This window comes from Vicia villosa, unplaced genomic scaffold (assembly GCF_029867415.1).
Source record: "Vicia villosa cultivar HV-30 ecotype Madison, WI unplaced genomic scaffold, Vvil1.0 ctg.001067F_1_1, whole genome shotgun sequence".
NCBI classification, from domain to species: Eukaryota; Viridiplantae; Streptophyta; class Magnoliopsida; order Fabales; family Fabaceae; genus Vicia; species Vicia villosa.
Window position 1 is genome coordinate 107,224 of NW_026705469.1, and position 72,089 is coordinate 179,312.

A 72,089-nucleotide genomic window follows, 5' to 3' on the forward strand; every position below is an offset into this window, starting at 1 on the left:
GATAATCATTGATCAACCTTGTGTATCACCTTCCCTCCTTCCTTTACGATTACATTCCCATAGTCCAAGTCTACACCCTTACTCACAACTTTGTACTGCCCCTCCACCTCGACGACCCCCAAAGCAATAAAAGCCGCCTTTAGTTTTTCCTCCACATCGCAGTTCACGAACTCCCATTGCCTCCCATTATTCCTCTGAATATCGGATTCATCCGGGTGTTCCCCGTAAAAATCCTCCGACCTCCCACAAGTCAAGCTACCTCCCATCTTCTTGTTGTGATCATGGATTTTACCTTTATCATTTCTTATAGAACCCTTACTGCCAGCCACACCCGCCTTCCTCGCAGCCCATGTGTTTAACCGATAATTTAATCCTATAGAACCACCACATCCACCACTGTACAGTTCAGCCAGCTGTTTAATTTTTACCCTCTTCCCTCTGCTTCTCCCCCCACCAGCTTCAGCCAAATTTCTTATCAAAACCGGACAGGACTGACATCTTTATGCCCTCCGTCTATAGAATCTGCAACCACACTCACGTCTCCAGCTGCCTTAAAAGAGACCCCTGATTTGATTTTCCGCTAGCCAGAGAAGAACAAGAAACAATGGTATCACTTAACACAGCAGCAGAAAGTCCTTTTAAAGCTCCTTTTCCTGATCCCCCAGCCTCCACAGTGTTGCGGAAATTGGCCAAAGAAGTGTCAAATAATCCAACGTTAGCATTATCCTTCGAACCGTCTTGCCCCACCATTCGATCACATGAAACGTTCTGTTCCTTGAAAAGATTATTAACCAGAGGAACATTCTCATACAAAGCAATTCCTTCCTCCCTCTGCAAGACTGTATGTCCCCTCGCCGACGCGGAAAACTGTTCTATACCGTCTTCCTCACTATTTGATCCCACCACCTCCTCCGAATTCAAAGAAGCAACATTCCATTCATCTATGGATTCACACTACAAAAAATTTAATAAATAACGAGAGTTAATTAGTGGGGTTTTTTAAAAATCCCCGCAATTTTATTTAAAAAAGCGTCGTACTCCCCTTTAATTTAGAATTTACTTTTTTTTATTCTTGCGTTTAATACGGTTTAGCTCTCAATTTATTATTTATTTTATTTGTGCCAAAAAAACATTTTTGATTTTTAAAATTAGTCATTCAGGTGAGTAACAAAATAGCCATTCAGTTTACCTAAAGAATTTATCAGAAAAAAAAAAACAAATACAAAATAGGTTGAAGAATGACGAAACAATAGGTTGAAGAAAACTTCTCACATGCCGATCTCTCTCACTCTTCAGTCTTTCTCATCCGATCAATCGTCTCTCTCGCTCGATGGTCTCTCTCACTTGATCTATCGTCCCTCTCGTTGATTTCTCTGTAATTTTGTCGTTCAACGAATACATTCTCAGGTAAACTACTACTAGCCCCCTCTCTACTCTCTCTCTTGTTTGATCGCTCAACCTTTTCATTATGTTGTTATCACTATTTGTTAGTGGAATGATTTCTTAATTTTTTAAATTTGTGCTAATTAAAAATGTCATTTTTAGGGTTTTATTATGCTTAACCCTGTTTTATCTTCATAACTGTTAAGGGTTTTAGTGTTGTGGTTTAAAGTTGAGATATGTTATTATTTCCTTGTTTATTGCCCATCCTTTTCAAGAGTATTTATGATCTAAATTGATTCCTTTCAAGAGTATTATATTAATAATGTTTTAAATTAATTCTTTGGATGAATTTTACAGAATGTAAGTTTCACAGGTTGAAATTAGTGTTGGTAACTAATTGTGCAGGTACAAGAAAGGTTACTTAACCTTACAAAATGGGAAGAAGGACTATATTAAACTTGAAATTTTAAAATTAATCTGAAAAGATGTCATATGGATAGATCAGATTCAAATTAGGAGTTCTATAAGATAAATAGGAATTTACTTTTAGTGTTATGAATCTTAAAAATTGTGTAGAGGAGTCAAGTTTCTTCCATGGGAGTTTTCCAACAATTAATATATTTATTCTACTTGGATGAATACAGGCAATTTTGTCAAACTAGTACGAGCTTTCAAATGGATTGATTGTTGTTATTGTGTATATATGTCAGCTTTTATAGAGTATGATCATTCATATGTGAAATGTTTTCTAATAAATGAAAATAAGTTTATACAAATTAAGAAATTAGGGGTGCCCAGCTGATTGGATGTTACAATCACACTAAAACTGTATATGCCTATAGAGAAATGTGTTACTTTTCTTTTTCTCCATCATTATTTTTATTATTGTAGTGCATCTTTAAGTTGATTGTATCTAGCTACATTTTTATTTACTTCGTTATCTTTTAATTTATTACTTCTGAATCCTTATATGAATTTGCAGTAACATGATATGACTTGCGTTTTCAACTAAGATTTAGGCACACGTGCAATAAGCTTTAACTAGATATGTTCAGTAATAAGTGGGTAGCTCCATGTTAGTTGGTTTCTTGGCGATTTACTTTTTTTATTCATTCATGTGCCACAAACATCATCACAGTTCCTTGACCAAATTACACGCTTATAGGATGTGTGGATAAGTTAGAGCAAATAAATTGAGGAACGTCAGCGCTGGCTGCTAGAAATTCCTGTTGTACACTTTGATCCCAATTTGGATTTATTATTTGAGTCTTGTGAAGATGTTGGAAAGTTACATGACTATAAACAAGGTATAAATTGTTTTCTGCATAAACTTTGTTTTTGATTTTCTTTTAGTAGTTTTCTGGACAGTCTTATCTCATAGTAACTATGATTATGTATACGCAAATGGCAAAGTAACTATTTTCTCTAAATTTTGAATGGTGTTGGGGGAAGAACACAAGACTTAAACATTGCCTTCATGTTTTTGAAATTATTTGATTCTCACGTTAAAAACTTGTATCTATGTTGCTGGTCTAGGAATGGTGCACTTTTGGTCCCTTGCAGTTCTCATTTTCTCTCTCAATCGATATCTCATGGTAACGGATTTCTCTACTCAAAAGTTGCCCACGAGTTATCTCTTGAATCTAGGTCAACCACTCCCACGGGTATGCTGCTCAATGGTAGAAAATAATTTGCTAAATTTACTGTTTTGAGATTGAATTTTACCATCCTTAAAGTAATAGAAAATATATATATACATACATTATATTTATATACCTTAGATTTACATACATTGAATTTTCCAGTAGTTGATATATGTTTCTTTGCAGTGAGTATATAGAGTGCCTAGTTTTGGATCAAAAGATAGAGTTGACTTTGTTTCTTATACATATGCATACGTTAGATTTATATACCTTAAGTTTACATACTGGTAGCTTGTTAAGCCCCCATTTGCATAAGACACACGATATAACCATACACTTCCAATTAAATTACTGATGAGGTTGTGATTTTTTAGATAAAAGGGTGTGAGAAAATAATGAAAATTTTGAATACATTTGATTAGTTTCTTATATTTAGTTTCTTCATTCCATGGTATGAGAGACTAATTATGGGCATTCAACTATAATGTTTTAATCTTATAGAATGGTTTATGTCGTATGTGTGGGTATACATCTAAAACCATTAGCATGACTCTACTAATCCATTAAGTAGTTATGATAATTTACTTCCTGGTAGTAGTATAATATTTTTCAGATTTGTTTATGCAATTTGTAAGACAATCATTCATGTTAAAACCAAGAATTTATGTTGTTTTTATGCCAAGAAACTTAGAAGCTCCATGAAAAATGCAGCGGTTGTTCATTAGAAAAATGAAACTGTAAAAATTACTTAGAGTAAGTAGTTTATTATTCTTTTTTATGCCATTTGATGCTTAAAGTAAGTAGTATATTGTTCTTTTTGATGTTAATTTGTTTCCGAGACATTGATTTCTACATGATTTATATTAAACATCTACGCTATTTGCTTTCTGTAGGTAACAACTCCTGGAAGTAAAACTAGAGATAGAAAAGTCCAACTAATACATAAAGTGGGTTTAATTTGTCTATGGATGCAAGATGATTAACCAGAAGTAGAACTAGAGATAAAAAAAGCCAAATAATGCATAAAGTGGGTTTAATTTGTTTATGGATGCAAGATGATTAACCAGTTGAAGCAACAATTGATTTTTTTAAGGTTTTTCCTTAGTATAATATTTTTATTTAGCTATTTTGAAATTCGAGATGTATTCATACATTTAATATTTAGAGTACATTTATGTTAATATTTATGACTATACTTTTAAAGAAATTATTTTGAGCCTTATGATTTATTTATTGCAAATTTTGTAAATTAAGAAATTACATAAATATTTGAAATCATTATAATTAATTGAGGTAAATAACCTAGTCCCTCACAGTAGAAATGTGCATTTTGATATTTGGGAAATATACAGGAGGTTAAAAACCTCCGCAGAATAAATTTCCATACAAAGAGGTCACAACCTCTGCAAATTAACCTCCGCATAAAATACCAGCGTTTGCATAGAACCCCCGCAAAAATACCGCGGCACACGTAATTGCAGGATTTTTCAAAATTGCCGCTAAACAATTTGAAGAGGGTTCAAACCCCCTCAAATTGCAAAAAAAACCTCCGCAAATGGAGCATTTTTTGTAGTGTCAGAACTCACGCTAACTGAAGAATTATGCAACTGATTTCGATTCGACGATCGAAACAAACCCGCCGCATCTTCCCTAACAAAAAGAACCACCCTCCTTCCGTCTATATTAACCGAAACAGAGTCAGGAATCGATAAAGATACAGGGATATTCACCATAACTCTAGCCACAACAAAAGCCTCGCCACTAGCAGTGTGCTCATCCCAACAGATGAAACTCCCCCAATTTTTGGCCAAAGCTACGAAAAACTCAAAACTCCACACATGAGCTGGAGTACCATAAATTCGAAACCACGCGTCCCTACCTTTGTCTATCGTATCCGCCTCCCACTTCTTGACTTCGGAAAACCAAGACTTCCACCAAGTCTCGCCTTCACCAGTCAAGTCTTCAATGAACCCTTCTTCCCTTTCTTCGAGCAAACAACAATTACCGCCTAATGGAGTTACTTTAATCGCGTAAACCCCGTCCAATTCCATGTGAGTTTGAATTGTGTACGCAGACCCCGGAATACAAAACTTACCCACATAAGCCTTCTCCATCCTACCTCTAAGAACATAATCAGAATTGAAATCGAAAAGGACCTGCTCATTCACTTTTGATACAAAACCAGAATTCTCAGAAGCCACAGCCTCAGCATAGGAAAGTGGATTATTACTGATAGGACCAGCTTGCCAATTGCCCCTACTCTTCCCCACTTCCGCTCTCTGTGGCCTAATTTGTGGTTGAGGATGCTTCGCCTTCTCCACAAACTCACGCCTACCTCCTGAACCGAAAGCAACTCTCGTAAACCTCGGCAAGTATACATGAATTTTACTGCCATCAATAATTATATTGTCCAGACGAACCGCTAACGTTCGAGCATCTTCTACATCGATGAATCTAGCGAAACCAAATCGCTTACCGAACTTGTTTCTTCTGGGAGAAATAGCTACCTCCACCACTTGGCCAGAACAACCGAAAAGCTCAAAAAGCTCCCTAGCAGAGTAAAACTCAGGGAACTCTGAAATGTACATGGAAATCACCTCTTTGCCACTTGAAGAATTTCTGTTCCTCCCTCCATAAGGAAAGGTGTCCCACCGCCCCGCTGAATGCTTCAAATAGGTTACTTTTGACTACCCTCCCGTCTGCATACCCAACCTACACAAGATCGAAAAAACCTAGCAGAAAAAGCACAAGCACAGCCCTAGATCCAAAGCAGAATCCTCGGCTAACCCTAGAAAACACCCGAAACAACCCACCTCCTCAACAAGATCCCTGATCCTAAGACCAGGAGTTTAAATCGAAATTGAAGAGATGATGTAACCGATGCTCAGAGCTAACCGAAGGACAAAGAAAAACCAGCCATGAAAGAGCACCTAACCGGAAAAGCTGTCAAGAACCAAGATACGAAAACGGAGATGGAACCCCCGACACCTTCAGCGCCGCTCCCTCTCTCACTTACCTATCGTCTTTTAAAACTTAAGGCTAATAACAAGAATTTTGATGTTAGAATCAAATATTTTGGGGATTTCTGAGTTCAAACTTTATACCTCTCTATACTCACTTGTCTATACTTGTCTCCATTCTCACATGCACAAGCACAACCACCACTTCAAAATTGAACTCTTTAAAACAGTGAAGAAAAGAACCACATGAATCTCATTCACTTGATGGACTCTTTCTTCAACACTACACATATAATGAATGATCTACATCCGGGCGTCAGTAGTATTCACTCATACATCCGGTAATATTCACTCATCCGATATATTATTTAATTAGTTGAACAATTTATTTACACATTTCAATGAAAATAATCTAATGTTTATTATGTGTTTATTTAAGGTTGTTGTATGACAAAGTGTTGCACGGGACTACATTGTCAAACAGATTCCGTTTCGTGTCTTCCGCCCATTGCAGCGGACAGACAATTGTTACGGAACCAGAATCAGTTAGACAGCACTTAGTCGATAGATTCCTGTCCACCGACAATACAGAATGTCTGTTTCTTTGGGCGTATAATACCCGACCAGTAGGGTTAGTTTCTCATTCTTGGTTCATCTAATCTTTGTTTCTTTTCCGTGGCAAAATTTTTATATAAACTTTTGTTTTAATTTATAGAGCACACTGGTTGTTGCTTGTTATCAATCCTATAAGATACGTGGTATATTTTCTGAATTTGGTAGATGGTGAGTGGACCAATTATCCGGCTATGAAGTCAATGATTGATACGTAAGTGGGATCATTCTAAATATTCGTGTATATTTATATATTTAATTATTTGTGAGATTGATCTAAATATATGCTTTTATATTTTTTTTAGATCAATACAAGTGTTCCTAAGTCAAAGAGACGCACAGGTATCCCGGACTAAATCAAACAACATTACTTGGATCAAAGTGCAGGTACATTAATTTTCACAAATTTGCTTATAATATTTATGCTACATGATAAAACAAGACAACTATAAAATCTTATTTGTTTTTCTATATAGTGTCCGCAATAGCGAAACAGTTCAGATTGTGGATACTATGTTTTTAGGTTTATGAAAAAAATCATTCAAACGAATCAATTAGAGATTCCAATCATGGTATGAATTTATAGCTTAAGATAATTTCTTATAATTTATTACATTTAACTAAATCATTCATATAATGTTTTTGTTATGTAGTACTTTGATGAATTTTATGCTGCTTCTTATGCGAGACTTAAGTTGGAAGAAATCAAAGAGGAATTGTGTCAATTTTATATTCAGCAACTAATCATATAGAGGTATAAATACATTATTATGTGAACAATTTTATGAATACATTATTTTGATAATGACTTTGTGTTTGAGTTTATTTGGTGGATGTTGGTTCATTTTGCTTAATATTAGTTGACGATGATGACGTTGTTATATGAATCAACTTTGTTTTTGTTGTTGTTAAGTGGTGCTGATAGTTTGATTTGAGACTGGATTGATGACACATTACATTGGTGGATTGAGTTGCAAATCACATGAAATTGTTGCTAATAATATTGTTAATGTTACTGAATCACAATTTGTTTTCTTGGAAAATTTGAACTACAGATGTTAGAGCCTTTAATTGACCGTGTTGTTCTGTTCATACTTTGCAGGACCAGGCCGAGAAACGATCAAACTTTTGAAGTATAATATTATAGTCTTGGTGGTTAATAACTTTGTTAATGTACTGCTGCCAATATTTGAAGTATAATATTGTTGATGTTACTGATTTAGTTTGTTTGACATGAGTTAGTTACATGTGAATGAACTATAATGATGTATATATTATTTTGGATTATAATTGTATTATATTATATATATATATATATATATATATATATATATATATATATATATATATATATATATATATATATATATATATATATATATATATACTGTCCTACCTATGGTTGAAAATATATTACAGCTTGAAAATATATTACAGGTCGAAAATAAATATAGGTTGAAAATATTACAGGTTGAAAATATATTACAGGTCGAAAATATTACAGGTTGAAAATAAATATAAATTACAGGTCAAACAGGGAGGCTTAAATTACAGGTTGCACTTTAAAATAATGCGTTTAGCAACGACAACGCTTTTAAAAAACGCTCTTAAAGGACCACCTACGAAAGCGCTTTATAACTAAAAGCGCTGCCTAAGATAAAAAAACATAAAAAATAAAAAAAGCGCAAACTACAAAAGCGCTTCTGGAAAAGCGCTGCTATAGGGGGGCTACGAGAGCGCTTTTCTGGGTAAAAGCGCTCTTATAGGGGAGGCTACGAGAGCGCTTTTCTGAAAAAAGCGCTGCTATAGGGGGGCTACGAGAGTGCATTTCTGGAAAAAGCGTTGCTATAGGGGGGATACGAGAGCGCTTTTCTGGAGAAAGCACTGCTATAGGGGGACTACGAGAGCGCTTTTGGAGTTTCAAAATCACTGTCGTTACCTACGGCAGCGCTGACTTTGGCAGCGCTCTTAAAGCCCAAAATAAACGATTTTAAAGCCCTTAACCGGTGTAGTGCATACCCCCTCCTTACTTCACAACAACTTAAATTAAACCCAAATTTATTTTTAAGCTTATTTATAAAATAACACTTCAACTTTATTTCACCAAATTAATCCGATTAATTACCATGCTGTCATACCCCAATTTTTGACCTAAGATACCACCTCATATCATTTGCATATACATCATTTGCATCTCTAACAAATTGCATAGCTTGTGTTTGTTACTTGTGACTCAGCAGGATTTAAACAAGAAATCACTCATCAGTACAAGCAACAATCAATTAGGGTTTTGTTCCCCTTTCATTTCAAATGAATCATCTTCATCAACAATCAACATTTGGTCCTTGGAGATTCATTTCAACAAGCCCAAAGGCTCTGAACCAACCAGATTAGGGTTTTGACTGAAGATAGCATACTCCTGACTTTTGCTCAGGATTTGACCTAATGACTTGGGACATGACCTCAAGACCCCAAGTGCATCATTTTGTCCTAATCTATTGACTCAAGACATCTCCTACACAAGGATTGATCAACAGTGAAATTTCAAATCATCAGAATAGGGTTTTAAACTATCAGGGACTGAAATCAGGGATCACATTTGGGAAACCCTAAAAATCCCCAGTAAGTCAATCAAAGGTTTCAATCATCTTCAAATAATCCCTATGACAACATCCAATGGAAATTGTGTCTCAATTCAAGATCCACAGTCATCAATTTCATCAGGTCGACAATTAGGGTTTTGACCTAATTCACCTGAACAACTGACTTTTTAATCAGAACATGGTGCCACAACTTAAACCATGGCTCAAGGTCCTCCAATAACTCAATGTGATCCATTCATACCATTCATTTGGTGAGGATAGCCTGGTTCATTTGAAATCTCCAGAAACGCGATTCGTCTGAAAAAGTCAACTGTACAAAATCACCATTGACTTTTGGGGAATTTTGGTCAACCATGACTTTTGAAGTTTTAAATCATCTATATATGATATATGAAGTCATTTGATCAAGAAAAATCAAGAATCAAAAAGTCAAAGTTTGACTTTTATACTTAGAAAAATTTTCTAAGTGTTTTTCAATGATTTTTTCCAAACTTTGGAAGGGAATAACTCAAAATTTTACCTACAAACTGAAAAAAACTTCCAACATGAAAGTTGTAGATTTTGATCCAATAAACAACTTTGTCACATAAAATGATTTTCCAAAAGATCAACCATTTAAGAGATATGGAGCTTCAAAGTTGGTATCTTTTGAAAATTTCACTTAAAATCTCACTTTCTTCAAAGTTCATGGATCTTTTTCACCCATTTCCTTAAAGGTCTTGAAGAAACTTTCAACTAGGGTTTTGAAGTGTGTAATATGATCTTTCCAAAATGACCAAGAGCATGAAAAAATATTGAGTGGAGCTATGGTTTTGAATTTTGTCATTAGAGGTCATTATGCTTAAAGTTACACACCATTTTCACCAAGTTTCAACACTATATAGTCTATGATCCATACAATGACCTCTTGCAACTCCAAAGGGCAAGATTCTTATCATAAAAGATCAGATTGGAGAGAATATTATAGCACTTGAGTTCCTTAACCATGGTTAAGCTTTGTAATCATTGAAAAAATATTCCATGCCATCTTTTTCCACAAAATTCATCATGGCATTTTCAATTTGCAAGCAATCCAATTCAGAATCTTTGCCTATAAATATAAAGCCTCACTTCATTGCAAAAGACTCAAAAAACATGTCCAAGAACTTGTTCTCTCATTCTTCCATTTTTTTCAAAGTTCTTAAGTTTTCAAAGTGGTTAGAATGCCAAATTGCAAATCTTGTAAGTTCTAACCAAAGGAGTCATTCAAACTTCTTCCAAATACCATTTAGAAGTTGTTTGAATCTTAACTGAACCAATTCACAAGCCAAAACAACTTTCATGCTTGTTTTCACTCTTCACCCTCCAGAAACATATTTTCAAGCTCATAAACATGAATTTCGCACCACAACCACTTTCTAACCCAATTGATCCATCAAGCACCATTAGTACATCATATCTAAGCTATCCAAATCACAAAGACCCAACTGTAACAGCTCTAACCATGAATTCAAGTTTCATTTTTTTTCATATTTCAGGTTGAGTAGCAGGGATCAATCCATGGACTTTTGGAACGTTTCAAACATTGGAATAGCTTCACTATCATCCACTCAAGCTATCTGGGTCGTTAAACACCATCTGGAACATCATCCAAATACCATTCAAATCACGAAAATGAGGTGATTTCGGGCACAATCGAATCACACGATAGACATGACATAAATGAATTTTGGTAACTGAAATTGGTAGCCCATGATCCACTGAATCAAAGCCCTAATGTCTCATGTCCCAATTTTTCAATATGTGTATGAATCGTGGTTTTTGTTATTTAGGGTTTCATCTGAATTTTGCTTGATTCATGTTATTCTTTGATCCATCACTAAAACTAATAGTATGGTTGAGATCGTGGAGAAATTCTAGACAGGTTGCATATTTGGTTCGTCAAAAACCATGGAGATTTGATGGAGAACGAAGAGGCCGTAGGTATAGCCTTCAGCAACGGAAAAAAAACCGTGGCTATAGGGTCTGTAATTTTCAAACGAAGAAGATGAAGTTTGGCGCCTGAAATTGGTGGGCTGGGCCTTTCTCTTTTTGCTATCCACGCCCCAGCTTTTGGCCCGTTTTCCATGTTTTAACTAACTCCTTTTTCTTTTCAGGTCTTGGGTTTACACCCCCCCAACATTTTTATTTATTTATTTTTATCTCATTTCAATTTTGTTTTATTTTTATCATCAACCAATCAAAAACCCCAAAAATTATTTTCCTTTTATTATTAAATTGATAAAATGTTAATTTAATTTTTGACCAAAAATATTTTAGTTTTCTTCATAATTAAAATATTTTGTTAATTAATTAGTAATTGTGTGAATATTTGCTATTAATTAATCTTCAACCAATCAAAAACTCCAAAAAATATTTTCTTTTTTATATTTAGGTTTATATTTGTATAATCTAATTTGTGACATAAAAAAGAATTATTTTTCTTGTTAAGTTTAATTATTTGTATAATTAGCATTATTAATTAACATAACTTCATCCAAAGAAATCACAAAAAAAAAATATCTTCTCTTAGATTATTTTCTTTTGAATTTGATATTGTTATATAATATTTGTGTAAGTTTCATTTTTGATTACCATTACACGATGCTTGAATATTCTCAATTCATCCAAGGCTTCGCGCATATCACTTGAAGATCAAGGTAACACTTCAAACTCAGAAATCCAATTTTCTCATTCTTCGAGGTAAGCCTAAAACTCAATCAGCTGTTTTTCTCAACAGTAATCAATTCACTTTCAAATCATGCAACTCATTTTCAAAACACTGGGCATCCCTTAAGGTGTAAGCCCCAAACCTCTTTGTAAATATCTTTTTCATTTATTTACATAACTTTAATCAAAAACAAATCTTTTTTAAAAAAACCATTTCTTTTGGTTTTCTTTTCAAAAAAAAACTCTTGATCAAATCCTTTTAGATTGATCAATTGATTTTCTTTTCAAACAATATGGGCATCCCTTATGGTATAAGCCCCATTCCTTTGTATAAATTTAGTTTTTTCATTGTATATATACCTATCTTTTATACTTCGACCAAATTGATTTAAACCCTCGAATAACAAGATCAAAATTAGGGTTTCTCATCAATCAATCTGGGCCTCTCGAATATTAGAGAGTGTAAGTCCCATTCCTTTTTCTTTGTACAGTTTTTCTTTAAAAAAACAACAAAAACCTTCTTTCAAAACAAAACTTTCAAACAGTTTTTTAAACGACGCATCTTTTAACAAAACAATCAACCATGTTTTATAAAATAAAACATGGGCCTCCATGTAGGTATAAGTCCCATTCCTTCACATGAAATTAGGTATTTCATCGTACATACACCTTTTTGTACATACCTCGATCAGTTTGATTTTTAACTTTGAATAACAAATCAAAAATGAAGGTTTTCTTTAAATCTTCCCCAAAAATACCATGGGCCTCCATGTAGGTATAAGTCCCAAACCTCTTTTGTAAATATTTGTTTACATAGCTTTGAATAAACTCAAATGGGCCTCTCCCCGAGTATAAGTCCCGAGCCCCGTGTATACAAATGGATCATGCTTACAGGTATATTTCCTTCATAAACTCCATTATATACACACACTTTGTCATATATATGTAATTGTTCATACTTGTTCATATTTGTCCATGTTTGTTCATACTTGTTCATGTGTTTGTTCATGTATATATGCTTGTTCATCTTAGTACAACACTAGGTTCCCCATAGCCTCCTATTGGGCTTCGTGCAAAGAATCTCCCTAGTTTAGGTTAGGACATAGAGTATGGTTTCCCAGTGAAATCGCTCTAAGAGCTCAAACCAACTATACCATGCCTCCTCTTGGGCTTTGTACAAACGACTTGTCCCTCCCAAAGCCTCCTCTTGGGCTTACAATGCAAGGACCCTGGATTGTCCCTCCCATAGCCTCCTCTTGGGCTTACAATGCAAGGACCCTCGGATAGCCTCCTCTTGGGCTTCATACAAGGACCCACGGGCTTCTTATAAGCATCCCAATATCCAAATCAAATACCCTAGGAGATTAGACATTTTTCATCTCTATGATAGGAGTATCTCTTCTATATCATCACAAACAATCAATCAATCAAACTTTTTTGCCACAAGGTTGGCTAATCAATCAAACCGTTTTGCCACCATACTGGCTGATTAATCAAAGTTTTTGTCACAAGGCTGACTTCATTGAAACTTTTGCCACAAGGCTGGCTGATTAATCAAAACTTTTTGTCACAAGGCTGACTTCATTGAAAGTTTTTGCCACAAGGCTGGTTAAACAACAAAAACATCTTTATCATTCTAAGCGCCATAAGTGGCACAACCCAGGGCTTATAATGAAAAGATTTCAAACAAAAAACAAATAGATGTATGTGATGATATAGATTAGATACATCGAACATTAAGATGACATTTGTCTCTTATCCTTTGCTTCCACTAGCATAAGTGGGAACTACGATTGCTCTAACTTTCTCAACATCCCTTTGAGAATACGTAGGCACAAGGTCGTATCCTTGGCGAGCAAAACTTCTCTCTCAAACAATTCAAACCTTAGCACCCGTAGACCCCGAGCTACAGATGCTCTGATTCCCTCTAAGGGATATGTATGCAGAGGATCGCGATGATCTTTGCGAGCATAATCAAACAAACACCTTAGTTTCCCACCTAACCTCTCAATAACATGGAATGAAAAACATAGCAAAGAAACCTATAGAGTACTATAGATACGTTGGGTGCTAATACCTTCCCTTCGTATAACCAACCCTCTTACCCAAGATCTCTCCCCCACTTTTAAGGTTATTGCAGCTTTTTTCCTTTTCCTACTTTGGAAACAATAAAAAGTTTGGTCGGAACAAAAGAAAAATCATTTTTTGAGCACTCGAGCCCAAAGAAGGCATCAGGTGTCTCATCCCGAAAAAAGATACGATTTTTCCCCGCGACACATGCCAACCTAATAAAATAATTCCGACTTCGTCGATAAAATTTGAATTAAATACAAATAGTCCAATATTAATAATAATACTATTTCTACTATTATTTCTTCAACGAAATCAACTTTATTAATTCTCCGACTAACTGAATAAAATCCGACTTTAACTTAATAATCCAAATACGCTTCCCAAAATAATACCTACAATTCCGATTGATCCACGAACTTTGATTAAATCCAATGATTAAATTCTTAAATAATTTAATTAAATAATTAATTAAATTCGGGGCGTACGAGCTCCTAAGTTATTACATTTTTTTACAAATATTTTTATAAACTGAGAAAAATTTCTTATGGATAAAAATATTTTATAATTGAAAAAAGTGTATTAATGATACATATATTTTTATAAACGACAATTTATATCTGTTTAAAAAACGCGCCTACCCAATCAGAACCCATGCGGATGCACGGGTGTCCTACTAGTTTATAGAGAAACTCATATCAAGAAGTGGTAGAAAACGTGAGAAATATGAATAGAACATGAAGAAAATGGAGCTCAAATAGAATAGAAATAAAGAGAATTATAATTGGGCGTTTTGATAGGCAGCATGGTGCATGACGGTCTTTCCGTCACGATGTGATGATATTGGATCTTTAAATCATGAATCCATGATGGGCGTCAGAGTGGTTGACGACCTATGTGTTATGATCTTCATGTGCATTCTCATTCCTTTATCTTATGAGCTAGGGGTGGACAAACAGTCAGATAGGGTCGGATTCGAGCCCAAAACACCAATCCGGTCCAACCCACGGGTGACATATAGTGGCCAATTTCGACCCTATCTAATATTGGATTTTTCGGGTTCGGGTTCTTTCAGGTTCAGGTATCTGGGTCGGATTATTTCGGATGTCAAGTGTTGTAGGGCCAATTGAAAATCTAGCCCAAATTAATAAAATCCATTAGTTTTTTTCTAATTTTTTATATTCAAATTAACAATTTATCTATAATTGTTGGGCTCAAATTTTAAACTCAATTACAACTTGAATTGGACCTTATTTTATTCACACATATGTTGTTTTTAAATTTATTAGAATATGGGTCTCATCTTTACAAAAATTACTTAAAATAATTTGTTATAAACATTTTAATTATTTGTGTCGAGATAGTGTTTTCCCTAAGGGTGTGTTTGTTTCATGGATGTAAAAAATATTCCTTGGAATAAGTTTCCCAGGAATAAATCAATGGGAATTATATTCCTTGGATTATTTTGAAAAAGTGTTTGGTTATCAATTAGAATTATTGGATAATTTTTCTTAAAATTCTTGGGAATAAAAGAAAACATGTTTGGTTTAGAATAATAATCCCAGAAAAAACTATAAAATTATTGAAATAACCTTTCTATATTTAATAGCAAAAATAATCATAAAAACCACAAATCACTTTATCATGCTTAATGACAATGCTTATATTCAAATGCTACCTATTCATGGTTAGGTAAGCACATAGAATCATTAAAAATTACTACAACCCAACATGTATTTCGTCTTCATAGTGAAAATGTTAGGAAACACTGCCATTTTCAAAAACAAAAACCTTGAATCAGCTTTCATTTTCTAAGGAACCAATGGCACTCAATGAACAACTCTAATCAGATTTAAATGTCTAATGAATAGAACAACAACTTAAGATTTGTTAGCTTAGGTAGGATCACTATAATATAACTATACTCATTGTAATAAACTTTTCTCATTCTTTCAGTTTCAAATAATCATAACATGAAAATCATTTGCTGCTTTTAGTTTAACTTAGATTGGAAGAAGTGCCAAGCAAGATAAAAGGACTAGTGAGGAATGTGAAGAGAGTGGAAGCTGAAATAGCAGCATTAAAGACTTCATATCTGCAGAAAATCAACAAAGGCTCCAACATTGTGATCTTGGACTCGTAAGTTTCCTTCCAAATCCACCTTATTATTAATCAACCATTTTCAATTTACTAAGCGTTATATGATTATCTACGAACTACTAACTCAAACACATACATGATACTCACACATTGACACAGGATAATTTGATACTTGTTAAATTTGTTTGTAGTGTTAACTTGTGATATTTGGACAAAACATAATATATAGGTACTCAGACTCGGCAAAGATAGTTGCAAGAACACTAACGAGGCTTGGATTTAAGAACTCATGAAGTGCTGGAACAACCAGCGGGCAATCTAATCAGAAACTTCTTCCAGGAGCTGACTGACATTGTTTTTCCTCACTCAACATTGAACTTTTTGAATATATATGTGCCTTGATTAATGAAGTCCTTCAAATTATATTCATTTGATTAAATATCTCTTTTAACCTCTTGTACTTGTGTATGGTTTGAGTGGCCACTGCACTTCGCCTTACATTGTGATCAACTAAAACTAGTGCAAGACCCTTAATATTGGATGCACCTAAAAATATTCATGTCCCATGATTTGAGTATAACACAAATTTATAGTTTACATGGAATCCATATTTCCAACATTCTAGACTCTAGGATTCAAAATTTTAAACAAAAGCTACACTCAGATTCAAAATTCTAATCCAAAGCTAAGTCGGATTCAAAATTTTAACAAAAGCTACACCCAGATTCAAAATTCTAAACCAAAGCTAACTTGGATTCAAAATTATTGATCATGTGAATAAAATCCTCATAAATCTTCCAAATAAATGAGACTAAAGGTTACAGATATTCAAGAAGAAACATACTTGAATATGTATTAACTCTTGAAGACCTCATAAGCTTCATTCTTAGTAGGACTGGTACAGCAAGAGCCACTGCTTTTCAACTGCTCAATTAGAGACAATATTTGCTATGGCAATAACGAGGCTTCTGAAATTGTGGAGGTTTCTAGAGAAGCAAATATAATGAATTTGTGAGTAATCTACCAAATGGATATAACACTATTGTTGGAGAGAAAGGTTTCCAGCTTTCAAGAGGACAAAAGCAAAGAATAGCCATTGCTAGAACCTTACTAAAGAAGCCATCAATATTACTCCTCGATAAAGCAACGAGTGCCCTCGATGCGGAGTCTGAAAGAACTATAGTAAATGCTATTAAGGCAATGAATCTGAAGGAAGAAGCTGGTTTGAGTTCAAGAATCACACAGATCACAGTAGCTCATAGACTTTCCACAGTCAAAAACTCGGATACCATAATCGTCATGGAAAAATGTAGAATTGTAGAGAGGGGCTTATGTGGAATTCTCATATCCTACCATAATCAACACGTGCAATGTTATTTGGTTGGATAGAAATCAAACAAGATTCGCGGATAGAAAAACTCATTAGAAATATTTTGTATCCTCACTATCATTGCAGATGTAACTTTTTCAAACAATTCCAATTTGAAGATTACATCAAACTCTATGATGAAATTCAGCATCATGTAAAGTTTAAGATCGTGGTTCATCCTCAAAAAACTCAAGTGTTGTACTGTGTCATAATTAATCGTATATTAAACTGTTTCAGCAACATAATTTAAATATACGCATTAGCAGAATCAATACTCTACATAATCAATACAACATCGAAGTTGTCAAAATGAGGAAATGGTTTTCCGTACAAACCAGATGCAGTAGGATGAGACTGCATTGAAGTAAAACATAAATGAACGATAAAATAGATTTTGATATGCATAATTTAAAATGCATTATACATTGTTAGAAGTTGAAGTGAAATGTCACCTTGCACCATTGGCTGTAAACCTCTTTTTCTACAATAATCATCTTCCTAGCATCATCCCATCCAAAACCGCTTGCACTTGGACCCATCATATCTTTGATTGCTGAATATTGTGATTTTAGACGTTTCACTATTGATTCAATGTGAGGGTTAGCTTTTAGTGTGCACTTTGGTTTTTTTTATGGAGATACTTTTCTAACACTTTAGTATATCCCGGTTTAAATGTTCCAGCATCCTCCTTCCAGCCATCATCTACAAGCTGTAATAAACCTTCGACTAATATAGCATCTTCTTCTGCAGTCCACTGCCGCTTTGAGACTTTTGCATTCTGGTTTTCAGCTGACTCGTCCATTTATCTAAACTAAAAAACTAACATGTTAAGTTAAAACAATATATCCTTGATTGTGTTTCATATATTTTCAAAATGGTTTTGCAGTAACCAATAGTATAAACTACATATAAACTAACAATACTGATAAGAAAACATTAGTATCAGGGGAAATATAAATTTTTATAATAAAACTTTTTGTTTATAATCAATAGTATAACTATGATAAAAAATCATACAAAATAGTAAAAACAAATAAGAAACATAATTTATGGATGATTTCCACTTCTCTATCTATTAAAGTTTTCCAATGCTAAATTATCTCTCCATTGACTCCATGCATTACTTGGTTCCACGACAGTTATCATTTCCCCAGACATGAACTCGTTAGATGATTCAACATCTCCTAAAGCCCTTTCTAATGGATCTCGTGTCATTTCAATTCGAATATGATTATGTAGAAGACAACAAGCTGTTATAATTCTTATTTGAGTTTTCAGAGGGTAGAATGACTTCTCTCTCAATATAGCCAAATGTCCCTTCAAAAGTCCAAAGCATCTTTCTATTACATTTCTAGATGATGAATGTTTCATATTGAAAAACTCTTTAGGTGTAGCTGGTTGTAAGCCATTCCTCCATTTACTAAGGTGATACCTTTGACCTCTATACGGAGTAAGAAAACCTTCCCCGTTCATATATCCAGCATCGCATAAATAATAATATCCGATCACCAACAAAACTAAAGTTATTATCCTAAAAATATGAAAGACATGTTTTATGTTAATGAGAATTTAATATGATATACCTTGTGGAACCCTTAGTCCATTTGGTCGAGAAATAGCATCTCTAAGGACTCTAGAATCGGCTGCTGAACCCTCCCACACAGGCAATACATATATAAATTTCAAATCTGGTGAACATAACAACATTCATAATGCGATGACAATATTAGAAACAAAATCATGTTCGATACGTGGGAGCTGCGATCTACACTCCGCAATGTTCAATACGTAAAAACGGTGTTCTACACGCTGAGTGTGTTGGATACACAACGGTGTCATGAACATAACAAGGTTCATAACATGGTGACGGTGTTCGATACACAATCAAGTTCACTATGTGGCAGCAATGTTCTACAACCCACAATTTTCAATATGCAAAAGCGGTGTTTAACACGACGATTGTGTTGGATATGCCACTGTGTTATACACATAACAATGTTCATAACGCAATGACGGTGTTTGACACACAATCATGTTCGTTACAATGACGATGTTCAAAAAACCATATATGATAATGAAACACATGTAAATAAAAATAGTCATTGAAACTGGAAAATTAATACCTGTCAAAAGAAATCAAACTCCAAGCAAACTCACTGAGAGATAGATGAATTTGTGATTCCTTAAATCAAAGTCTTCAGGAAAAAAAAAGATCCATGTATTAGCTTGATTCTAAAAAAAAATACAGATTCAAAGTAAACGATAACTTACCATTGTTGTAACTTGTATGGAGAAACAAAAAGAAGCTGAGAAAAGTGGAAAGGAATGTGTGGGTTATAGGTTTTATAGAGAATGGGTAAATTTTAGAGGGAATAATGCGCGGGTAAATTAGGGATATTTGTGACTTCTTACTATGAGAACGTGGGTTTATATTCCCAGGAATATATTATTCCCAGCTTAGTTCCATGGGAATAAAAATAGGTAGAACGCGGGTCAAATGGTTTTCTGGATATTATTTATTCCAAGGAATTTTGTCCCCTTCCCATCTACCAAACATAGGAATAACTATTTCCTACCTTAGATTTCCAGGAATCTTTTTTCTAGCAACCAAACAAACACACCCTAAAGTCTAGAGTCTGCTTTCATTATCTTAAGATTCTGCACATTTAATGAAACTATTTGTGTACAAAATTATTCTTATACTTTGTTATTATCAAAACTTAAGGATAATAGATGTTGAAACAAACTTTTTCCAAAACTAATATTTTGTCTATGATGGATTAGGCTTCCTGCAAAATCAGGTGGATTCATTTGGTAAAAGTGGCTGAAGTATAGTTTCATGTTCATTGTTAAGGAGATTAAGGTTAATGAGCACCTTGCATCTGTTGTATCATTTTCAGCATGAACTCATGTGGTAATGCTGCATTTGCAACTAATGTTGTTGTTGTTGGTGAATCGTTTACACCAAGCGAACCCGATTATTCCATACTCCTTGATTCCTAACTACATTCTGAGCATGTGTTAGCCTCAGCCTTTTTCTTCCTGGTGGTAGCTCAACCATAGTCTTTCTTATCATGTACATGGATTTTAAGGTGTAAAACTTAGTACTTCAATATTGTGACAATAGAAATCAGGCACACATTTTATTTATAGTTCAATTCTAAAATACATTAATCTCAATAGTTGAATTTAATTCCCAAATAAGGCACACATTTTATTTATAGTCTAGAATTTAATTCATAGATGATGATGATGATGATGATGATGATGATGATGATGATGAGATAGCAAGTTCAAAGTTGCATTTTCAAGGGACATCAAAATACTCAATAAAATAATAATAATAATAATAATAATAATAATAATAATAATAATAATAATAATCCTATACGAAATTAAATTAGATGATTAGGTATTATCACGTATGAACGAGAATAGTAAATGCATGAAGTTGTTTTGAAAATAATTTAACATATATATGTTCATTGTTTGCTATGGCTCATGCATGTTGTAGCTGTGTCTCACATAAAATTTTTTGTCCTTTTATGTTAGGTATTTATTTAAGAGCATCTATACTATTATTATTATCATATTTATGGATTTATCATGTTGTAGGTGTAGTAGTGATTTATATAAAGTGGGACCCTAGTAGAGCATAGCATGTGAGTAAGAGGACGGGCAATGGAATGGCATCCAGCTTTATCATCTCTCAAATTCATTAAACTCTATCTAATGTACAATTCTTTTGTTACTCCCAAATGGTATAAAACTCCATCCACCGTACAATTATTATATATTTTTTATGAAAGAGAAACGTTCAATTATTTTGTTTTGCACTTCAACACACTTTTTTCACCCGAATCTAAAGATGTTACATTACAACATATTTCACTTTCATTTCTATAAATACCCTTCCAAAAATGATGTTTTATTTCACATCTCTCTCATCTTTCTCTGCATTCTTTCTTCTTAAAAAATGAAGAATACAAGTACTCAAGTTGCTCTTTGTTTACTTTTCCTTTCAATGATCATTATCAACCATGCTATCGCTGCTTCTGATGCTACTCCTGATGCTTCAGCCTCCACTTCCGCTGGTGAAGCCACTACTTCCGTGGCCGCTGCTTCTGTAACCGCCACCACTGCTGAAACTCACGGAAGAGCTAACACTCTTCCCGAGTGTGTTGGCAGTAACTGCCACTGTTTGCGTCCTCCTTGTGCTCCTCTTGCCGCTGCTGTTTCCATAACCGCCACCACTGCCGAAACTCTCGGAAGAGCTAACACTCTTCCCGATTGTGTTGGCAGTAACTGCCACTGTTTGCGTCCTCCTTGTGCTCCTCTTGCTGCTGCTGCTTCCATAACCACCACCACTGCCGAAACTCTCGGAAGAGCTAACACTCTTCCCGATTGTGTTGGCAGTAACTGCCACTGTTTGCGTCCTCCTTGTGCTCCTCTTGCCGCTGGTTCTGTAACCTCCACCACTGCTGCTAATGTCACCTCCACTTCTGTCACCACCACCACTTCCAACGGAAATTAATATATATATATATATATATATATATATATATATATATATATATATATATATATATATATATATATATATATATATATATATATATATATATATATATATATATATATATAAAATTTATATTTTGTATTTTCCATCGATAACGTACCTATAATGAGTACGTACTATGTTTGTTTGTATCCATAATGTGTTTCTTGTTTGTATCAATAATGTGTTTCATGTGATCCATAATGGTAATATATAGAATGGTGTTTTAGTATTATAATTTGTGCTTATGTCTATACTCTATAGTTGTTCATACCATTCATCAGTTATACTACAATGGATACAATAAAATAAATATTTTACAAAGCTAAAAGCTAATAACAAGAATTTTGATGTTAAAATCAATAAAACTTTTAAGCTAAAGACTATTTTGATCACATAAACCACAAGCATAGAAGAAAAATTATCCAATCATGTAGTACAATTATTTATGAACTCATTGGTAATATAAACCGCAAGCATAGAAGAAAAATTATCTAATCATGTAGTACAAACTTTTATGAACTCATTGGTCATATAAACCACAAGCATCAAATTGAGGAAGTGCAAGTCTTGGCAGTAATCCACTTGAGTAAGCAACTCCAAAAGGTGACAGAAATATGCATAAAAAAATTCTCATATACATCAGTAACCTCCAAAATGAATTTTCAATTCCATGAGTTGTTTCCAAAATGGTTTATTTGCAATGAGAGTACACTTGGTTGGATTTGGTTGATGAAGTTAGAAAATTGTTTCTCATGTAATGCTATTCTTACATGCTGTTGTGAAAAATTGTTTTCGAAGACAGGTTCCAAATTCTAATGCAAGTTGAGGTATTTTTTATAATATTGCCTTGGATTTGTAATACAAGTTGGTCTTCCTTTTTATTTTCAATTTCAGATGCACTGAATTAAACTTTGTAACAGAAGGCTTTTTTGTTCTTGGAGTTGAATTCAGTTCCTATTACATATATGGCTACAACTTTGACAACATGGTTATTGATGTGTAAAGACCATTCACATATTGGTATTGTTGATTCACTCTCTAGCCATCAACCATGCTATTTTATTGTTTTTCTAGTTGAGTTGTTGGTCCTCTAATATGCTAAGTCGCCTTTAGTACAACTTGAGTGTTTTGTACTTAAAGTCTAATACAATAAAATAAATATTTTGCAAAACTTAAGGCTAATAACAAGAATTTTGATGTTAGCTAGAATCAAATATTTTGGTGATTTCTGAGTTCAAACTTTATCCCTCTCTATACTCACTTGTCTATACTTGTCTCCATTCTCACATGCACAAGCACAACCACCACTTCAAAATTGAACTCTCTAAGACTAACTAATAAAAGATTTAAAGACTAAAAGCTCAATTAAGACTAACTAAAACAAAAGATTAATTAATATGAAATTTTCAAATAATTTATTATTTAAATCATCTATTAAAATATAATTGTCTCTTCTATAATTGATGACAGTTTTACTTGAATTTTATGTAATAGAAAAAAAAAGTATTAATCACATGATACTCTAGAAAATATTATGTAATAGCACAGACATTCACATAACCATATAACCCTATAATAATAACTACTAATTTATAAGGTGGCATACCTATACATATATTGAAATTGTAATATGTCAAATATGGGATGTTATCCGCAGGTTGCTGACCCCACTATACAAAAGGAGACCCTAATCTTGAGAGATTATAATATCATATTGGCACAATTTGTGTTCAAGCATATGATGTTCCGAACGTTACAAGCTATTGCTCAATACTCAAAAATTTCTACTCAAAATCCACATATGCATTTGATGCAAAGCTTTTAGAAAGAGACTATTTTCATATTCTCTAGGGGATAGAGCAAAAAAAACTCTTAAAAGAACTCAAGCGTGAACCCGTCCGGACCTGGGCTCTTATTATCATCACAAGACTAAATAGCTTCCTTCAGTTTCGTCTTCGAAAATGGACTATCAATCTCCACACTCTCCGCATTAAATAATCGGTTGAAATGATTGAAGATAAAGCCTTTGACTTCGTTAACCTCCTCCATTCTACCACTCCTCGTTGAAATAGAACTAAGAGAATTTCTTCCGTTTCTTTTTTTTTGACAGGAACTGCTAATTCATTACAGCAAAAGGGCTGAAAAAGCCGGTACATCAACATCCACCACCGGAAAACCATTTAACCAGGTCCGGGAACCGTACAATTTGCCTAAAGACACTAAATCATGTGCATCAGAATTAAACAATCTAGGTAAAAAACAGACAATCCCAAAAGATAAACCCCGTAATAAAGCCCGACAATCCGCCGCAATGGGCTCTAACACAGCATTACACACGGTCGAATTAATACAGTCCACTACTGTCATCGCATCTGACAGAAACACTGCTTTGTCCAGCTTCAGCTCCACTGCCAATTGAATACATCATCTAATTGCAAGCAACTCCGCAAGACTCGGCTCGACTTCAATCCTTTCCTTCTTACTCGCGGCCATCAAAACCTCCTTAGCATGATTTTTAAACACACAGCCAAAGACTGCAGAACCATCCGGAGCACACCCTGCATCTACCTGGTCAAACTGGACATCAAGAGGAAAATTACCCAGGTACTCAACCGCAGCCGAGACAGTTCTCGAAGCCTTCCCCGGGCTCATTCTCCGGAATTCCTGCAAACTATCAATCGCATCCTTAGCAACCGAGACGGGACAACAGCTCTTGTTGTAACACCCCAAATTCTACCCGAAAATTATAATGCATAAAATATCAGAGTATTTAAAATTTTCAAACAACACATTGGAGTATCACATATCAACTTAAAACTTCAACTTGTATGTCATTTAACAATGATACATAGCATTCGAATAACAGTCAACTATCAGCTTTATTTAACTCAAACAACTTAAATGTATAACAAGTACTTCATATTATTCAACTTATATTCAACGGTTATAATAACAACAAATAAAACATTAACAACATAGAACAACAATGTAAACAACCCCCCCGAGTGCTACGTATCAGAGCGACACACCAACAGGACTCGATGAAGCGACAATTTCCAAAGCTATACTTGAGTACCTGCCCATTTCCCATGGTAGGGGAAACATCAGCAGCAAGGGTGAGATATCAAACTATATAAATAGGATCATGATAAATCATATATTAGGTAAAGAATATAAATGAATCACCGCCTCACACAACATCAACTTAAACAGCACAAAGAACATCATCAATGAATAGTCATGATATCAACATATAAACATATTCGACAAGTCATCATATAAGCATCATCAACAAGTCAACACATAAGCATCTTCTACAAGTAAACATATAAGCATCTTCAACAAGTCAACATATAAGCGTCATTATTAATATATAAGCATTTTCAACAAGTCAGCATATAAGCGTCATTACCAATATATAAGCATTTTCAACAAGTCAACATATAAGCATCTATATCATCATCTAAGCAACGCAATGCATAATCAACAACTCCAACCAACAACAACGGACAACGACTCAAATGTGACTCAACTGTGCATATGCATGTGGTACCAATCGGAGCTTCAGCCCCCGTCACCAATTGCCATTTAGGCCGTCATGTTTGCCATAGTTTTCAGGCCGTCATGTTTGCCATAGTTTTCAGGCCGTCACAGAGTATGCATATGAAATGTGACTCGACAAACAAGACAATACGGCATACTCATCACAATCACATATCGTCACGAGGCATAAGCCTATATCATAATCAATTACCATCTATACGAGGTAATTCACGTCATCATAATATTTCATCGTCACTTAGTCACAAAATCATCATCACAAAATCATCATCACAAATATATTACAAATCATCAAGATTATTACAATTATCATCACGTTTCGTCACATCGGCACAATTACTCAATTTCACATATTAACAAAGTCATCCAAATCCAAACCACAATTTTCAATCAATTCGTAAGATAATCTCAACATGCTAACTTATCAAGTAAACCGAATCAACTTCCAATTATCAACTAATTCAATTAGACATAATATTATTTATCAAGAGAACATCATTAGCATAGCAATATATTATTCTCAACATAAATATTCAACCAAATCACGATTACGGTCAAATTCTCAAGATATCGTAATTTACCGATAAACCGAATAATTTATCCAAGTCTAAGTATATTCCAATTAATTCTACTATTTAATTTAATCAACCGATTAATGTCACACTATATTAATTCCAATTCCATTATATTCTATTCCTAAAATTTGTGTCAATTTCCATCACAAAACCAACATTTGGGTATAAAGAAGATTTAAATCAAACACAATTTCGGTCGACTCGTAAAATATCAAAATTTCAACAAAATAACACCACGACGTTAATCTACTAATTAAACTTAGCTACCACGTAAATTTTCATCAAATTCCGGACAACTAATTATACTGCTTAATTCGGCTATTTCGATCAAACATGACTATTTTGCATTTTATTAATTCTATATTGCACACTTCATATCCTACTCTTTCTAATTATATTCCATATCATTATGATTCATTTCTATCATTATATATATGTATATTAAGTAACAGTAGGAGACATGGAAATAATTAATAGAACATAAATATTGTAGCAGCAAGCAACAAAGTAGCAGAATGCCACGGGAAAAGCTGGAAACTAAAATAATGGTAGCTTCATGGTGTGTTCTCATTTCCATTATATGCACTTATATATATATTACTTGATGTAGTATCATGGAGTTAAGAACAGAACATATGCACCTAATGAAATATAAAAGAATACGACTTAACCCGATGCTGGTCATCAAGCAGGCTAGTGATGACAGGCGTCACGGCCTCTAAGCGCCGGTTTTCATAGCTTTCCAATCACGCACAAATGCCCAATATTTCACATAATTTCATTTTCAATGTACATCAACATTAAATTATGAGAATGAATTGCAATTTCAACCATGACAGCAAAGAAATTCAACCCAAGAAAATGACCAATCTATACCCTAACCCACATACAATCCATCATATTCCCATTTAGGTAGAAAGAATCTCCCCTTACCTTAGATTGAGTGTAGCTCTAAGAAGATTCAATGGAAAATTGGAGAAAAATGACACTTTAGAGCAACATTTTGGGTCTCATTCTTCTCCTCTTCACAACCCTAACCCCCTTTCTCTATTTCTTCTTCTTCTTTCACGGTTTCTCTTCCTTTGCTATGCTATCACTTTTTCCAAAAAGACAAGTAACACCACCACTTAATTACTACTACTTAATAATGGGCCTAATAAAATACATCCTTAACACTTAAAAATACCATAATACAAGCCCAATATAATTAATACACTTAATGTAAAAATAATACTTCCACTTAAATATCATTAAAATAAAATCCGATTATTTTAATATACTGATTTATTACTCAATGTCTCATATTTCCGGTCTAATCCTAATTACTCGGAAAATTCCCAAAATGCTAAACATTAACTCATTAATATTTTTAATACTAAAAAATATTAAAATCTTCAATTAAATATCGATCAGCCATCTCGAACTAATACCGACTAAATCGTCCTAAAATGCGAAAATTTCAATAAACATCTCAATAAATAAATAATATTATTCTTAATATTATTCTTCCGACTATCTGACTAAATCCAACTTTAACTTAATAAATCCAAATACGCCTCTTAAAATAATACCGACCATCCAATTTCGACTAAATCCAATATTTAAATACTTTAATAATTTAATTAACCAATTAATTAAATTCGGGGCGTTACAACTCTCCCCCACTTAGAATATTTTCGTCCTCGAAAATTCACCCAACACAACCATCCCTAACATCGCGTCCTCGTCCGACTTTCTTATTCTCAAGTTGCGCTTGACAACACTCCGACTATCACTATTCTGATATATCTATATCTCAACACGACTTGAATCCAAAACTCATACGTCAATCTCAAAATTATCCTTGCAACATAATCGTTTCTAACTTGCTAACCATTTCAGCAATATCTTGGAACAACATCTTACGACATAGCAACAACCTTCACTCGGTATACTTGACGATACAACATTGCTTCCTTATCGCAACAACATACTCAACACCGATACACATATACAATCTTTATTTCCATACGAAGCACCAACTACCACACTCAAATCCAATACATGCTTGCTAGTCGTGCAACACCTTCGCGGCATAACCGTTAGTAACTCACTAACCATTCAACAACATCCTGAAACATTAACTTATAAGAACATCCTATTTCACTCAATACTGTTCACAAGAAAACACAACACTCTGACACATCACGCTTCAGCTGCGCGACTCTGATAATTCTCCTTCATTCACTGTCCTTTATTAGAGTTTCTATCAACTTATACGATTCACAAGCTCCAACCAAGTTTTAGTCTCTTTTTAGAATCCATCACTTCATGCACCATTAAGACAGTAAGATAAGTCTGTAACATCCAATACAAATTCGTCTACTATCAACAAGAGATTAAGGGTGATCAAGTCCTCAATTTGTCAATAGACAGTCGACAATCATAATGGAGTATAACCATCATTACCAACTATAACAACGTTCCTTTAGAAATTGAACTGACGCCACCAAAATACCATGCTTCAACAACTTGCAAAAACTATCCGAACCTGTTAACAATGACGTCTTCAGCTACTTACTGAAACACCTCTGACGATACATTAGAATAAAATTTCTTCCCACCAATATCAACACTTCTTATAATTGAAATCATACTCATCTCTGCGCATTTTTGACTCTTACTCGTGATCCATAACGTTTCAACAACTTTGACAGCTTCTACCACAATTCCAATCACTTATCAATAATCCTACAGCAAGGCCTACAACAATACTTCACTTAATTGTTGTTCCTTCGTCAACAGCTTACACAGGACTACTTACACAACAACATGCTCGGCTTAACTTTGTTTCGTACAATTGCGGAAATAACCGTTTATATTCAACATGCTTCACTTCTACTATATCCATAACACTCCTATAAGGTAGAGTATAGTCTCACCTCTTCTTAGGCTCAAACGGTACGTCAATCCGACACTCGAAGCTCAAGATACAATTCTCCGACGTTTTCCGAAATACAAACATCAACGTTATGCTGCGATAATCCTTGCGATATCTCTAAAACTCTTTAATTGACACACTTGATCTTAAAATTGCTCCTCATCAAACCTTCGAATTGCTTCTTCAATTCACTCGTCTCTGACGCTAACGTCCTCGCGATACCAACGCACAAGTTTGTTTTCCAAAGACAAGCGTAACCGCTAACTTCACATCTTTCCAACACCATCTTGTCACAAATAAATCTACTTACAGTTGCGGCATCCATTCTTGTATTAAAATTCACCATGTTATCTTTCCGACGCTTCAAATCGGATATCTGACAATCACTTATGCGGGTCCCACATAAAGTCCACTGCAACTTCATCACTCTATCATTTTTCCAACACCGGTACCTTTCACATGGCTAATCGCACTGACAACTTCATAGTTCATCCACAATGCTGAACACAACAACTTTCTAAATTCCATCTTCTAGGATTTATTCTTGGTACTTAACTGTTACCTCCCGAAACATCATGAGTTTGCACCATACTTGCAGATCAACAACTGCTACACTGTTCCTCATCCTTCGAAGAGTAAACGTCAATAATTATTGATCATTCTCCTTCTACAGACGCTCCAAGCTTGTTAAACAACCAAAACCTTGAATCCATGTCAACAAGCTCCAACAATACATGCACTGTCTCCTTAAGCAATACATTCTGCCAATAACTTACAACCGAAACGTAACCGAGAAGCACAGCTTCTCCCCCACTTTGCTCAAACTACTTCCTGCAACAAAACAAATAAGTACCAACAGTGTTTCACACGTGTCGCGTACTAAAGAATAAAACACTAACAGAATTCAACTGTTACATAACTCAACTGACTCGACGACTTGGCCGGACGGACCGACCTGCTCTGATACCACTAATGTAACACCCCAAATTCTACCCGAAAATTATAATGCATAAAATATCAGAGTATTTAAAATTTTCAAACAACACATTGGAGTATCACATATCAACTTAAAACTTCAACTTGTATGTCATTTAACAATGATACATAGCATTCGAATAACAGTCAACTATCAGCTTTATTCAACTCAAACAACTTAAATGTATAACAAGTACTTCATATTATTCAACTTATATTCAACGGTTATAATAACAACAAATAAAACATTAACAACATAGAACAACAATGTAAACAACCCCCCCGAGTGCTACGTATCAGAGCGACACACCAACAGGACTCGATGAAGCGACAATTTCCAAAGCTATACTTGAGTACCTGCCCATTTCCCATGGTAGGGGAAACATCAGCAGCAAGGGTGAGATATCAAACTATATAAATAGGATCATGATAAATCATATATTAGGTAAAGAATATAAATGAATCACCGCCTCACACAACATCAACTTAAACAGCACAAAGAACATCATCAATGAATAGTCATGATATCAACATATAAACATATTCGACAAGTCATCATATAAGCATCATCAACAAGTCAACACATAAGCATCTTCTACAAGTAAACATATAAGCATCTTCAACAAGTCAACATATAAGCGTCATTATTAATATATAAGCATTTTCAACAAGTCAGCATATAAGCGTCATTACCAATATATAAGCATTTTCAACAAGTCAACATATAAGCATCTATATCATCATCTAAGCAACGCAATGCATAATCAACAACTCCAACCAACAACAACGGACAACGACTCAAATGTGACTCAACTGTGCATATGCATGTGGTACCAATCGGAGCTTCAGCCCCCGTCACCAATTGCCATTTAGGCCGTCATGTTTGCCATAGTTTTCAGGCCGTCATGTTTGCCATAGTTTTCAGGCCGTCACAGAGTATGCATATGAAATGTGACTCGACAAACAAGACAATACGGCATACTCATCACAATCACATATCGTCACGAGGCATAAGCCTATATCATAATCAATTACCATCTATACGAGGTAATTCACGTCATCATAATATTTCATCGTCACTTAGTCACAAAATCATCATCACAAAATCATCATCACAAATATATTACAAATCATCAAGATTATTACAATTATCATCACGTTTCGTCACATCGGCACAATTACTCAATTTCACATATTAACAAAGTCATCCAAATCCAAACCACAATTTTCAATCAATTCGTAAGATAATCTCAACATGCTAACTTATCAAGTAAACCGAATCAACTTCCAATTATCAACTAATTCAATTAGACATAATATTATTTATCAAGAGAACATCATTAGCATAGCAATATATTATTCTCAACATAAATATTCAACCAAATCACGATTACGGTCAAATTCTCAAGATACCGTAATTTACCGATAAACCGAATAATTTATCCAAGTCTAAGTATATTCCAATTAATTCTACTATTTAATTTAATCAACCGATTAATGTCACACTATATTAATTCCAATTCCATTATATTCTATTCCTAAAATTTGTGTCAATTTCCATCACAAAACCAACATTTGGGTATAAAGAAGATTTAAATCAAACACAATTTCGGTCGACTCGTAAAATATCAAAATTTCAACAAAATAACACCACGACGTTAATCTACTAATTAAACTTAGCTACCACGTAAATTTTCATCAAATTCCGGACAACTAATTATACTGCTTAATTCGGCTATTTCGATCAAACATGACTATTTTGCATTTTATTAATTCTATATTGCACACTTCATATCCTACTCTTTCTAATTATATTCCATATCATTATGATTCATTTCTATCATTATATATATGTATATTAAGTAACAGTAGGAGACATGGAAATAATTAATAGAACATAAATATTGTAGCAGCAAGCAACAAAGTAGCAGAATGCCACGGGAAAAGCTGGAAACTAAAATAATGGTAGCTTCATGGTGTGTTCTCATTTCCATTATATGCACTTATATATATATTACTTGATGTAGTATCATGGAGTTAAGAACAGAACATATGCACCTAATGAAATATAAAAGAATACGACTTAACCCGATGCTGGTCATCAAGCAGGCTAGTGATGACAGGCGTCACGGCCTCTAAGCGCCGGTTTTCATAGCTTTCCAATCACGCACAAATGCCCAATATTTCACATAATTTCATTTTCAATGTACATCAACATTAAATTATGAGAATGAATTGCAATTTCAACCATGACAGCAAAGAAATTCAACCCAAGAAAATGACCAATCTATACCCTAACCCACATACAATCCATCATATTCCCATTTAGGTAGAAAGAATCTCCCCTTACCTTAGATTGAGTGTAGCTCTAAGAAGATTCAATGGAAAATTGGAGAAAAATGACACTTTAGAGCAACATTTTGGGTCTCATTCTTCTCCTCTTCACAACCCTAACCCCCTTTCTCTATTTCTTCTTCTTCTTTCACGGTTTCTCTTCCTTTGCTATGCTATCACTTTTTCCAAAAAGACAAGTAACACCACCACTTAATTACTACTACTTAATAATGGGCCTAATAAAATACATCCTTAACACTTAAAAATACCATAATACAAGCCCAATATAATTAATACACTTAATGTAAAAATAATACTTCCACTTAAATATCATTAAAATAAAATCCGATTATTTTAATATACTGATTTATTACTCAATGTCTCATATTTCCGGTCTAATCCTAATTACTCGGAAAATTCCCAAAATGCTAAACATTAACTCATTAATATTTTTAATACTAAAAAATATTAAAATCTTCAATTAAATATCGATCAGCCATCTCGAACTAATACCGACTAAATCGTCCTAAAATGCGAAAATTTCAATAAACATCTCAATAAATAAATAATATTATTCTTAATATTATTCTTCCGACTATCTGACTAAATCCAACTTTAACTTAATAAATCCAAATACGCCTCTTAAAATAATACCGACCATCCAATTTCGACTAAATCCAATATTTAAATACTTTAATAATTTAATTAACCAATTAATTAAATTCGGGGCGTTACAACTAGTAGCTCAAGTGGTAGCAGGAATTGCTATGAATATGTACTTAACCCCTAGGTACATGGTTCGATTCCTGCGGGAGGCAAAAACAATATTTCCTGGGCAGCCGATAAGCGGACCTAGGGGGGATTATTGATTAAGCTGGTGACATATACAGACATGATCAAATAATTTGAGAGCTAGAAACCTCCCCACACTCCAGAATTGACTGAATCCATTGGTTCACATGGACACTTGCTGGTATACGATAACTAATGGGTGAGGAAAACAGGACTTGCCTCGCAAAAACACAGTCCATGAAAAGGTGTTGCACTGTCTCATGAGCATCGTAACAGAAAGGGCAGGATGGGTCAAGAGTGATACCTTTCTTCGACAGATTTCCTCGAGTGGGCAAAATATTTTGTGCAACACGCCAAAGAAAGTTCCTCTGTCTGGGCATAAGCGGTGCTTTCCAAATCAGTTTCCAGAGCTTCTGATTCGAAGAAGTAGACGGACCAGGGTTCAGAGAATCTTTATGAGTCCTCGCTGCGTGATATGCCGTCTTCACCGAGAACTCTCCATTCTTCTCGAAATGCCATATAATTTTATCTTCTGTAGGCAGTCTAGACAACTGAATGCTGACAATTTTTTTGGCCTCCTCCGAGGAAAACTTCTCTGTTATGACACCTTCCTTCCACAGTCCCAGATCTCTACTCCTTAGAGAATTGTGAAAGAAACGAGAGTTGCGATCTCCTTCGGAAAGTCTAAATTGCCTAGATTTTAAACGAAGCAAATCTTCTTTCTTATTAATAAATTGCATAACCATATCTTGTGACTTCCAATTGATTCAATTGCGTTGTGTTTTCTTCTAATTTTTACGATAATTGTAAATCCACGTAAACATTCACTTGCTATTATTTAAATTATTACATATAGCACTGTTACCTAATATTAAGAATATGATATCTCTTTTTTTATTGTCTTTTTGAAGTTGAAAAAATACGCAACAGGACAAAAATGATTGTAATTTAAGTTGTTATAAATAATAATTTATGTAATTGAATTTGGCAATTGATACCAGTATTTCTTCCACTTATTTAGAAAAATTGGGTATCCGCTTATCAAATAATGATATATGATAAAATATTTTTTGAACATACATAAAAGGCGACATTGTAATTTGTTTTTACACTTAACATATTTTTCTATGTAGAATATGAAATGCAAATAATTTTACATTTTGAAAATTTTGTATTAACTAGCAATATATTATTCAAATAATTTTCAATAAAATCAAACTAATAACCAAGCGATTGTACTCGAGTGATAAACGAGCTCCTGCTAAGGACGAAGGTTTGGAGAATACCGATTTTGATTCCCGGTGGGAACAATACTTAATAAGTTCAATGACATCTCGGCACGAACTCTGGATTACTAAGGCCCGATTCTCCTATGAACCAGAGTGCATAAAAACAAAAAAAAATAATCTTTAAAATCAGAATAATAGTTAACATAAATTCTCGTAGGTCTTTAATATGAAAAATGTATTTTAGAATTATTTAATCATTAATTTACTTAAACTCTATATAATCTCAATTTTGAATTTAATAGAAATATATTAATCATACATATTTTGTTGAGTAAAGTCAAATCAAAATCGTTTTTAATAAAGTCAAAACAAATGTTTCAAATAGGCATTAGTTAAAATATTGTAACAAAAAAAATTAGTTAACATATATAATTTTTTACCGAAATAACAATAAATATGCAATTAAATTATTATTCAATGTTTTTAATGTTTATGTTCTTATCTTCAATGGTATATGTTTTTGTTTTTAACATATACTCACCTCTTTAAAATATATTAAGTATAAAGAATTAGGACGGGAATTTTTAGTTTTATGAAAAGGGATATTCTTATTCCAAGTAAATTATTATTATTTACCCCAAATTGTCACTATATTACAAAAATAGAAGATATGTTATTAATATTGTTATTATTATTATTATATATAATTATATTTTTAAAATTTTCCATTACATAATTTGACGTGTTTAAATTGAAATTACAATACTTTATTGTTTAAGAAAAAGATTAATATTTATACATTTATGCTGTAATTTTTTTTAGAGTGAAAAATTTTGTACTTATCACTGAAACAATTTAGGTAGGGAAAATCTGTACTCAACTTTTTGTGATTCGCCTCTTTTTTAAGTATTTATGCGATCTAATTATAATATTTATTAAATTCTTTTTAAAACTAACATTAAAAAATTGCTAGTGTGATTTATATTTTACATAAATAGATATTAGTTTCTATTAAGAGTATAAAATACCAACAATATAATATTTGCATTTTAGATTATTGGCGTTGAATAAAAATATATAAATCATATTTCTTTTATTAAATCTAGTCAATTCAATTTTACAGGATATGCCGGTGAAACGCTTAGGTCCTGAGATTTGCTCCTCTCATGGTCTAAGGTTCACATTCTGCTAGATAAAAAATTGCTTATTAAAAAAATACAGTAAGTTCAATTATTTTCTTTTTCAATAAAAATCAAATCTTTCTAATATGCACAATAGTTAAGCTATATATAATTTTTTACCCAAAATAACAATAATAAATTAATGATAAAATAATGACTCACTCTTTTCTCAACTTATAAAAAACAGTAAAAAGCATTTCAATTCTCATCCTATGTAAAGCAGTAAAACGAAAATAATTTGCGGCATAGTATTCAATAAAATCTATAGAACAATGTCATATTTTTCTTTTTATATCTTTATTTTATTTTGTATTTTTTGTTTAATAGTTAGTTCTTCTACTATAAACAATAGTTTTAGTGTTGAACTCATTCACCGTGATTCTTATAAATCACCACTCAGTACTCTACAAGTCTTCGCAAACTATTTCCCAACAGATTTTCAATGTTGTACATCGTTCTATTAATCGTGTCAATTAATCGTGTCAATTATATGAATAGAGAGTTTTCTCCCACTAAAAACAAGTTTAAGTCGTATTTGACCCCTGATTCTGTTGGAGAATATCTCATCAGTTATTCTATCAGTACCCCACCATTTAAGGTCTATGGTATTTTAGATATAGGTAGTAACTTAAGTTGGCTTCAATGCAAGCCTTTTAATACATGTTACAATCAAACCTCTCCTATTTTCAATCCTTCCAAATCTTCAAGTTACCAAAGTATTTCATGCTCTTCTAGAATGTGCAAATTTGTGGAAGAAACTTCTTGTTCTTATGATAGAGATGCTTGTGAATATACAATTGATTATGGCCATGGATCAAAGACACAAGGAGATCTTATTGTGGAGACTCTTATATTGAATTCTATCTCCGACTCCATTGTCTTATTTCCCAAAGTAGTGATAGGATGTGGACACGCGACTACTCTATCCTATAATTATAAAGGTCAAAGTTCCGGTGTGATTGGCTTTGGAAGGGACGAACGTCATTTATAAAGGAATTGAGATCTTTAATTGATAATAAATTCTTATATTGTTTAAATGACATTAAGTCCAATTTATCTAGCAAACTAAACTTTGGAGATGTTGCCATTATGTCCAGTGATAACATTTTTTCTACTCCTATGGTCAATATGATAGGGAACAATGAAATATATTATTACTATTTAAATTTGAAAGCGTTTAGTGTGGGAAATACAAGAATAAAATTTATAGGAATTAAAAATAAAGGAATAAATGTTTCTACGCATAACATCCTAGTTGATTCTGGCATACCTATAACTATTTTTCCACATCATTTCTACTACAGATTGGAATCCATGGTTAAAAAAGTGGTTAAACTAGAGTAGTTTAAAGATGATACTGATTCATTTAAGTAGCGTGGATATTAAGCTAGATTCTAATTCTAATGGTGTCTTTCTTTCTTTGTATGAATGAGTTAAATGTTTTGGTTCTCGACCAAATGATTATGGATTTGGCTTAATTGGAAGCAAGACACTATTGAATTATTTGGTTGGTTATAACCTAAAAAAGAATATTATCTCCTTCAAAGCTACCGGTTGTACTAAGAATTAAAATGAGTATAGACATGGGCTACAAAACTTATATGATATACTAATAATAAAATCTATATTCGATTTCATGTCTCTTTAATAGACTTTCCAATTATCTTATTTTAAAGAATCTATTTTGAATTCGAACACTACTAATAAGACGTCTTTACAATGTTTGTTGCATCATACTTATTCAACTCATTCTTATTTTTTTCTACTATTAATTAAAAAAGGGAATTTCTTTTTCATCCCATGATTTTTTAATGCACAACACAAAACTCCAAAAATCTCCCTTAAAATTGGAAATACATTTTCGATTCGCACAATTGTTATGGAACTTTTCATGGCCTAAGGTATGTCTAGTTTGGATTTTTGGGGTATGTGCTTAGCCCAATTGTTATTACTTTGATTTAAGGGCATGTGTTTAGCATAATTGGTTTATGTTTTCATTCCTACAGTGATATGTTTACATTAATGATGTCATTGGTTTTGGTTTAAGTTTCATTGCATAAATATTAAGTTTGAGACACTTTACCCTTTGCACGATTTGGGTTTATTATTCATGTTACATTAAATTTCTACTGTCATTAGTTACATTGCTACTGTCAATGATTTTGAATTTGTTTTATTTTTGGAGTTATAATATACTGCATTGCTATTGTCATGATATTGTCACTGTCATGTGGCTGAGTAGAAAAATTGTTCAACCTGTCATATGAGTTACAAAATGGTGTAATTGTTGTCAATATTTCACTAAAAGGTATGAACATTAAAATGTGAAAACCATACTTATTTACATCTATGTGAATTCGTCTAACTAATGTTATGTTTTCCCAGATTGGAATATGAGGCCGCAAAAAATTGAAGATGGAGACAACTACATAGAGAGAAGAAACCTAAAGAATACTTATTTGATCATGGCACTTATTTCAGATTAGTGATTAGGATGTTGTATTTAAAATTATCATGTCATTATAATGTAATTGGAATATCAAACTCATTTTAAATAATATCAATAAAGCTAATTTTTTTTTATTTTAAGATTCATTTGTTTGCACTTCCAACGTACACAGTTTTAAATGTTGCTTTAAGTGGGATTGCGTCTTTGTTGTTACCTGGAGGAAAGAAAGCTCATTCTATGTTTTGAGTTCCTTTAGTTACAATTGAAACATCTACTTGCAACATTAAAAAATGCACTAATAGGTGTGATCTTATTTTGCATTCTAAGTTTATTATATGGGATGAAGCTCCAATGCTAAATAGATTTTGTGCCGAAGCTGCCAGTATAAACCATTTTTTCGTAAAGTGTTTGTTTTTGGTGGATATTTCAGGAAAGTCTTACATGTTATTAGAAAGGGTTGTAAGCATGACATCGTGTCAACTTCAATAAACTCTTTCGAATTATGGAAATTTTGCAAGTTATTGACTTTGTCAAATAACATGCAGCTGGAAGCTCCCAACTCCAAGGAATTTTCTAAAGAAGGTAAAGAATTTTCATATTGGATGCTTGATATTGGAAATGGTCGACAAGCCTCTAATGAGTCCGGAGAAAACACACGTCATATTTCTTGAGACTTATTGATTACAGATTCTCATAATTCTCTTTTATGTCTGGTTGAATTAACATATCCACTAATTTTACAAAACGTGAACAATTTGACAAACTATGAAGGGAGGATGTTACTATCTTTGATTCATGATTCTGTAGATATTGTTAATGACTTTGTTTTGTCGTTAATGCTAGAGGATGAAAAGGAATATTTGAGTGTCGACTCGACAGTTCTTTCAGATGAAAATTATGCAGTTCTTGCGGATTGGTTCACACCTAAATTCTTAAATGAAATTAAATGTTTAGAAATGTCAAACCACCTATTAAGGCTGAAGGTTGAAATCCCGATTATGCTTCTAATAAACATAGTTCAATCCAATGGCCTCTGCAATGGGACAAGGCTGCTCATAAATAAATTATGTCCAAATATTATTGGCGCAACTGTCATTACAGAAAAAGTATTGGTGATAAAATTAACATTCTGAGGATGAATTTGATTCCATCTGATCCAAGCTTTCCATTTAAGTTTCAGAGGAGATAATTTTCAATTGCGCTGTGTTTTGCAATGACCATAAATAAAAGCCAAGGTCAGTCTCTTTCTTAGATTGGTTTTTATTTTCAACGCCCTATATTCACTCATGGTCAATTTTATGTGGCTATTTCAAGGGTAAAGTCTAGAAAATGATTAAAAATTCTTATTTTAGATGGTGAAGAAAATTCTTGTGCGGACACTACAAATGTTTTTTATAGCGATATTTTTGACAATTTGTAAGCATGAGACCAATATGTTAAGCTATGTTTTGCATCTTAAGTTATTAAAACCGGCATTTTTGGATGGTCCGATTTGTATGTATGGTGTCGTTTTTTTTTACCTCCCCGTTTCACTTGGGAGGACGGCACGCTAAACCCTTCACGCGAAATTTGGAAGGAGAGAAGCGCCCTTGTGGAATGAATTTTATTTCAGTTCTTCCTACGATAGCACACGGACTTTTTAATTATCCTACGAAGAGGAAGGGGAAAAAGATCTCAAATAAACCCTAGGAGTTTGCTAAGTGTGGGAATTCACCTAGACTAGAAATTCTGGAGTCCGGGAGGTCGGTTATACATAGGGAAGGTTTTAAGCACCCTACATATCTGTAGTACTCTACGTGAACCTTCTATGTGTCTATGTGTTTGTGTTTGCTGTTTATTGATGGGGAAAGTTTCTTCTTTGTATTAGGAGAGAGAATTGAATGGAATTGGAAGAAAGACAGACTGACTATTTTTGGTTTTTGAGCTAATTTAGTAAATGGTAGAAATATAGTAAATTAGCTAATGGGCCTAATTGAGTTAGAAATGATAGTTGGATGAGTTAAGCCCAATAACAATTAAGAGCTAATAGGAGATTTTGTGAGATAACCTAGAGTTAAGAAAATAAAAAAGAGAGAAAGAAGAGAAAGCGGCTAGAGAAGAGCAAAAAGAGGGGATTGTATATTTCTTCAAGAAGGTGGAATTAATCTAGAGGTAAGGGTTAGAATTCAAGTTGATATGGGTTACACGATTGGGTAATGTGTTTGTTTGTGTTATCTCTTCATCTTTTCCATTTCATGAAAATCTAGAAATGTTAGGGATTATGCTAATTTCTATGGATTTGGATGTTTAAACATGATTTTGATGATGAATGTTGTTAAATGATGAATATTGGTTGTAATTATTGTTTATTGATGTGTGGAAGTGATTTGGTGTGGTGGAGTGTGATTTTTGCAGTTCTGAGTTTTTTGATTTTTTTTCTGCAAAATCGCATGTCCGCTAAGCGGCCCTTGACTTGCTAAGCAGACGCTGAGTGAAAATTGAAAAATGTATTATTGATATAACATGGGTATTCTTAATTTTGGTCATTGAGTCGATTTTATTGATATAACATTTGTTAAATAACTATATTCAATATTTATATAATATTTTGGAGTTAATTTTGCTAACTTATCAAATTAATTTATGTTTTTAAAAATAAAAGTTGAGGATAAAAGATTAGTTTCTAAAAAGACAAAAGTTGAGGATAAAGATTAGTTTTGAAGAAAAAATTAAATCTTTTTTTTTTTAAATAAGTGAATATAATGTAAGCCAAAATTTAAAAAGCTGCAGATAATCAATTTAAAAGTAGTAATACATAATTTTAAAATAATAATTTGATTAATATTGACTCAACATGAAACATATATTTTATTTTTTTTATCAAATCAATAAGAAGAAATAAATAATTTGTATTTTAAAGAATAATGGTTATTGTTTAAAATATTAAAATTTATTAAATTGTCATCCACTCGATGCATATTATATTTTAGGCTAAATTTAAATTAAATTTAAAGGATATTTAATATAAATTATCATTTTCAATCTCATTTTTACTTCTTTCACATTTTATGTGATAACGATGTGGCAAAGTTACTTATTATGTGATAGCGATGTGGCAGAATTACTCCTTAAAAATTGAGTGAGAGTTAAAATGCAGATGACTGTGTGTTTTGTTTGCTTACAGGGTATAAATTTATATATTTATTTTATTTAACTATATAGATTGTTTATTGACTTTAAGATGATATATAATTTGGTAACTAAAATGATTCAATTTGCAAAAATTAATGTTTTCAATCTATAATAAATTCGACTTATTTTCCACATAACATGTTTGATTCATTACATTGCATAATCTAATAAAACTACATACAACTTGGAAAAATTGATAAAAAAGTTTTCAAATAGAAAAACTTATGGTGAACTATTTCCATCTATAATTAGATATTGGCATAAAATAGGATACTAGCTAGGATAAAGGCAACAAACAAAATTATTCATTTCTCATGATTAATTTCATCTTCACAAAAAGATGAATCAAACAAAGATTAAAATTTTTCTGTCATATTCTCCTATAACAGTCCCGCTTAGTTGACACGGCAGGATTTTGGCTCTCCACCATAAACTGTCATTTGCTAATACTATGTCCAATATTTCAAATTAAATATAAGTGTCAATAGATTACAAGGTCTATCTCATTTTTCAAAAATAAAATTCACGTAATCTATTTTTTAATTGTATTTAAGGTAAATTCGATTCTGATACGCGTGTTGTTGGGTTGACCATTTATCTTTCGCTGCATGTTGTCATTATGCCAAACTAACTTCCCCTCATACGCAGGCCAATAATTCTCATTTTCCATCATTTGAAATGCATTGTTGTATACTCCGAGCAAGGTGTCCGTCTTGTAAATGGTAGATAAGAGTGATAAGGCGTCTTGGTGCGCATACGAATGCTGCAATGACATGGGAGCAAGGCATGCGAAAGGCTTGAAACTTTCCGCAGTCGCACCGCCCTTCTTTTAGAAGAAAACTGTATTCTTATCTCGGCATGCCCTCATTGTGGTCAATTGTTTCCTTGACACTAAAGGTACGGTTGAATCGATCGAAATATGTAACATTGTGGCTATTAGCTTTGTCAGATAAATTTCACGCAGCTTTCGCTGAATAGTTGTCTTGATTCTGAAACTGCACTCCACCGCTCACCTCAACTTGCGGAAAGAGAAACCACCCTAAAGTAGGTTGATCTCACCAAGGTAGTAATTGGAAGGTGTCTGGTGCCCTTAAAACCACCATTCATTGACTCCACAAGATTTGTAGTCATGTGCCCAATTGTTGCCAGATGTCGTAGGCCCTAGTCCATTTCCCTCTGGCTAGATTATCTATCCATCTGCCTGCATCTGGATTTGACAATATGATTTTACGTCGATAATGCTGGAACGTTGCTCAATATAGTCTTCCGAAGAACCTTATCCTTGATCTCCCGCATGAAATTTTGCTCAATATGTCAAAATTTGGGCTAACATATATGTAGGGACAAACAATCTCCCATAAGTATTGAAACCTGAATTTTTTTCATAGAACATTATATGTATTTTTTTTTTGAAATCAAGAAATATATATATATATATATATATATATATATATATATATATATATATATATATATATATATATATATATATATATATATATATATATATATATATATATATATATATATATAACACCAAACGTTCGAAATTACAACACCGGAAAGCCAAAAAAAAAAATTACAAACCGATTGAAACTTAACTTAAGTAAAATAATGGGTTATTGCTAAACTCAAAGAAGTTATAATTGGAATGTGTAATTTTCCCAATAAACGACCACCTCCAAATTAAAGTCTTACAAGTCCAAACAACATCCCTCGAGTTCCACGAACCTTGGTTAAAGACTATATCGTTCCTACGCAACCACAAGCTCCATAAAATAGCTAGCTAGACAATACCAACTTTCGCAACTTTAACTTTCTTAGACCGACAAAAAGAGCTCCAATAGATAAACCACTCCTTAAAATCAAAACCGACTTTAAAAGGTAACCCAATCCACTCGGCCATTTCTCTCCAAACAACACCGGCATTTCGGCAAGAAAGAAAAGAGTGGAGAAGGGATTCATTAGAATCGGCACAAAAAACACACTCCAAATCTGAGGTGTTAGAAATAATACCTTTATTCAAAAGAGAATCTTTGATTGGTACTTTGTTGATAAAGCATCTCCATCCGAAAGCCTTCACTTTCAAAGGGGCATCAAGCTTCCAAATATCTAAGAAAGCTGAATCAAATCTATTAGCCGGTCCAAAAGGAACATAAAAACTACACAAGAAATGATAGCATGATGCTACGGTGTAATGACCATCCGTAAGAAGCTTCCACCGAGCCGAGTCCGGCCGAGAAGGAGAAAGAGTTGCCTCGGCTAACAAAAAATAAATTCTATCAAGTTCACAAAGGAGGGCAGCAGCATCCGAGTCAGCATGGCCTGCGTTACCGGGCTGAACAGAACCAGTTCGGACATAATCTAGACCAACAGCAGCTTCATCGGCGACAAGATCACTAGCAGAGGTAAAGAGAGTATTCTGGACAACACCTATTGGAGCAACAATAACACCTAAATCTCCCTAAATCCACCTTCCATCTATCCACCCACCCATGGCTCCGATTGAAACTTTTTGCAACAAAGAAGTCTTGAAAAGATTCGCAAAAAGATCCTTTAAAATGCTGCCATTCAACCAATGAGAATTCCAAAAAGAGATATTGTGCCCGTCTCCAACCTGAAAATGAAAATTGTTAGTAAAAAAATTCTCCGGTATCTCCTTCCCCAAAGATAACAAATCCGCCCACCACACCGACGATGTCTTACCCTTCTTAGATTTCAAAGAATTGCCACACAACCTTAAATTCACGTCCTCATACCAAGCTTTTAACATTCGATACCATAATTCATTTGTTGCACCGAAAATCCTCCAATTGCACTTCAAAAGAAGCGCCTTATTAAAAATATCCAATCTTCTAAATCCAAGCCCGCCTTTCTCCACCGGAAGGCACATGTGATTTCACTTCACCCAATGCATTTTCCTTCCTTCTTCCGTCCCTCCCCACAAAAAAATACCTTGCATCTTATTAATCTCCAAAATTATCTTCTTCGGAGCTTTGTAGAAAGATAGAGTGAATATCGCCAAACTACTTAGAACCGATTTTAAAAGAGTTATCCTCCCACCAACACTAAGCCACCGCCCTTTCCAAGAATTCAATATCCTCCTAATATTTTCCAAAAGAGGCTTCCAAGAAGAGATTCTCCTTGGATTTTTACCAACAAAGATACCGAGAAATTTGAACTCCTTCTCCTCCTCCCTACAATTAAGAAAATTGGTAGCCACTCCCATAAAATGAGAGTTAATGTTTATCCCTATCAACTTGCTCTTGTGATATTTAATGCGAAGGCCCGACACCAATTCAAAGCTCCGAAGAACCGCCTTTAATGCCCAAATGTGATTCCAACTCGCATTGCCAATTAAAAGCGTGTCATCGGCAAATTGAAGAATATCAACAAAGCATTTTCCATTCACAGTAAAACCAACAAACTCACCATTACCGACCGCTCTTCCAACTAACGCCTTTAAACCTTCCGCCACTATAACAAAAAGAAAGGGGGAGATAGGATCTCCTTGACGATGACCCCTTTCCACCAAGAATTCATTTGTTGGACTACCATTAACAATCACCGACATCTTGCTAGAGAATACAATAGCTTCCATCCACCTCATCCATCTCTTTCCAAAACCCGTCCTTTTCATAAAGTAACTAAGAAAATTCCAACTCACTTTGTCATAAGCCTTTTCAAAATCATCTTTAAAGTGAAGGCATTCCTTTCCCTCCTTACTAGCAAAATCTACTAACTCATTGGCTATCATTCCATCCATCATTTGTCTACCCGGAACGAAAGCACTTTGACAATTAGAAATGATAGAAGGTAGAATTTTCTTAATTCTACAAGCCAATAATTTAGAAACCATTTTGTAAATACTTCCCACAAGACAAATTGGCCGGTAATCATCCAACAATAAAGGATTGCTATTCTTCGGAATTGGAGCAATAAAAGAAGAAGTAATACATTTGGACAACACCACTCCGGAGAAAAAACTATTAAAACAAGTAAGAACATCTTTTAGAAAAGACCAACACTTCTTAATAAAAAGAAGAGAAAGAACATTCGGCCCCAAACTTTTAGTGCCATCACAACTCCACACCGCCTCTTTTATTTCTTCCATTGAAAAGGGAAGCTCAATCGATAAAGATTTCTCCTCGCTCAAAGAATTAAAAACAATGCCATCCAAAAGAGGTCTCTCAAAACAATCCTCCTTGAATTTGCTTTCAAAATGAGACCTCACCGCTTCCTTCACCGCATTAACCAAATTCACGACTCCCTCATTAGTGTTAACCGAGAAAATACGGTTCCTACACCTCATCTGCTTCATAACATTATGGAAAAATCTACTATTAGCATCCCCATCATTTAGCCACTTCAATCTACTTTTTTGAATAAGCATGTTTTCCTTTAATTTGAGGTTAAACCAAATGTTCTACGAAGCTTTAACCTTGTTTAGGTGAACTTCCTCCTCCCAATAATCCCTATCATCCCACTCGTTCAAATCCTTCACATTTTCCTCTATCTCCAAATCAATTTTACCAAAAACATTTTTTTCCCACCATTTCAATCTCTCTTTAATTAATCAAAATTTCTCCTTTAAAACAAAATCTCCTCTCCCATGAATATTAATCTCTTCCCATTCCTTCTTCACAAACTCAAAGAAACTCTTGTCATTAAACCATTCATTATTGAACTTGAACGGCTTTGGACCCTAATCTTCTTTGTCTACTATCAACCAAACCGGGCAATGGTCGGAAATATCTCTCATACCTATCCATTGGCCAACCACCCCCCAATTCAAAATAATGTTATTGGAAACAAGAAATCTATCGATTCTACTTTTTGACTTCCCATCACCGCTAAACCAAGTGAATCTCTTTCCTTTACAAGGAACATCGACGAGGCCGGTATCATGAATGAAATTCAAAAACTCACTCCATTCCAATTTGCATCTTCCAGAAGGAGTTCCGCTTCTTTCACTTCTCTTTTTCACCAAATTAAAGTCACCCCTTATAATCCATTCGCCATCTTGTTACTTGTTTTTCAGCTCAATCAAACGAGACCAAATAATACGTTTAAGAGGTACTGAACAAGCAGAGTATACATTGAATATATAGTAACAAGATGCTTTCCACATCATCACTAAAAGTAGCCACTAAAAGTAGCCAAAATAGTTACCGAACTTGCTTTCCAGATAGACAGTAAACCTCCTGAGAGGCCCTCCGAACCTGAAAAAGAATAATCCATATCATCCTCCCCCCACATACTTCGCACAATAGAAATCGGGATATTTTTGAATTTCATTTCTTGGATAAGAAAGAAATCAGCCCTTCCTTTAGAGAATAAGCTTCTAATCTTTTTTCTTTTGATTATACTACCACCCCGCTTATGTTAAAGCTTCCAATAATCATTTAAAACAATTCAAAGTCGCCTTCCTTCCCTCAATTCTTTTACCTCCCCTAGACAGAACTTCCATATTCAACATATTATTTAAAACGACATTCCATTCCTGAGCATGAAAATCCCCTAATTTTTGCATATCTTTTCTCAACCTCCCTCCACTGCTACTATCTAAAATAGATATAGTTCTTGAATTACATCTAACAATATCTGAGTCACCTGGCTGAGAGGTAGAAGAAGCTGAATCAATGGAATCAATGGAAATACTAGGAACAACAGAAGCGAGAGAATTAGATAAAACATTAGGAGAAAGCACCTGGTTAGGTTCGCCCGGAAAAAAAACAACATCCTTTTTCTGCTTCATGGGCTTGGGAAGAACGTTCCTCTTGCTGGGCCTACCCAATACTCCCACTTTGGACCCACCAATTTCATTTAACTGTTTATACATTTTCTTTTTCCTAGTCACCGTTTTAAAATTTAAGACACTAACCTCTTCAAATGGAACACCACAATTTTCTCTTTCCTTGAAAATAGTTTCTGAAACGTCAGCTTCAGAAGTGGCCCCACCCACCTTTTTAGGAAAACCAACCCGTGACTTTGGTAAAAGTTGAAGCAATATAGTGTGGTCAGAAGAAAAATCTGGAACGATATTCTGATTGTCCATCTCCTTCCTTTTGTTCTGAATGATAGCCTGTATAGCATTATCAAAAGGTGAGCCCTCGGTTATAGTAGCTGACTCTACCAACCGACTAGGACATCCTTGCACATATCCGGAACCAAAGGGTAAAGAGATCTTTCCTCCTTAACCGTGGCAGTCGTCAACTGCATCATCCCTTGCTCCGATCCGATTCTTCTCCGTCGTTCCCACCCCTTCATCATATTCCTGTCTATCCTTGTCCACCGGAGCTTTATTATCCTCGAAAATCTCATCATCCTCAAACCCTCCATCTTCACTGTCTAGATCTATATTAGAGGAGAGATTATAATTAACCGTAGAAGCTGTTCTTTAAGAACCATATTGAAAGTTTCTTCATCAATTGAGACACTAAGCTGTTCTTTTAGAGAAAAATTAAAAGGAACCCTGTTGGAGCGGTATAGCGGCAAGCAACAAAAGATTTGGAAGTATTTATCTGGGATTTATCGTGTCCACAGAGATTGGTGAGAAGAATTGTCGTTCGACTATCTTGCGTTCTAAGTTTCATGATTTGGGTGCGGAAAGGTAAATGCGGGAAAAGTAAATAAAAGCAGATAAACAATCTCAATAGCCTAAGAGAAAGAGTTGTGGAATTGCATTTCGTTCTACCTGTCTAATACTTAAATCTGAATATCTATCGCTCTACACTCACAATACGCATCAACATCACCGGGCATCACTCGAGATGCGACATCGGTGTCCATGTCTGCAACACCGACGAAAGCTCAACCGTATTATTCACATCAGCGATTTCTCCACCGACACAAACAACACGGAGGCATTAGACTCGATACCCGCTACGATTGTTAGTTTTAAATCCATGTCTGCAACCCAGAAACTAACAGTTATCATTCCTAATCAAGATCTATGGTGTCCATGTCTGCAACAACACAAATCCAGAGCATTTAAGCAAAAAGATCAAGAACAACAACAATGATGATTTGTAAAGCGAATATATAAACGATCCCAGGATCCACAAATATACATACAATAAGAGTAGAAACATACATACAACACCCACCATTGGAATGAAACAAAGGGAAGAGAGAAGATGAATCAGAAAGATCTCACCGGTACAATGAAATCGAGACAGATCCATGATCAATCCACATGACGTCGCACCCAATGGTGTTTTCTAAACCTCTGAACTACCAAGAAAGGATCAGAGCTCAACTTGTCAAGAAGAGGTGATAAAAAACCTAAAAAAATATGTTCTAAGCTATTTATACAAACTGATTTACGCACAGCGTGCGGCACTCCCATTCCAGCGCGCGTAGCACGCTCTCACTTATGTACCAAACCGCCCTAACGCGCGAAGCGCCCTAAAAACCGCGTGACGCGCCCAAACTTGTGCCACCTTATGTTCTTCAAACTCAAAGAGTGCGCGACGCGCCCTACAGCGCGCGAAGCGCCCTGCACCAGAACAGCAGAATTATTTCCTCTTTGCTCTCGCAGCCGTGTCTTCGACACTTTATTCCTCAAGGCTCCGAAAATGCAAGAATATCTACCAAAATACAACAAAACTATCAAACGGTATAAAAGTGTATGAAAATACAAGTATTCGTAAAGTACACGTAATTACACAAAAGCGGAGGGTTATTCAAACGGTATTAACAAAAAGCATCGATAAGTGCCACTATTTACATACACAAAATAACTACAATTTGGCACTTAACAAATCCTTAGCATGATTCTAGCAATATCCATGTTTGAGGCAGAACAAGTATTTTCATCCACACAGATAAAAGAACCCAGATGATTTGCAATTCTTTCAAAAAAATCACTGCACCAAGCTTGGCAAGGAACCCCATATAGTCTCACCCACATCACCCTCTCCGAATCAACCATGTTTGATTGCCAAGGTCTGAAACTTTTGAACCATTGTTTCCACCACCAATCTCCATCATTTATAAGTTCCTGTATCAACCCTTCCTCCAATTCTTTTAGCAAACAAAAATTTTCTCCCAAGGGATGCACCTTAATTGAAAAGAAACCTTCAATCTCCATATGAGTTTGAATGTTGTACTTATCCCCCGAGAAAATAACCTTCCCCACAAACGCTTTTTACCATCTTTCTTTGCTTTCCAAAGATGTCTTGAAGCTGAACAAAGGACTAGCTGCCTCACCTGCCTTACCTCCTTTACCTGGATCACTTCCCTGTACTATGTCCGCAAAAGAAAGATTGTTCACCACCCTTTTGTTTAAGAACCTCTGGTTTTCTTCCCTGCAACCTCCACCACCGCGAACCTGCTTTTGGACATGACCCCTGAGTCTTCCATCCTTTACATCCCTCACGAACCTTGGCTGATTTACGTGTATTTTCTTCCCATCAATCACAATGTTGTCAAGTTTAACAGCTAACAGTCTCTCTTCCTTCACTTGTTTGAAACGCACAAAACCGAACCGTTTTCTGAATTTGTTACGTTTGGGAGGAATCACCACCTTGACCGTCTCTCCCACACAACTGAATAACTTGAAGATGTCCACCGCCCTGCTCCTCTCCGGAAATTCCGAAAAATAAAAAGTAGCGATTTCCACTCCTGCTCCCAGCTGCTTATACCACCATATGGAAATGTATCCCATCTTGCATTAACATGCCTGAAGATTTTTTTTATGCGATCTCTGCCAGGCCATAGTTATATTTTGAAGAAGAAAGAAAAAATCTAGAGAGAGGGGAGAGATACTTGAATTTTAAATCTTCATAAAAAGATGAATCAAAGCAAGATTAAAATTCAAATGAAGTATGGGGCCATCATAGGTGTTACTTTAGTATTTTTCATGGATGAGACATTGATAGAACTGAGTTGTTGGTTATTAGGAAAATAAGTACCATGTTCTAAAAATATTTAACTGAGTGTGTTCGGATTACAATCTCTACACACACCCTTACACAATCACCATAAACACCTCTCAAACAACAATGCATTGTATATTTATGTGTAAGATTAAAAAATAAAGTGTGTTCAAATTAAAATATTCATACACACTTCTAAAATTGCATATTCTCGTATACATATTAATTTTTATATTACTTTAACAATATTATTTTTTGAAAACACTATTTTTTTAAGAAAAAAACACTATTTATTGTATAAATATACAGAGTGGTTTAAGAATAGCGTTTCTCATTATTTAGTACGTGTAAATTTTAATGTGCAACTATATTTAATGTACATAGTTGGTGTAAAACATTATTTAGACTTGTATTAATTTTGATAAAATAAAACATTGAAAATAGATAATGGTGGTGGATCACCAAAGTCATTAATCAGTGCCAACAAATAAATATTGGCATACAGTTTTTTCTCATCATTACGTTTCTTTCTTTAATAATCGAATGAGTTTCTGAAAAGAGAACAACTCTGAATTGGCCATGTGAAGACTGAAGAGCATGAATCACAAAAATAAAAATAGGTTAATTTCTTTCACAAAATAGAACATGTCTTATTTGTACATGATAAGAGAGGTAATGAGAAATAGGAAATGAAAAACATGACCACTCCCCACTATGTAGGGCATGCAATAATGATAACCAGTACTAGGACGTGGTCTTCTCAATATTTATTTTATTTTATTTTGTTTTATTAATTATTTTATATCATTAAATATAAATTTAATAATATAACATTATAAAATATCTACTCCCTAGATTGAATCATCGGTAGCATTATTTTCTGCAGCCTTATTTATCGTCACTTATCAACTTTAGATTAATATAGATAAATTTTATTAAACTAATATAAATAAATATTAATTTTAAAATGTATAAATATATTTATAAATTATATTTAATAAAAAATATTAACGACAATTTATTTGCTTAAGTTTTATGTAAAATAATATAATATTTTACGTAATTAAAGAAAATGGAATTATTATAAAATTTGTCAAATGTAAAATTCAGTGTGGTTGAATGTATTTGTTAAGAAAAATTAAATTCATAATTTAACTTTTTAGTTATAAATCAATTGATCTTGTAAGAATGGAATATAAATTTAAAAATTAAATAGTTTAAAATAATAATCTTCATTTTTTAAAAATAAAATTTAAACTAGAAATTTGATATGTGATGTCTTTAATTTGTTGTGAATTATTATTTTTCGATAGATAATGATATATATATATATATATATATATATATATATATATATATATATATATATATATATATATATATATATATATATATATATATATATATATATATATATATATATATATATATATATATATATATATATATATCACAGAAACCCAGAGCTACAGAACGAAAAATTAGAAAGAACAATTACCTATTTATACACGATAGAGGCAAAATGTTCTAAAAATGAAAATTACAGGACACATATGAAACATAAACTACTCTAAACCACTTCCAAGAGGATAACACAATGGCACTTATGCACTCGTCAAAATTAAAAATGCTTCCCCTAAACAAAATTGCGTTCCTCATAATCCAGATGTTCCAAACTACAGCCATCCATATAACACCAACAGTTAATTTTTCTAAAACCTTAATTTTGTCAAAGAAAGCAAGATAATTTCTTAACTCAAGGTTTGTCAACGGGTTGGAATCGCCTATCCAAGATCCAACTTTCTCTCAAATTTTATTCAAGATTGGGCACTAAACAAACAAGTGATTAGAGTCCACCTCCTCTCTAAAGCACAAAACGCAACCACAGTTGGTAGCAGAGGTCAAGATCCCTCTATTCTTCAGCTGGTTCCTCGTTGGATTTCTATCCAAAACAATTTTCCATGCGAAGATTTTAAACTTATAAGGGGCCTCTATCGCCACATAAACTTCAACTTTTTCAACTTCCCGTCTCCCCCAACACAAGCTGCCCCTTTTCTGCTTATGGCATTCACACAAGATTTCACCGAGAAGCCTTCTTCTTCATTAACAGCCCAATTCACAACGTCCTCCTTTTCCTGCACCATGTGAACATGTGAAATATGATCGAGTAAGAACGTTACCAATTTCTAATCGTCTTCCTCGTCATAACTGAACCAGTCGATAACGTCCCATAGCCACCTGCCTTCCTCCCAATGCCCAGCATCTACAACAAACATGAAAGGGCTAGCTACTCTGACGTACAACTCGGGAAAAGCCTCTGAAATTGATTGCTCCCCGCATCACCTGCTGAACCAGAATGAGATTTTATCTCCATTCTTTACCCTGAATAAAAACAAATCTGATGTTAACAGACCTCTAGATCCCGCACAATCATTAATCAAAACTATGTCGCACCATCAAATAGAATCACATTTGTTTAAAATTCTTCCAACGTTCACAAACATCTTCAGCTCCGGATTGGAGTATCTAAATCTTAATATTTCGTAGCACACTACATTTTTGTCTGCAAGAATCTGCCACTTCCACTTCATTAGTAACAACACCTTCAAACTATCAATGTCTCTTATACCAAAACCACCCTAATCTATGGATTTGCACAGTTCCTTCTAGCCAACCCAACTAATACCTCTCTCCCCTTCCACTCCCCTCTATAATAACTTCCTTTGGATACCAATCAGCTCCTTGATTACCTTTCTATGGGCCCTGTGAAAGGATAGAGAATACAACGGTGTTGCATTCAGAACAGAGTTAATTAACACCACTCCTCCTCCGATAGACAAGTACCCCCCCTCTCCATTTATCAAGCCTGTTACAAACATTACTCACCATATCCTTCCACATAATTTGATAATTTTGATAATTTTTCTAAAACCTTAATTTTGTCGAAGAAAGCAAGATAATTTCTTAACTCAAGGTTTGTCAACGGGTTGGAATCGCCTATCCAAGATCCAACTTTTTCCCAAATTTTCTCCAAGATTGGGCACAAAACAAACAAGTGATTAGAGTCCTCCTCCTCTCTAAAGCACAAAACGCAACAACAGTTGATAGCAGAGGTCAAGAAAGAGAATTTTTTTTCATCCCATGAGTTTTTAATGCACAACACAAAACTCCAAAAATGTCCCTTAAAATTGGATATACATTTTCGATTCGCACAATTGTTAAGTGCCAAATTGTAGTTATTTTGTGTATATAAATTGTGGCACTTATCGACGCTTTTTGTTAATATCGTTTGAATAATTCCCCGTTTTTGTGTAATTACGTTTACTTTACGAATACTTGTATTTTCATGGACTTTTATATCATTTGATAGTTTTGTTGTACTTTTGTAGGTATTCTTGCGCTTTCGGAGCCTTGAGGAATAAATTTTTGAAGACATGGCTGCGAGAGCAAAGAGGAAATAATTCTGCTGTTCTGGTGCAGGGCGCGTCGCACGCTCGTTGAGTTTGAAGAACAAAAGCTGGCAGATGTTTTGGGCGCGTCTGTTGCACCTCAAAATTTTCCCTCTTTATTTGAGCTATAAGTTAATAATGAAGTTTATTTCGTCATTCAAAAATTGAAGAAAAATAATAAAGAGTTTTCATGGGTTTAAAAAGATACAGTGTGAAATATGGTTTATACAGTTGAAATACGAGAAAATTCATAAGTCCTATTCGGAAGGTGATATGAGTTGAGTTCCCCCGTTATCCCATCTGTTTCGACGATATCTACAACCTTCGTGTTCGGCTCGGAAGCCAATTATTTGAGGAAGGTTGTCAGATTTACAAATTACTTGAGATTTTGCAGTAAAAAATGGTGTTGAATGTAGGGTTTCGGGCCTTAGAAAATTCATATCTTACAATCCCCTCGTCGGATTCGCTCGAAAATTTAACTGGAGACCCGTTCTATCATTACCAAGATTTCATATGTTCGGACCAAAGGCCAATTATGCACTGAAAACTCCCAGCATTTTAAAGAACGGCGTAATCTTTCGGTGAAAAGTATGTTTTCGGGTATGTTGCACCGAGTTCGAAAATTCATAACTTCTTCGATTTTTATTATATGAAGTCCATTCCGGCGGAATTTTCTCAGAAATTTTGTTAGCTTCGATTCTTCGTCACACATGCTTGTTTAGAAGCTAAAGGCTAATAACAAGAATTTTGATTGTTAAAATCAATAAAACTTTTAAGCTAAAGGCTATTTTGGTACATAAACCACAAGCATAGAATAGAAATTATCCAATCATGTAGTACAAACTTTAATGAACTCGTTGGTCACATAAACCACAAGCATCAAATTGAGGAAGTGCAAGTCTGGGCAATAATCCACTTGAGTAAGCAACTCCAAAAGGTGACAGAAATATGCATAAAAAAATTCTCATATACATCAGTAACCTCCAAAATGAATTTTCAATTCCATGAGTTGTTTCCAAAATGGTTTATTCACTCATACATCCGGTACTATTCACTCATCCGATATATTATTTAATTAGTTGAACAATTTATTTACACATTTCAATGAAAATAATCTAATGTTTATTATGTGTTTATTTAAGGTTGTTGTATGACAAAGTGTTGCGCGGGACTGCATTGTCAAACAGATTTCGTTTCGTGTCTTCCGCCCATTGCAGCGGACAGACAATTGTTACGGAACCAGAATTAGTTAGACAACGCTTAGTCGATAGATTCCTGTCCACCGGCAATACAGAAAGTTTGTTTCTTTGGGCGTATAATACCCGACCAGTAGGGTTAGTTTCTCATTCTTGGTTCATCTAATCTTTGTTTCTTTTCCGTAGCAAAATTTTCATATAAACTTTGGTTTTAATTTATAGAGCACACTGGTTGTTGCTTGCTATCAACCCTATAAGATAAGTGGTATATTTTCTGAATTCGGTAGATGGTGGGTGGACCAATTATCCGGCTCTGAAGTCAATGATTGATACGTAAGTGGGATCGTTCTAAATATTCGTGTATATTTATATATTTAATTATTTGTGAGATTGATCTAAATATATGCTTTTATATTTTGTTTAGATCAATACAAGTGTTTCAAAGTCAAAGAGACGCACAGGTATCCCGAACTAAATCAAACAACATTACTTGGATCAAAGTGCAGATACATTAATTTTCACAATTTTACTTATAATATTTATGCTACTTGATAAAACAAGACAACTATAAAATCTTATTTGTTTTTCTATATAGTGTCCGCAATAGCGAAACAGTTCAGATTGTGGATACTATGTTTTGAGGTTTATGAAAGAAATCATTCAAACGAATCAATTAGAGATTCCAATCACGGTATGAATTTATAACTTAAGATAATTTCTTATAATTTATTATATTTAACTAAATCATTCATATTATGTTTTTGTTATGTAGTACTTTGATGACTTCTATGCTGCTTCTTATACGAGACTTAAGTTGGAAGAAATCAAAGAGGAATTGTGTCAATTTTATATTCAGCAACTATTCATATAGAGGTATGAATACATTATTGTGTGAACAATTTTATGAATACATTATTTTGTTAATGACTTTCTGTTTGAGTTTATTTGGTGGATGTTGGTTCATTTTCTTTATATTAATTGACGATGATGACGTTGTTATATGAATCAACCTTGTTTTTCTTGTTGTTAAGTGGTGCTGATAGTTTGATTTGAGACTGGATTGATGACACATTACATTGGTGGATTTTGTTGGAAATCACATGAAATTGTTGCTAATAATATTGTTGATATTACTGAATGGCAATTTGTTTTCTTGGAAAATTTGGACTATAGATGTTGGAGCCTTTAATTGACCGTGTTGTTCTTTTCATACTTTGCAGGACCAGGTCGAGAAACGATCAAACTTTTGAAGTATAATATTATAGTCTTGGTGGTTACTAACTTTGTTAATCTACTGTTGCCAATATTTGAAGTATAATATTGTTGATGTTCTGATTTAGTTTGTTTGACATGAGTTAGTTACATGTGAATTAAACTATAATGATGTATATATATTATTTTGGATTATAATGGTATTATATATATATATATATATATATATATATATATATATATATATATATATATATGTATGTATATTGTCCTACCTATGGTTGAAAATATACTACAGCTTGAAAATATATTACAGTTCGAAAATAAATATAGGTTGAAAATATTACAGGTTGAAAATATATTACAAGTCGAAAATATTACAGGTTGAAAATAAATATAAATTACAGGTCAAACAGGGAGGCTTAAATTACAGGTTGCACTTTAAAATAATGCGTTTAGCAACGACAGCGCTTTTAAAAAACGCTCTTAAAGGGCCACCTACGAAAGTGCTTTATAACTAAAAGCGCTGCCTAAGATAAAAAAACATAAAAAAAAAATGCAACCTACAAAAGCGCATCTGGAAAAGCGCTGCTATAGGGGGGCTACGAGAGCGCATATCTGGATAAAAGCGCTTTTCTAGAAAAAGCTCTGCTATATGGGGGGCTACGAGAGCGCATTTCTGGAAAAAGCGTTGCTATAGGGGGATACGAGAGCTCTTTTCTGGAGAAAGTGCTGCTATAGGGGGGCTACGAGAGCGCTTTTGGAGTTTCAAAATCGTTGTCGTTACCTACAGCAGCGCTGGCTTTGGCAGCTGTTAGGAGTAAATTAATGGTAAATTCATGTGTTAATAGAAGTGATTTAGTCTCCAAACCAATGCAAAATGTGATGAATCCATAGGTTTTTATGAAGTATTGAACTGAATAAGTTTAGTTCATGTATAAAGCAAATCGAATCACTTGTGGGTGTTGTTGTTGCAGGTTTTGAGCTGAATTGGAACTTAAGAAGAACATGAGGAGGATAGAGAGCTTGAAGTCTCAAAGGCAAAGGAAAAAGTTGGTTTTTGCAAAGGTCGCGCCGCGAGAGTTCTTCCTTGCGCCGCGAAAGTATCTCTGTTTGAGGGGCGCGCCGCGCCAGCCCGTTGCCGCGCCGCGGCCTCGGCGTTAAAAGCCCAAAAATTCTGTTTAAAAGCCCTAGCTTCCAAGAGAAAAAGGGTGGTTAGAGAACTTTGTGAAGAGCGAAATTAGGAGAGCAATCTGAAGGTGCAGCCACAATCATCAATTGAAGACCAATTCTCTATCAAGCGAAGACATTCCTTTGATGAAGATGAATTCTTCCATTAATCTTTGTGTGTTCTTCATGTCTATGGAGAGCTAAACCCCTTTTGTTGAGTCTAAGGTAGTAGTTAACCTATGAATATACATTACCATTGATTAATTCCTGTGAACAATTGTTTGAATTTATTATCAATAAGAAACCTTGTTTTAATTTACATCATTGTTGAATCTTCGATCGAAAGAGAGGATTTTTACTTTTGCCCTAGGTTACTATATTGGTTCAATTATAATTTGCAGAGATGGAATTGTGATTGGGTTTTCATAATTATCGTTCTTAATTACTATTATCGATATTGATATTTGGAGAGATCGAATCTCATACCGGTAAAAGTTTATCTAATTTGATTTGCAGACATGGAATCTTATTTGAGGATAAGTGAAGATAATGATTCAAGGGATTGTTCTATTGTGAATTAATTGATAATTGTATAGGATTAGGTTGATGAACCCTAAAGGCTCAACATCTTTCTTTACTTGTTAACACAAAGTCCTTTACTTGCTTTTATTTTATTATTTGCTTTTGATATTAGAAGTATAAAACAAACCAAACTCAATTTTCCTAACTCAAAATAAACAACTATAGAACGGCAGTGATATTAACCAATCCCTGTGGATACGATATATTACCGAAAATATTTACCCAAAAATACTTTCAACAGCAGCGCTCTTAAAGCCTAAAATAAGCGCTTTTAAAGCCCTTAACCAGTGTAGTGCATATCCCCTCCTTACTTCACAACAACTTAAATTAAACCCAAATTTATTTTTAAGCTTATTTATAAAATTACACTTCAACTTTATTTCACCAAATTAATCCGATTAATTACCATGCCAACCTAATAAAATAATTCCGACTTCGTCGATAAAATTCGAATTAAATACAAATAGTCCAATATTAATAATAATACTATTTCTACTATTATTTCTTCAACGAAATCAACTTTATTAATTCTCCGACTAATCGAATAAAATCCGACTTTAACTTAATAATCCAAATACGCTTCCCAAAATAATACCGACAATTCCGATTGATCCATGAACTTTGATTAAATCCAATGATTAAATTCTTAAATAATTTAATTAACTAATTAATTAAATTCGGGGCGTTACACGAGCTCCTAAGTTATTACATTTTTTTACAAATATTTTTATAAACTGAGAAAAGTTTCTTATGGATAAAAATATTTTTATAATTGAAAAAGTGTTTTAATGATACAAATATTTTTATATACGACAATTTATATCTGTTTAAAAAATGCGCCTACCTGATCAGAACCCGTGCGGATGCACGGGTATCCTACTATTTTATAGAGAAACTCATATCAAGAAGTGGTAGAAAACGTGAGAAATATGAATAGAACATGAAGAAAATGGAGCTCAAATAGAATAGAAATAAAGAGAATTATAATTGGGCGTTTTGATAGGCAGCATGGTGCATGACGATCTTTCCGTCACGATGAGATGATATTGGATCTTTAAATCATGAATCCATGATGGGCGTCAGAGTGGTTGACGACCTACGTGTTATGATCTTCATGTGCATTCTCATTCCTTTATCTTATGAGCTAGGGGTGGACAGACGGTCAGATAGGGTCAGATTCGGGCCCAAAACACCAATCCGGCCCAACCCACGGGTGACATATAGTGGCCAATTTCGACCCTATCTAATATTGGATTTTTCGGGTTCGGGTTCTTTCAGGTTCAGGTATCTGGGTCGGATTATTTCGGATGTCAAGTGTTGTAGGGGCAATTGAAAATCTAGCCCAAATTAATAAAATCCATTAGTTTTTTTCTAATTTTTTATATTCAAATCAACAATTTATCTATAATTGTTGGGCTCAAATTTCAAACTCAATTACAACTTGAATTGGACCTTATTTTATTCACACATATGTTGTTTTTAAATTTATTAGAATATGGATCTCATCTTTACAAAAATTACTTAAAATAATTTGTTATAAACATTTTAATTACTTGTGTCCAGAGAATGTTTTCCCTAAAGTCTAGAGTCTGCTTTCATTATCTTAAGATTCTGCACATTTAATGAAACTATTTGTGTACAAAATTATTCTTTATACTTTGTTATTATCAAAACTTAAGGATAGTAGATGTTGAAACAAACTTTTTCCAAAACTAATATTTTGTCTATGATGGATTAGGCTTCCTGCAAAATCAGGTGGATTCATTTGGTAAAAGTCGCAGAAGTATCAGTTTCATGTTCATTGTTAAGGAGATTAAGGTTAATGAGCACCTTGTATATATGTTGTATCATTTTCAGCATGAACTCATGTGGTAATGCTGCATTTGCAACTAATGTTGTTGTTGTTGGTGAATCTTTTACACCAAACGAACTCGATTATTTCATACTCCTTGATTCCTAACTACATTTTGAGCATGTGTTACCCTCAGCTTTTGTCTTCCTGGTGGTAGCTCAACCATAGTCTTTCTTATATGTACATAGATTTTAAGGTGTAAAACTTAGTACTTCAATATTGTGACAATAGAAATCAGGCACACATTTTATTTATAGTTGAATTCTAAAATACATTAATCTATATAGTTGAATTTAATTCCCAAATAAGGCACACATTTTATTTATAGTCTAGAATTTAATTCATAGATGATGATGAGATAACAATTTCAAAGTTGCATTTTCAAGGGCCATCAAAATACTCAATAAAATAAAATAAAATAATAATAATAATAATAATAATAATAATAATAATAATAATAATAATAATAATAATAATAATAATAATAATAATAATAATAATAATAATCCTATACGAAATTAAATTAGATGATTAGGTATTATCACGTATGAACGAGAATAGTAAATGCATGAAGTTGTTTTGAAAATAATTTAACATATATATGTTCATTGTTTGCTATGGCTCATGCATGTTGTAGCTGTGTCTCACATAAATTTTTTTGTCCTTTTATGTTAGGTATTTATTTAAGAGCATCTATACTATTATTATTATCATATCTATGGATTTATCATGTTGTAGGTGTAGTAGTGATTTATATAAAGTGGGACCCTAGTAGAGCATAGCATGTGAGTAAGAGGACGGGCAATGGAATGGCATCCAGCTTTATCATCTCTCAAATTCATTAAACTCTATCTAATGTACAATTCTTTTGTTACTCCCAAATGGTATAAAACTCCATCCACCGTATAATTATTATATTTTTTTTTTGGAAAGAGAAACGTACAATTATTTTGTTTTGCACTTCAACACATTTTTTTTCACCCGAATTTAAAGATGTTACATTACAACATATTTCACTTTCATTTCTATAAATACTCTTAAAAAAATGATGTTTTATTTCACATCTCTCTCATCTTTCTCTGCATTCTTTCTTCTTCAAAAATAAGAATACAAGTACTCAAGTTGCTCTTTGTTTACTTTTCCTTTCAATGATCATTGTTTACTTTAAATTAAAAGAATATGTAAATTTAGTTTTAGAAAGAATAGTAAAAACCCAACTAATAAAAGATTTAAAGACTAAAAGCTCAACTAAGACTAACTAAATCAAAAGATTAATTAATATGAAATCTTCAAATAATTTAATATTTAAATCCTCTATTAAAATATAATTGTCTCTTCTATAATTGATGACAGCTTTACTTGAATTTTATCTTTTTGAAATTAATTTCAAAATTAAGGAATAAAATTTAATAGAAAAAAATGTATTAATCACGTGATATTCCAGAAAATATTATGTAATAGCACAAACATTCACATAACCATATAAAAATAATAACTACTAATTTATAAGGGGACATACCAATTGGAAATTTGTAATCAGGGCTGTCCCAAACAATTAAGAGGCCCTGTTATAATTTTTTAAATAGGGCTCTTAAAAAATAAAATATAAATATAAAATATGTATTAATATTTCTCTTTAAAAATATATACAGAAATTTTATTATAACTGATACAGTAGAGAAGTTAAATTTGTGAGAAAAATTACAAATTCCTATAAATATTATATTAAATTAGATTAAGTTAAATGACTCAAATAAAATTTAAATGTAATAATTTATTTAATTGTAATGACTTAATTAGAGTTAATAATAAATTTGCTAATTTTGTAATATATTATGATAAAATAAAATATAAAAATAGAATTTTTATAAATAATATATAATTTTTAAAAAAAAGTAATAATAGAAACAAATACAGTGCGTATAGTACTCCATTTGCAAAGATTGTAAAATAAGAAAATTTGAAAGGTAATCGCTTTGAAATTAAGTAATGAATATATGCATTAAAAAATATACTAGTTTATATTAACTATAACACTCAAGTAAGAAATCTATAATATTTAAAAAACGTAATAGCATAAGTTTTGGATGGATCACTTGTATTTTACACAGCATGCCAACTTATATTACCAATATAGCATATAATTTTTTAATTTATTTTGAGGGCCCTACTGATTTGGAGGCCCTGTGTTGTGGCACTGGTTGCACAGGCACAGGGTCGGGCCTAATTGTAATATGTCAAATATGTGATGTTTCACGGAGGTTGCTGCCCCACTATACAAAAGGAGACCCTAATCTTAAAAGACATTCAAATTATTAAAGAGTTTTCAAACTATTGGTGTTTTATGAAGAAACCTTGTTCACGCTCATTTGAAGCCTTCAAAGAACACTTGGAAGAATGACAAGTATAGACAGAAGGAGTCATTATAGAAAATGTCATCATTAGCGTTGCGAATGACGGAAAAAAACATTAGAGATTATAATGTCTTTGATCTTAATGCCATGACAATATACGACTAGAGATCACAGTGGCACAATTTGTGTTGAAGCATATGATGTTCCGAAGGTTACAAGCTATTGATCAATACTCAAAAGTTACTATTGAAGAGGTGAAACACAAGGACTTCCCAGGAGGTCACCCATCCTAGCACTACTCTGGGCCCATTGAAGAACCCGTTCCAATTAACAAAGCTGAAAAGGCCCAAATATTGAGTTTTCCTAGTAAGCAATAGAGGCAAGTCGCAGCAGAAAATAAATTATGTAACACAAGTGTGTCTTTTGATGAACAGTGTCATAGATTGAAAAACTCTAAATTGGTGAGGAGGAAGATGAGGGACGTAATCCAGTTAGGCATGAAGGTGGAGGATTTTTTCCTCTCGGTGGGAAATCGTCTTCTCCTCTATCACGAACGACCATCATCTATACTAGGTGCGAAACCTCTCTTTCTCTAAAACAGTTTCTTGTCTGGTGGAATACCGTTATCATGTGAATCGTTAACTCACTCGGATATCAGAAACTGTAATTATAGAATAATGAATGGTGAGATAGGTAATATTTCTGAGGGTCTATGGAGATCCATGACCAACCTGGGCATCATTAATGTTTCGAAGGATTTTGACCCTGTGGCTAGATTGGATGAATTGGAAAGAAAGAACTCCAAAGGCAGCTTTGATAAAAAGGGGGCAGGAATAAGGTTTACTTGATTATATTATCATATAATATAAGAGGAAGGGGAAATATAATTAAGAGAAAAAGAATAGGGTATTTAATTCAGAAAGAAGAAGTTATGTGTGTTTCATTCAGGAAACCAAGCTTGGGGAGTTAGAGTTGGGAGTTGTTAAGGAGATGTGGGGAGATGACAAAGTGGAGTGGTCTTCATCGGACGCTAATGGTGCTTCAGGCGATATCTTAATTATGTGGAGAAAGTATTTTTTTACTTTATTGTTCAGTTTCAGGGGCGAGGGGTTCTTGGGCATGTGTGTGGAATTGAATGGTAAGAAGATTTACTAGGTTAATGTCTATGTCGTGTGTGATAATCCGGTGAGAAGAATGACTTGGAAAAAGCTTATAGATTTCAATAACAACAATCTATCGGGTGCTTGGTGTGTGGGGGGAATTTTAATTCTATTTTTCACATTGAGGAGAGGATTGGCATATCTAACAAAAGTTACAAAAATGAGATTAACTGCTTAAAGGGCTTTATGGAGGAGATGGAATTGGTGGATCCTCCCACAATAGGTGGAAAATTTACTTGGTATAACAGCAATGGCACAGCAATGAGCAGAATAGATAGATTCTTGCTTTCGGATAGTTACATTGTTGATTGTAAAGTGGCTGCTCGAGTTATAGTTGTAGAGATATATCCGATCATGCTCCGATTTGGATCAAAGACAATAGGAAGGATTGGGGACCCAAAGCGTTCAAGTTCAATAATTATTGGTTGAAACACAAAGATTTTTACAAATTCGTGGAGGAAGAGTGGAGAAAGATTAAAGTGAAAGGGAGAGGTGATTTCTGTTTAGTGGAGAAGTTGAAAGCGCTCAAAGGAAGGCTAATTTGGTGGAATAAAGTCGTGTACGAATGGATAGATCTCACAATAAACAATGCTAGCAAGGAGATCCATTTTTTAGATAACGAGTTTGTTCATTTTGCAGGTAATCCTCCGGAGGAGGTTTTTAGAAATAGGGCAAAGGCGATGGAAGTCTTTTGGGAAAGTCTTCATAAGAAAGAAGGATTACTCCATTTAAAGTCTAGGCAAACTTGGCTCGCCAAAGGTGATAGTAATTCTCGATCGCTTATTTCACAATTCCTTACGGGGTAGGAAGGGAGGATGTCAAAGACTTTATTTTTGAACACTATAAAGGATTCTTTAAAGAGGCGGAGAGGCGTAGACCGGAATCTAAAGAATTAGGACTAGCTAAGTTGTCTAGCTTGGAAAGAGTGGAATTAGATGGTCTGTTTTCTGAGGTGGAAGTAAAGGAGGCTATTTGGTCTTGCGACGATAACAAAAGCCCGGGGCCGAACGGCTACACGCTAGAGTTTTTTAAGTCTTTTTGGAGTCTTCTCAAGAATGACATTATGAGGTTTTTCTTGGATTTTCAGTCCAAAGGAAAGCTTGTGAAGTCTATTAAGTCATCTTTTATTGCTCTTATTCACAAGTCAAAGAATCCTCAAGAGTTGAAATGAGTACCGTCCAATTTGCTTGGTAGCTAGGTGTCATACCCCAAAATTTGCCCGCATATATTTGCAAACGTCATTTTATTTCGAATAAGTGACGTAGCACAGTTAGTAAGAATTTGAGGTTAAAAGGTAGATGAGCAAGAGGACCCGGTCTCGAATCTCACTTCTAACATTTCTCCTTTTTTATTGGTTTTCTAATTTTAATTCTAACTTTATTTTCATTATTCAAAAATCATAAAAATTGCATTTTTTATTATTTTAATTAAATTTTCGCACTAATTAAATATGCTTTTTTAGAATAGTCAATTTTTACTTTTATGCTAGTAAAGGAAGATAAACTTAAAATAACTTGAACATTTTTCATTAGAAACTTCAGCCACCAAAATTACAACTTAAATAGTAGGGTTTTCTAGAATAAAATAGGCCTGGGCCACTTAAGGACAACAATATAAAATTAAATTAAAACAACAATACTACTGCACCCCCTATTAATACTGAATGCTACCTTTAAGCCATTTGGGTTGTCTTCTTAATCTTTTGGGCCTCGTACCATTACTCACGGGTCCATAAGGGACCTTGTCCTCAAGGTCCAATTAGTGTGGCTGACGTGGCGACAGCGGATTGGTTACCGTGTGGTTAGGGGTAGAAAATTTGGATGGGAAAAGGAAATCTTTGGTGGCTGTTTTTGATTGGGTGTGAGGAGATAAGGAAGGATTTCCTTAAGTGGGTAAGGATAAGGGAAAATCTCATTTATGGAGGAAATCTGCTATAGCACGTGAAGAAGCAGGTGGGTCATAGTTTTGGGAATGGGAGATGAGTTGGCGCGTGGGATTGATGGGAGTGGTTGGATTGAAATAGTGTGATTGGGAAGGAGAGTTTACTTGACCGTTGTATCAAGCTAAATAAGCTTATTTTTTAAATGATTATTTCTAATTAAACCAAATTAGGCTAGATATTAAAACAAAAAACTTTTAAAACGATTTTCCTCCCAAGTTTATCAAACAATACAAGTTACTACATGTATATAAATTATAGGTCAATCACCATATGGATATCAAGAAACAAGTGATTATCCACCACCGAAGTCAAGAATACATTCATTTCTTGTCTTGAAAATACAAAATTTTAGAGGGAATTAAATTGTAAACAAAAGCAACAAGGACAACAAAGATAACACGAGAGACCATAAGGTTGATCAATTGAGCAATGGTTACCTATAAACAATGGTGAAGAAACCATGTGATATTCATCAACTTACAAACATGCCCAATAAACACAACAATCAACTACCTTGCCTCTATCTACTCAACTTCTTGAGAGAAAAAAAACTCCTTGGTCGGTATTCTATAATCCTTAAAGTACTGTGCCTGAAAGACAAAAGTAATATATGTTAATACTGAGTTCAACTGCATTTTTAACTAGTATGGTTTAAAATGAATCCTCTTTTTTCTCCAATTAGAGGGCGTGAAAATGAAGAAAAAATAAGCATACAATAGAGTTGATCAGATGCAAGATTTGACACTCCTCATTAGAGCACACTTGCATAAAACATTATGAATATGCTTCAAAATATTCCTTCTAAAATAACAAGTGAATGGCATATAATTCAAGATAACAAAATTGACACGAAAGAAACTCATGTTTAACAAACAATTGATCATCAAACAACTTCATCGACATAATTTTACCCATGCCAACTCAACCATAAAAATATAAACCTTTTAAAGGTGAATGATAATTATGTGACAAGAGTCAAGACCACAACCATCTGCTTCTGTAATATAATAAATAAAGTACATGGGTTCGAACGCGTGATGTGAATAACATAAAACTATAAGCTTCAAAATTTGAACAATCATATCAGCATGAAGCAAGATAATTTAGGGTACACCTTACACGTTTTTTTAGAATTTCGATCCAATTGGCATTCATCGACATACTCGACAAGTTCATCGTAGAGTCTTTCAAGTTCAATTAATGTCTCTAACTACTTCAACAAAAGAAAATTCATTTCATCTGTTCAATTATGCATCAATTAAATTCAAATACTCTACCTAGAAACTATCACCATCTACCAAATCACCACTGGAAATTCATCTTTCATGACCCGCTCAGTGATCTCCACGAGATATAACGTTCATTGACTTAGGAACCTTCCACAACGACACATTGTGACTAACTCCCTGCACAGCTACCTTCTGTGAATGATTGCAATGGACTGTTCAGTGATCTTCATGAGATATAACATCCATTGACTCCTGGACTGCTGACCCTCACATGGTCTCCAAGAGGTTTCCACAATGACCGTAGCCAATTATCTTCTTAAGCTTCTGACCTAACCTGGTCGCTCAAGGTATCTTTTGGAGATTTACATAGTGCTTCTTATTCAAGTAGATTTCTCCTATTCTTAAGTATATTTGTTTACGACAAACTGACTAGAAGTCACTTCTGGAGCCTAAACAATATATCAGAAGTTTCTAAGGTATAACACACTACGAGCAACAACTCTATGTGTTTTACATTTAAATACAAGAAACAGAATGTCTTGTAGTCTTTTTGTCTTCAACTTCTGAATGAGATCCTTGCATGTATGTTGATGAGCAGAATATGAGCATCAACTCTAAATGGTAGGTGCTTCTTCATGCTGATCTTTATCTTCAAATCTTCTTAAGATGATTAAGAGCAGCAGTTGTAGCAACCTTCCCTAAAAATAAGCTTTTTAGAGTCGCCACCTATTCTACCAGGGCGAATAGGAAACCCTACGCAGTTAAGAGATTCGGGGTAAGCTATTATAATCAGGTCAAGGGAAGGTGTTAGGCACCCTTAACCCTTTCCTAAGGTTTTGAGTTAAGGCAAATGTTTATGGTTAAAATTACTAAGGTTAATAGCTAAGGAAATGAATAAGGCAAAAAACGAGATTTGAATGAATTGAGGTTTTGGGGAAGGGGACTCGCCTTGGTTATCTAAGTTTCTACATACCTCCTTATGGAGGATCAGAGTCTACGTAGTTCGGGGAAGGGTTGTACGCCTTAGATTTGATATGAATGCATTTGAAGGTATTTTGAGTTACCTTATCGTAGTTTTGAAATTTGTGGTTTGCAAGGTATTTTGAATTACCTTATCGGAGTGATGAAAATCCGTAGTTTGAAGAGGAAAGAGTGTTTTAAGATTTGGCGTACAACCCTGATTTTAAATATGCAATATTAATCGCAATGATCAATAGGTTTGATCACCATAATTAACATATTAGTAAAGAATTGCTAACAATTCTAATCGATAGATTCGATTATCACTAATAGCAAATAAATGTATTTTAAAAATTAAATTAATTATTTAATTTTATCATTATCCCTCATAATCAATATATTTGATTACAAATAATAACAAATTGATAAAAAAAATATGCTAATCATCGTAACCAATAGAGTGGTTAAAACCTTTTAGCAAAATACGTTTTATTTGAATTTAATTAAATAATTAGATAATTTATTATTACCCACCGCGATCAATTAATTTAATCGAAGCGAATAATAAATGAAATTTTAAGATTTACTTGGCTAAAAATAACCTAAGTTAATTAGGGAATCTTAATCCTAATACTTGGGTCAATGGGCAGTGGGATTGGGCAAACCCTAACACCTTGATAAACCTTTCTAGGGTTTTTGTAATTTTTATAATTAAAGCTGATTAAAATAAATTAATCGAAATAATTGAATAATCGGGAAATAGTCCTAATATTAATTATATCCTAATTATATAATAATTCAATTTCAAACTAAAATTATTATATACAGAGAAATCTATTAAAATTAATTAAGATTAATTATATAATTGTATAAATAATTATATAAAAATAGTTAAATAAAACCTGGGAAGCAATCTTGTGTGGCATGCTCTGGACATCCATGGTAGACCAACGATGTTTGCCCCTTTAGATCGTGTTTGCTGTGAAATCGGTGGCCAGGATTGAAGGTCCATCACGTGCGCACAAGTTTGAAACACATATGATCTATTGGCCAAGAAATTTAAAGAAAATGATTTGCAAAAGCCTGGGTTCGAACCCAGAACTTTGAAGGTAACAAATATCTCCCCAACCAGTGATGGTGTCCGTTTTTGTTGTTATTAAACCACAAACAAAATAATATATATCAAAACAATAATTAAATAGGGAAATTCTAACCAAATCAACATGGGACACAGATTCGCATGCGTGGCAGTTCGTGGATGGAGGAATCTTTTGACCTCGCAGACCGCCCAATCAGGAAGAGAGAGAGGGACCCAATGTGTTTGAGCACCACCCAATGTTATTGTTCATCATCATCTTCCTTCAACCTTGCGGAAATTCCTGCGGATTTATTTATGCTTTTTCCTGAGGATTTTCATAATAATCAACCTACAAAATTAAATCTCCATGAAACGATTATGAATGGCAAGGAAATACGCCCAGAATTACTAAACAAGATGTTGCACGTCTGATGGTGTGGTTCCTTTGATCTAAAGGTGCTTGGGTTGTGAGAACCGGAGCAATCTCCTTCCTTGCCCTAACAATGGTGAAACGTGATTTCGGCTCTATAACTCCATTCCATTGATTCAAAGCTTCTCTATTACACGCCAGGGACTCATACAAATGGTCACATAACATTGAAACGCAGTGTAACGTTAGGTACGAAAAACAAAAAAAAACTATGAACATGATGAACATGGCGTGAATGCTATAGGTGTTTTCACATGTTTCAATTCACATATACTTACTCTACCTTACCTGAAGAGTATAATAGAATAAGTCTTTGGTCTTGAGATTGCTTGCAATGATAGATATGAAAACTCACCTATTCTTGAATATTCGGAACTTGAAACCCTAATCTTCCTTGGCCAATTTTTCGTCCCCCCTTGCATCTGATGTTCTTTACCTATTTATATGGACTGAATTAGGTCAACAATATTATCTCAAATCCCCATGGTTTCCTTGGTTGAAATTTGACTTTAAATGTTTCTAAAATTAGCCAATTTGTTCCTTCTCTTTCCAATCTCAATTCCCACGAAATTTGTACCATATCTTGGATATTTAGATGATTGAAACTTGATTGGAAAATAAATCCTTGATTTGAAACTATTTATTTCATATTTATATGATTTATTAATGTTTAAATGAATAAAAATTCAAGTAAATAAAAATAAATATAATAAAAGTAAAATAAAAGGTTTAAGAGTCCTTTTATGGACCATGGTCACGTTTGGAGTGAAAATCGTAGGCCCATTAACCAAAAAATCCAAAATTATTCACTTAGGGTTTCATGTCTTTCTTGAAATTTGGCCAACTTGTGCACATCGTATCTCCCTCAATTTTAGTCATATGAATGCATTCTAGGACTTTTTAGAAAGCTTAAAGAGTACTTTAAAACCTCCTTTTGGTTTCATCTCAATTGAAGCTTTCATGCTCATGTTATGGGCTTTTGAATAAGATTACCTTTTAATGGCCTTTTTGGAGGACCTGTAATGTTTTGGACCATATCTCTTGAATGAAGCATTTCTAGTCTTGGCATGTGAGAGACAAAGTTGTAGATAATCTAATTTCCTTGAGAATGAGCTTTAGTTGGGAAAATTTTGATACTCCATGTGAAAGTTATGGCCATTCAAAGTTGAGTTGACTTTAAAAAACCCTAATTTGAACCTTTGAATTTGTTCATCTCTGAGTTTTTTATTAATGATTCATGATAAACTTTTGATCAAATGATGGATATAACTTCAAATACTTGATGTTGACCAAAAGTCTTAAAGTTTGACTGTATTTTGACTATAGTTGACTTTGATGTCAACATAGTTGATTATTGATCATCTGAACAATTGAATGAGCTATCATTGGAATTGAAGCCTGATTTTTGATGTGGAGATATTTTGAAACATAATAAGCTATATGAGATCCATCGGGAACCTTGGTTCATTACTTTTCTCAGGGAAATGCAAAACCCTAATTCATGAGGTCCTCGCTTAAGAGGAAGCTTTAAGTAAACCCTTGAGCCTGGAGGATGAGATGTGGAGCCTTTGATGGAATATAAGAGGACAAATTTTGGGGTATGACAGCAGCTCTTGTGTTGGATGCTTCTATCTTGCTCTTCTTCTTCTTCAAATCTTCTTAATAAGCAGATTAAGAACAATGGTTCTTATTAAGAGTTGCTTCTTTGATTCTTCTTCCTTTAATCTTCCTAGTAAGCAGATTAAGAACAACAATTCGTATTGAGAGTAGCTTCTTTGATTCTTCTTCCTTTAATCTTATTTGTAAGCAGATTAAGAACAACAATTCATATTGAGAGTTGCTTCTTTGATTCTTCTTCCTTTGAGTAATAATTTGAATGGGAGTCTTTTGTCAGACAGTATTTTGATCTTATTTTATTTAAGGTTCCTTTTGATTTTGGTAGTTTTTTTTCATTACTACATCTTATCTCCAACCCCTCACACTCTTCATGAGAGATCTTACTTCTTTTTATAGCTTGAAAGTGTGTTCGTTGTCTTGATCTTTGGAAAGCGTAATAAATGTAGACGTGTTTCCACCATGTTTTTGTTTTGTTCAATGGATTGCATGTAGGTTGCTTCTTCAGTCAACCTTGGGAGTTGTTCCTTTTAATTGTTGTAGCCATTTAGCTAATGATGATGTTTGTAACGGTTTTCTTCTTGATTCTGATCCTTTGTATTTTATTTGATTTTCCATGTTGAGTTGAAGGTTATCTTCTGATTTACATGTGACTCTGTTGCTGTTTACCTTTTGTAGGTCACTGCGTTGTAATTTCATAACTTGTAACTTCAGAACTTCTTATCTTACTACTTGCGTGATCTTCTAATGTTGCAAAGCTTGTTGTAGCTGATTTTTCTTGTTCAATTTCCTTGAAGCTTCTGATGTACTTTCTGATTATGTGTTTTTTGTATGTAAACGTTGGTATTGCTTTGAAGATTATCTTGTTGAATTTTAGCTTCTTGTGATCCTATTGTTGTTGCATATTCTTCTAAATGGTCTTGTTTATCATTGTAGCTTCTAGACTTCTGATTTGCTGATCTTGACTGGTTTGACGTATTCTTAGTCAGAACATCTGATGAATGATGTTAACCTTTGTCAATCTTCTGAATGTTTCAGATGTAGTTGATGTACTCTTTTTCTGATGAATCCTGTATAAGATTTATGACATAATATCTGCACACTAAATAAAACCATTAGTAATAAAACTGTTACTCACAAAATATATGTTTGTTATCATCAAAACCAGATTCTGAACATAGATTCTAAATCTTGTTCAAATAAACGGTGATGTAAGTTTGTCCTTAGTAAAAGAAATTTCTCAATTGATATAACTAGCACGATGATAGAACGATGTAAAGCATTAGTTTTTTGGAGTGAATATAGGAGTATATCATTAATAAAAAATTGTATAATTATAATGGGGGACCTGCCTACAGGCTCCACTAGCTGGGTCCATCATTGAAGCTAGAGATCAGGCACAAGAAAATAATGATAAAAGATGAAAATTGTGTCATTGTTTTAGATATTTGAGTGAAAATGTTTTTATAACAAGTTATATTCTTTCATGGTTTTTATAAAACGACAAAGCATAAAGATAACAGCAATAGAAAATAATAAATATTTGTTTAATGACATGTTTATTATACATGTTAACTATTATACGTATTTTAAAGATTTGATTTGATTTAATTGAAGAAAAAAATATTTGATTGGATATTTTTTTAGCCAAATATGATTTATAATTCTTTATTAACAAAAAAAATTAAATGGAAATATTTAATCATAAGAATTTCATATTGTTTTTACAGATAAATATATATACTCCCTTTGATCACTAGAGAAAATATTTTTAGATTCATATAATAATTATTATATATGGTC

General features: G+C 33.6%; 3 protein-coding genes and 1 long non-coding RNA gene across 4 annotated transcripts; 1 reads left to right on the forward strand and 3 right to left on the reverse strand.

The window, feature by feature from the left end:
* The first annotated feature begins 1,245 nt into the window (after positions 1-1,245).
* Positions 1,246-4,160, forward strand: LOC131633073 (uncharacterized). Its single transcript, XR_009293221.1, has 4 exons — positions 1,246-1,407; positions 2,549-2,690; positions 2,920-3,047; positions 3,920-4,160. It is a non-coding gene; the product is annotated as an uncharacterized LOC131633073 (long non-coding RNA).
* A 395-nt stretch (positions 4,161-4,555) lies between these two features.
* Positions 4,556-5,614, reverse strand: LOC131633054 (uncharacterized). The gene has a single exon (XM_058903765.1). It carries the CDS (start codon positions 5,612-5,614, stop codon positions 4,556-4,558), a length of 1,059 nt encoding a protein of 352 aa, XP_058759748.1.
* A 12,090-nt stretch (positions 5,615-17,704) lies between these two features.
* On the reverse strand, positions 17,705-18,230 carry LOC131633055 (uncharacterized). The gene is made up of 3 exons (XM_058903766.1): positions 18,047-18,230; positions 17,881-17,981; positions 17,705-17,782 (listed from the first exon to the last, which is right to left on the reverse strand). Exons 1-3 carry the CDS (start codon positions 18,228-18,230, stop codon positions 17,705-17,707), a joined length of 363 nt encoding a protein of 120 aa, XP_058759749.1.
* A 6,183-nt stretch (positions 18,231-24,413) lies between these two features.
* LOC131633056 (uncharacterized) lies at positions 24,414-33,892 on the reverse strand. The gene is made up of 2 exons (XM_058903767.1): positions 33,275-33,892; positions 24,414-24,722 (listed from the first exon to the last, which is right to left on the reverse strand). Exons 1-2 carry the CDS (start codon positions 33,890-33,892, stop codon positions 24,414-24,416), a joined length of 927 nt encoding a protein of 308 aa, XP_058759750.1.
* Positions 33,893-72,089: the final 38,197 nt, after the last annotated feature.

What these genes read in the sequence shown, in the direction of transcription:
- LOC131633054 (XM_058903765.1), bottom strand. Translation starts at nt 5,614, where the DNA reads ATGTACATTTCAGAGTTCCCTGAGTTTTACTCTGCTAGGGAGCTTTTT.
- LOC131633055 (XM_058903766.1), bottom strand. Translation starts at nt 18,230, where the DNA reads ATGGACGAGTCAGCTGAAAACCAGAATGCAAAAGTCTCAAAGCGGCAG. An exon ending in TCTCCATAAAAAAAACCAAA is followed by an intron (nt 17,982 to 18,046) that starts GTGCACACTAAA and finishes CACAATATTCAG; the next exon opens with CAATCAAAGATATGATGGGT. An exon ending in TTTACAGCCAATGGTGCAAG is followed by an intron (nt 17,783 to 17,880) that starts GTGACATTTCAC and finishes ACTTCAATGCAG; the next exon opens with TCTCATCCTACTGCATCTGG.
- LOC131633056 (XM_058903767.1), bottom strand. Translation starts at nt 33,892, where the DNA reads ATGGTTATGCAATTTATTAATAAGAAAGAAGATTTGCTTCGTTTAAAA. An exon ending in CAATTCTGGAGTGTGGGGAG is followed by an intron (nt 24,723 to 33,274) that starts GTTTCTAGCTCT and finishes ATTTTCGGGTAG; the next exon opens with AATTTGGGGTGTTACAACAA.